This window comes from Salvia miltiorrhiza, chromosome 3 (assembly GCF_028751815.1).
Source record: "Salvia miltiorrhiza cultivar Shanhuang (shh) chromosome 3, IMPLAD_Smil_shh, whole genome shotgun sequence".
Classification (NCBI taxonomy): Eukaryota; Viridiplantae; Streptophyta; class Magnoliopsida; order Lamiales; family Lamiaceae; genus Salvia; species Salvia miltiorrhiza.
Window position 1 is genome coordinate 27,768,458 of NC_080389.1, and position 72,089 is coordinate 27,840,546.

Genomic DNA, 72,089 nt, shown 5'->3' on the forward strand with positions numbered 1-72,089 from the left:
CGGGTTATGCTGGGCAGGCTCCCTAGGGCCAGTTCTATGAGTCGCTCTGGGTACATCGGTCCGGGTTGGTGTCCTCTTTGCAGGAATGCGAGCGAGGATATCAGTCATCTATTTTGGGAGTGCGATGTTGCTAGACAGGTTTGGGGTTCCCTCTTCACTTGGTTCAGGGTGGATGGTTCGTCGATCCAGGAGATTGGGAGCTTCATCATTTGGGCTATGAAAAGGCCGGTGAGCAAGCAGGTGAACAACCTCTGGCGGGTTGGTGTTATGTCGGCCATTTGGAGTCTCTGGAATCTCAGGAACAGAGCTATTTTTGATGAGGCTCCGGTTTCCGCTGTGGCTCTGTCTATTCAGGTCAAAGCCTTCATCCTGGAAGCCTCTCGTATCAGTCTGGGGAGATGGCTAATTCTGTTGAGGAGCTTCTTATTCTTCATGGTCTTGGGGTGCCGGGTAGACCTCGTCATCCTACGTCTTATATTTATGTGTTTTGGCTTCCTCCTCCTCACCGTGGCAAAAGATTAATATTGATGGCTCGGTTCATGCCTCCTCTCCCCTTATTCATGCTGGAGGGGTTTTTTGTGATTCCTCGTCTGTTTTGGGTTGCTTCCATTTCTCTACAGGCCGTGGCTGGGCGTTTGAAGCGGAGCTTTTTGCCCTCATCATTGCTCTTGAGAAGGTTGTGGTTCAGGGTTGGGACTATGTGTGGATTGAGACGGACTGCACTTACATGGTCGATCTCTTCTGTTCACGTTCCCACACGATTCCTTGGAGGTTCTTCAGTCGTTGGCGGAAGGTACTTTCTTCCATTACTGAGCTTCATATTATTATCACTCACATTTACAGGGAAGGGAATCGTGTTGCTGACTTCATGGCCTCTTCGGTGGTGGAGGAAGGACTCTGGCCATTTGTGATCCCGGATATACTTCATCTGGTTAGCGATGATAGAAGATGCCTGCCTTATGTTCGTATTGTCCTTTAAGAGTGTTGTGTTTTCCAGGGAAGTTACTGTCCTTTTCTTGGTTTTTGTTTTTTGGTTTCCTTTGGTTTTTGGTTGTTTCCTAAGTCCACTGGTTTTGGGTGGTTGACCCTTCTTTGCGTGTTTCCGAGCCTCTACCGTGCTTTGGTTTAGTGTTGGCTCCCAGGGGCTCTGGCTTGTATTGGGTTCTGGTGGTTGGCCTGGTCCTTTAGTCCGGCGTTCCTTGGGTGGTGCAAGGAGTCTAAGGTTTGGGAGGCAACGGCTTGATTAGCTTTCCTTGAAGTGATTTGTCCGGTAGATGCTAGCAGGAGTGTCTTCATTGCAATAGGCTTAATATCTCTGGTTTGTATGGTTTGGTTGATCTGAACTCTTGGTCTCTGCTCCTCTGATGGTCGTACCATTATGAGCATGGGAAACCTCGCGGGAAGTCTTTTGTTACCCCAATTACTACATCCCATGAAGATGGCCTTCAATGTGAAGTTTCTAATCATTTAATTTAAGAATGAGATTCATGAAAGTAATTGCATTAGGGGACTCACTGCTAGCGGAGAATCGGGTCTGACCGGATTGGTTGTTTTTCTTGATGTTGCTTCTCTACCTTGCTCTGCACACTCCTTGAGGATAGAGGTTCTTAAGGTCTGGGTCTAGTTTGAGATGGTTTAGTTGTTGAGCCTCTTGGGTCCCTTCGCTGTTCCGGATGATGTGTTGGGGCTTGCGTGACCGGGCTGGAGTGGTGCTCTTCCCTTGGCTAGCGTCCCTGGGAGGGAGGGTTTTTGTTTTGCCGTTTTTCCTTTTGCTCGGTGCCTTTTGCGCTTTTGTTTGCTTTGCCTGTTCTTTTTTACGCTTCTTGGTTGGCAGATGTGTGCGCGTCTGCTCTGGCGCTGGTTTGGTGTGCATGGTTTTCTGCTCTGGCTCTACCTGGGGCTGCAGCTCTGGTGCGGTCTGCTCTGGCACCTTTGCACTCTGGCTCTGGCTCTATTGCTTCCATCCTGGTGCTGGTTTACTCTGGATATGCCAGAGCTGGTGCTGGTCTGCTCTGGACCTGCCAGAGCTGATGCTGGACTGCTCTGGTTCTGGGGTTCGGGTCGTTGCTCTGCTCTGGTTTTTTGCTGTTGCGGGTCTGCTATGGATATGCCAGAGCTGGTGCGGGTCTGCTCTAGTTCTGCCAGAGCTGGTGCTGGTCTGCTTTGGTTCTGCCAAAGCTGATGTTGGTCTGCTCTGGATCTAATGGACTCGATGCTCTAACTCAGTCGATCGGGTCTGCTCTGGATCTGCTAGTCAGCTCTGGCTCTGGATGTCAGCTCTGCTTGGTCTGAAGGTCAGCTCTGCTCTGGAGGTCAACTCTGCGCTTCTCTGAAGATCAGCTCTGCTCTGGCGGTCAGCTCTGCTCTGGAGGTTTGCTCTGCTCTGGAGTCGGCCCTGCTCTGAAGTAAACTCTGCTCTACTAGTCGGCTCTGCTCTGTAAGTCGGCTCTGCTCTGGAGGTCTTCTCTCCTTTCGCTGCTCTGGTTGTGCTCTGGTTCGGCTGCTCTCTCTGCGGTTTTCCCGGTGCAGTCTTGCTCACGTGGGTGGTTGCTCCTCCTAGTGTTGTGTTGGCTTTGCGTGTTTTTGTTCCTGCTTTGCTTAGGTTGTGTTTTTTTTCCCGTTTTTTCTGTTTTTGGGCTTTCTTTTGAGGCCCCTCTCCTTGTTTGCGCATGTGCTCTCAATGTTTCTTTACATTTTTTTCTTTCTTTCAATAAAATTTTCATTTCAGCAGCGCGTGCATGGTGGACCGCATACCATACGGCCACCCGCACCCAAGACCAACTGATTTATAATATGGTGGGACTCTTTCTTCACTCAAAATAAAATTAATTATCATTATTGATATTACTCTTTAGGTGAGACTATTTATCCACTCAAGACACATTAGCTAATTTTATTAAAATTCATCTAATCTACTTAGGCTACATTTACTTTGATGGATAAATTTATTTATGGAAAATGATGGATAACAAAAATTTATGCCTTTAAGGCTTTAAATGCTTCATTTCTTTTCCAACATTTGACTCAAAAGCATTTTTTCTTTCTTATTTTCACTTCAAGGATGAATAATATTATCCACTCAAAAATGGAAGGATAATATTAACCATCCTTAAAGTGAAAATAACGAATGAAAAATGGTGAACTTGTCTTTTATGTCAAATGTTGGAAAAGAAAGAAGACATTTAAAGGCATAAATTTTTGTTATCCATCATTTTCCATTGATAAATTTATGCATCAAAGTAAACACAGCCTTATAGAACTATTTATTGGGGCCATATGAGTATCAATTATGATATTAAATTATATTTACTTACATGTCATCAATTCAATTTAAAATTTATTTTAAATTAAAAGTATGTGTCATTTTAATTTTAGTGGCACGAAGTTTAATAAGTATTAAATGAATATGTTATGAGTGAAAATGAGATTTTACTTTGTTATGAATGGAGCTATGGATCAACAGTGATTTTATTATAAATAAATTAAAAAAAAAAGAAAGATAAAAGTAAGCCTTCGCAATAAGGTAATATTTAAAAATGAAAAATAAATATTTTATAAAAAATATTAAAATGACAAATTAAGTATATTAAAATCGTATTATAATGGACTCAAATCTCAAGACTTCCTTCGTCCACAAAACATAATTTATTTTTGTCATTTTGGGGTGTTCACAAAAATTAGCCCATTTTCATTTTTGGAAACTATCTATCACTTGGTGGGCCATATTCTTCACTCACAATACAATTAATTATTATTATTATAAACACTATTTTTTAAGTGAGATTCTTTCTCTATTCATAATATAATAATTATTTTTATTAAAATTCATGCCGTTCATTTTTAGGATTATTTTTTATGGACGAATGGAGCATGTTTTTGGGGAGAAAGTAGATTATAGGAAAATAATTTTGTTTTGAATAAACTAAAGAGGAAATATGAAAAACAATTTGGTAGAGATAGCTGGTTATCAGTCGTCCATGGAATTCCAAGCCACGCGTCTGTTATTTGGGTCCCAGCAACTCAAACTCCCTACTCCTCTCTCTCTCTCTCTCCATACCTGCAACCAACATACTCCCACCCAACTAAGACTGCCTACCTCCGTTTTCCATGTCTTCCACTCCCATGGAGTATATTTTATCTAACTAATTTCGGACTGCATTTATACATATATCTAACAAAATTTAGCCTCTTTTTTTCTTTTTTAAACCTCCCATTTTCTTCCCTCTGCTAGTCGTCCGTTCTTGACCAGTTTTCAGCTGTGTGTGTGTGAGGCGGTGTATTCCACACCTACACAGAAATATATGCATAATAGACGCAGCCCCATGTCTCCAAGCAACTCCGCCAGTGTACGTGAATTATTGATTGTTAAGGGCGATTTAGAGTTTCTATTTTTATTGACTAGATTACTGCTGAATTTCTCGATTATTTTTTTACTTTTGGTACTTGTTTTACGAGTTTAGGCGTCCCTTGCTTCTTAATAGGTTGCTTCCTCTCAAGTGTTTGTGTTTTTGTTTCCTTGCCTAGAGGAGATGATTTTTTCCAGTATTTTTAGGTAGATATAGACTGTTTCTAAATAGTACGTGGTCATAAATGCGTGTTTGACATTTAATTAAGCTGCTGTTAATTGGGGATGCTGTAAAATAACTAAATCTTTCCATCATTAGTGCAAACAAACCTTCTGAGATAATCAAATTGACAGATCACGACTTGAAAGATAAGTAAGATTGCAGTGGGAATTTGTGGATCGAGCCATATGTATTTATTTTATTTTTCTGCACCTCTAGTCAGATCAATTTTCTGCATTTGGTATTTCTTTGTTCCAAAAGTTGTTCCAACGTAAATTTATGATCAAATAATTCTCCCCACTCCCTCCAAGTGTAAAAAGGAAAATCAGATTTGTTTAGTGACTAAATGGCTTCTCTAATAGGGCAATGGAATCGTGTCACCAGCAGAGAATGGCTGTCTAGATTCTACCTCGGTGTTGAGCTCAGAAAAATCTATAGAGGAACTTATTCAACAGCCTCCTCTCCAAGGAATTGAAGATAATCTGATTGAGTTCTCTGAGGCTTTGAGAAGTGAGTCTTTAGATTAATCATTTGTTATCTATATGCTACTATTGGAGCAATATGTTGATACTAATTTGATTAAATATGGTTTTAGCCGTTGCCAAGGCACTGAGACGGGTGACAGAAGGTAAGGCTTCTGCTCAAGCCGAAGCTGCTGAATGGAGACGTAAATATGAACTGGCGACAGCACATAATCTGCTGTTGGAGCACAAAGGTTATTTCAGTGTTGCTCACTCTAGTATTTTTTTTGTTTGATCTCTAATTTGGGTCGTATATAACATGGAATTCTTCTCATGATGTGAATGCTACCATTCTGTTTGTTTTGCTCTCTGTGATGAGAGCCTGTGTGCTTTTAGTAACAAAAAATTGCATTATTTCATCATTGGTTGAATAATTTTCCTGAGTTGGCCTTATCTGCCAAAGATTCTAAATGACAGGCCAATGTAGTCAATGAATTTGGAGTTTGGACGTTCAGATCCTTCGCTTTCTAAGAAGATATCTCCTTTTGCTCCACTTTTCCATCAAAATATGACAAGGATTATTTGTGTATCAGTTCGAAATTTCTTGTTGATATTACATACCTCATCCTTTTCTGTTTGAGTCTTGTTATATTTGGGTATTTGGCATTTGGATCTTGTCTTCGTAGTGAGAAATTTAAAATTCTACTAACATTGGTGGGACTCCTTACACAGGACTTTAGGTTGGATGAATTTAGACTATAAGATGTACCTAGTAAGCTTCTTTACTGAATAAGTTAGCTTTACATTTGAATTATTTATTTATTTAGTTCTTAAGATGACCTATACTCAGCATATAGGAATATAATATAGTTGTTGCCTAACCTTCCTTTGCTGATCCGCTGATAAGAAAATCGAGTGGTAGTGCTAGCCAAGGTTTAATAGTCACCTTGTCTTGTTAAAACTTTAATCACCGTTTTTCTAAGTGGCATCTTACGGTAGGCAAAGCTTAAGAAGTCTATTATGTTGCAAAGATCTCTGTGGGTGGAAGGAACTCAAGATATTCTTTCATGCTACTATATGATCCTCTTCATATGGTTCTTAATGACATCAGAAATTCTGAATATGTGATTCTTCTCATTCTTTGCATCTCCCTTGAAAGCTGGCTTTAGGTTTGTACCATAGTGATGTATTAGTCTAATCCCATGAGGCAACTAATGTTGATTTCTTAATGTCCCCTCCTCATATGTAGTTGACGGAACCTCCAAAAGAAATGAATGTTTATTACATTGTGATTTAAGTGGACCACTTTTATTCTTTTTAATAATATTGTTTAGGCCATCCCAAAGTAAATCAACTATTCGTGTATTAATTTGGCCTAATTTCTGAATTTATTTGGCTTTTCCCCTTTCCTGTACATTGTTTGACATTTATCAGTACTATACTATATTGTATTGATTATCTCCTTCTTAGTAAATTTTGCACTTCAGAGTGCTCTGCTACTATTTAAATTCTTTGATACACAACACTAACTTCGTGCCAAATTTGGATGACATGGCAGCTGGAGTTAAGATTGGGTTACTTAACCTTGTTCCCGAATTCTCTATAATGTATGAAGTGTATAGATTAGCCTCCGATTCTTTAGTCCTCTGCTTCTCTCCAACTAAATCCTTGTTGTATGGCCTCTATTCAACGATTAAGCGAGTTTTATCTTATAGTGAGAGTCTGACCTCTACGTTACATTCGATCAACACTAGAGGCAACAAGACGGCGCTCACAGATTTCACATCCAAGCCAAGCTGTACTTTTAAGTGAGAAATCATCCAGATCGTTGAAAAACGCGGCTTTTGGCCACTAAATATTTTTTGGAAAAGGCGTTGGAGTTTGTTTCCATCTGTGTCTTCAAAAGTTTGCACTAGAATTTTGTTAGTTGCATAGAAGAGCTCAAGATTTTATTTTTATAGTTTCGATTTGGAATATGAAATTAACTTTTCAAAATTTAAGTTAGGGTTCTTAAAAGTTGTTTTTCTCGAGATCCATCATGACATCCTTGCTGGAAATCATATCGTAATTACAGCTTTCATGTCATCTCAATTTTTACTAGAAAAAAAAAACTCAGTGATTAAATTACTGAAAGTAAAAGCAAATAATCAAATTGCAAAATAACCAAAGGAGGTGATTTTTATTTTGTAATGAACTCCAAAGTAAACTAAGCTGGTCTTTGGTATGGTTTAGAGGTCAAACAAATTATGCAGAAAGTGAGGGAAACAGCAAATTTTGTGGTATCATTTGGTATATACATAGCACTGAAAAGTGAAATCGCAGTTGAATGTCTGAAAGATATCTGATCAATTAGTGGTTAATTATATCTCCTCTGATTTGTAAATATCTGTCTTGGTCACAGCAAATTCCACGTGCAACCAACAAACCAAAAATTTTAATGAGTTCATAAGTTTCCTATTTAGTTTCTTGAAATGAATTGCAAGATATCTTTTAAAAGATTTTATATGCCAGTATCTAGTGATGTCTTTTATGCCTAAATAATTCTTTTAATAAAACATTCTAAAGTTTTGCTTGGCAGTACTGTCATTGGGAGGCCAATCTAGCGAGTCAAATGTTGAGATAGCCAGAAACTTGGATGATCACGCTGCTGTCTCAAATCAAAATAATGATCAATGTGAGTTATGCAGCGGTAAAGATGATATTTGCGCTCATGAGGTTCTTCAAGATGGTGAACCTGGTTCCGACTGCTCTGCTTCGCATAAGATGATGAGGAAGGTAAGTAGCTACTTCCTGAGTTTTGTGAGAAGTTAGATTCCTGTTCGCCGATATATTTTTAAAAAGACCAGTGCTTTAATTGCTTTATGAATTACATAGATTCACAATATCTACCAAACCACGATTGCACTGAAATTCTTCAAAGAAAGAAAGAAAGAAATGATAAGTAAACATGAGGTAGTCAGAAATCACAGTGTTGGAAGCACACCTGATATTTATGCATCTGTCCTCTCTGTAGTTATTGCAAGCCATTGCTCATGAGGTGAAAGTACGTAAACAAGTAAATATAAAAAATTACCCTTATTTTGAAATGGCTTGTTGGCTTGGCTCTAGACATCATGGTTCTTTTTGCTGAAGTAGTGAAAGTACGTAAACAAATAAATATAAAAAATTACCCTTATTTTGGAATGGCTTGTTGGCTTGGCTCTAGACATCATGGTTCTTTTTGCTGAAGTACTCAGAGCCAGCTACGTATATTTATGCAGCACCCATTGTTTTGTTAGTCATATCAGATAAGTGTTTTTAAACACTTTTCAAGAATTGCAATTTAACTTGATGTTCTGGCTTGTGGTGACAGGCATCATTTAAGCTATCATGGTACTGCAAGGGTGAAAAATCTGATCGCCACAAACATGATGTTGTGTCTTTTGAGAAGGGTAATATAACAACTGCAGAGCGTAGCAGTAAACAGGTATAACTAGTATCATATGCAATTTGTTTGCGATTCCTCAAACTTCTCTGATTAAATGTAATTTTGTGCCTGACTTCCAACTTTTAGTATCACAAGAACACTATTTTCATTATTATCATTTCAGATTTCCTTGAAGTGGGAATCACCGCCACAGACTGTGCTTATGTTAACAAAACCAAATTCTACATCTGTCAAAATCCTATGTTCTGAAATTGTCAGGTTGGATTCCTTAAACATGTTTTGTTTCCATACTTGTTTCGCTCCTTAGTTTTATTTTATACAATATAGATTCATATATGGTCAGAAAATTAGAGTTGAGCTTTTCAAATTAGTGGTTCTCGGAATATATGAGCTTATATGTGATAACGCGTACATAAAAGTGGTTTTTGAGTATGACTGTCGACAGATTATTATTCATTAAATTACTGAGAAATGATCCTGCAGAAGTATGCATAATTTGATTGACTTCTACCTTATAAAATTTATCCGGAAGTGATAGGTGAAATGAACTTTTCATGTTCTTTGTGAAAATATTTTTTCTGTGTTCTATGTAACTTCCAAGATGTGACTGTCATAATCTTAAATGATGACCTTTTCTAGCTTTTTCTGAAGAGAGGTAATCTGATGATGGTAACTGTGTACCAGAATTCTTTGATATTGTAAATTTCAATGACCTTTATTTTCCGCGTTGGAACAGTGTCTTAGACAGTTGAACTTTACTGTGAGAGACTCAGTCACTAAATACTGTTCACTAAAAAGTTTAAACAAGTTGTTTGGAGAAAAAGTTGCGGTTACGGTGCATTCCCTACTTCATCTGATTTTGTCAGTGTTAACACCACTAACACCACTACCAGTAACTTCTTGTGAGCACTAATATGTATATTATAGAGATGGATTCCAGCTGAGTGGGTTAGTCTTACTAAATATTTACTTGTTTTTAATAAAAATAAATGCAGGCTGCCACATGGGAAGTTTTGAACCATATGGTGCATCTGTTCATACTTCATATGATTATATCTGGGGCTTTGGTCCCATCTGATACACATATGTTTCTCGTGCTGAGAATTTCTGTTGGCCAGAGCCATTTTCTTCAGATCAATATCGAACTCATCAGGAGCTTCTTCAGTGATAACAATAAACCTGAGAAGTTCATGTTGCATGATCATTCTCACATTATCTATTCCCGTAATATTAAATTGCAGAATTCTCCAATCTGTTTCTTCTTTAGTTTAGTCTCCTAATCATCATGAATGAATGTTTCTGCCAAGATTTTGAGGATCAATTTTATATCTGACTTCATTTTGGGCTTGTGAGTTTTCTCTGATATTTAGATGCCCCCCTCCCCCCTCCTGCTTTTCTTCTTCTTTAAATTCTTTGTAATTGACTATAAAATGTATCTCTAGAATGTTGGTTGTCTGTTTCAGTACTAGTTAAATCAATGGAATGTGATACTCTATCATGAACTTTTACTATGTTATTTCTTAATAAGTCTCGAATATTTTAAAATTAGAGAATCCTTTACCTCCTTTGCAGATGGTTAAAAGAGCAGAAAAATTTGACAATATTTGTGGAACCGCGAGTGAAGTCCGAGCTTCTGACAGAATCGTCGTACTATAGCTTTGTACAAACCTGGCTAGATGGTGAGCTAATTTTTCCTTTTATAGTAGGAATTAGATATATTATGATAACCTTTATACCACTCTAACTCCATTGGCTCTCAGTCTACAATCTAATCGAATCCTTAATTCTTTATACAGTTTCTGTTATTTTATCTGCTTAACTTTCTCTGTTGATATTATAACTTCTCTTCTTCACTCCATACCTGCTATGTTTTTTTTCCACTGTGAAGTAGGGAGTACATTTAACGGTCAATCCTAGAAACTAATTTTAATTGGCTGATGACTCCAACATTTGTATGTCTCAAGGAAAAATTTCTGTAACTAACTGGAAAGGATGAGGGGATCCTTATTAGTGATTACAGAAACAGTTTTTTGTGCCCCTTTCAAGGGTATAAACTTCAAATTGAAACTTTAATCCCTTTTTGAGTTAGTTAATGATCTATAATAATTATGGGAAGTTATATATTGCTGCACACATATGAAGAATTGGGCAATGAATTCTTTGCAGTTTGTCGGCGAACTATCATCACAAGAAGTTGTCAAGCTGTTGATGTCCCTTCTTCTTAGCTCATTATCCAAAAACTAAACCAATTCAGACATGTTTAATTGCAATTCCTTGTTCTGACAGATTAAATTTATTGTTATTGTTATGTTCCAAAAAAGTTCGATATATATCTGAGGTTACAGTTTCCTTGCTTTCATCTTTCTCAGGAATAATGCATGAGATCAATTCCTTTGTGCAAGCTTTGTTTCGTCTTTAGTACTTTAAATATGATAATTGGTGGCAGTATTTGTTCTTTATGCTCTAAATGATCTGCTTCCACAGACAAAGATGTGCTGACCCTGCATACAAAAATTGATCTCATTGTAACGCTTGGTGGAGATGGAACCGTCCTATGGGTATGTGTCTTCTTATTCTGCAACAAATGTAATTAATTTCTATAAAAACAGAAGTCATCCCCCCCCCCCCCCCCCAAGAAAGAAATGTAATATGGCCAATCCTCAATAAACAAGACTGGAGCAAAGATGGATAGGAATTATACAATATGCTTAATTTCAGTATGCCAATTGATAATGTATTCCTTTGGAGAAAGAAGTTAGTTGAAAAATATTGACTTTGTTCCCCACAGTTACCGTTGCATGATCTGTCTCCAGACACAGGGAAACATATTATTATTGTATGCAGTTTTGAGTTCAATAAGAGAAAAAGTATAACATTAATATAATTTATAACCTATTTAACTATGAAACAGTAATAGATTGACAAGGCAAAACGTTAATTCAATGACATCACCGAAAATGAATTTCTTATCACTGTACTAGATTAACACTGTAAAATAATTCATATTTAATTGAGTAACAAATAAACAATATTGTTATCTGAACCAATTTTATGTATCAATGCACTTTCTTTTAATTGCAAACCACACGTGGGGTTGGGACAATTGACATAACCTTTTGTACAGATTTTTGTCAAGTTAATTATATGACTAAGCATACAATAAGAATGAAAAGGTAAAACTTCTAAACAAACTTAAAAAAAGTGCAGATCTGCTTGTAAATTTTGTGAACAATCACTTTAGCAGATGGGCTTGAATATAGAGAAAAACTGAACACAGCTAATTAGTCAATCTTCTCAGTTTCACATTGGTTACTAGGTTTTACTTGATGCAAAAACTTGAGCCAGATATAAGCTAAACTCCTGTTTATTATTCTCTGGTGAAATGCTATTTTGTTTTAATCATCCATGTTTTAAGCATCAATTTCCTACAATTTTGGATACAAATCCTCAAACATTGTGAGTCTGTAAATTAAGGTTGCTGGTTTTATTGTCCCGTAGGGCGTGATCTTGGAGCATCTAATAGTCTATTTTTTGTCAATTGCTGTTATTTTAGTTCACTAAACTGTATCTAGAAATGTTTGTTTCCTTTCATTTTTTAACTATAAGCTTTAGGGATGGAATATGAAGGTTGTTGGAAAATTTTCATTATTACTCATTGCCTGTTCTTATATAGTTTTTGAGGATTTTATTATGATACTCGTTACCATTTTAGTAATCAAGATAAATATATTCTCTCATTTATGCAGGCTGCTTCTATGTTCAAAGGTCCGGTTCCTCCCATTGTGCCATTTTCTTTAGGTTCTCTGGGTTTCATGACCCCATTCCGTATCCTTTAGTTTCCTTCAAGGATTCCTTATTTCACTTTCTTAGCTTAGCTTTGTTTTCTTGCATAGTTACCTGCTGACAAATTATTCTAGTATCTTATGGAAGAGCTTTTGCCAGTCCTATCAATTTATCCTTAACAAAATAATCAGATAGTGAACATTATCGCGAGTATCTTTTATCAATCCTACGTGGTCCTTTAAGTATCACATTAAGGCATCGGTTGCAGTGTCATATCATCAGAGATGAGGCCAAAAGTGATAACGAGAATGAAGGCCCTATGCTAGTCCTGAATGAAGTAACAATTGATCGTGGAATTTCTTCATTCCTAACAAATTTAGAATGCTATTGTGACAACTCTTTTGTGACCTGCGTACAAGGGGATGGTCTGATTTTGTCGACGACATCTGGGAGTACAGCATATTCCCTTGCTGCCGGAGGATCCATGGTCCATCCACAGGTACGTTTCACTCTGTAACTCGGTCCATATTTGTATATCAAAAGAAAAATTACCCACATAGAGTTATAGTTAATCTTTATGTAGCTTAGTAGTTAAATTTTCCCTTCAATTAGCATGCCAGTGAAGTGCATAAAAAAGTGAATCAGTTAAAAAATATCAATTTTAGGGCCCAACCGGATTCGAACCGGTGACCTCTTGATCTGCAGTCAAATGCTCTACCACTGAGCTATGGACCCACTTGATGATAAATTTGGTCATACTATTTTACTGAAAAAACCGAACATAAGGTTAATTGATGAAATAGTAGGCTGATATTGAAATCTAGGTGAAGCTTTTAGTTAAATCATTGGTTGCCAACTCATTGATGATCCTGTCATATATGTTAATTGCTAGGATCTTCCATTGGGTTCTGCTATAACAACAGAATTCTACTGATTCTTCTTGAGGACTCTTACCACATTTGAATGCACCATTAACCATTGCAAGTTATTAATTGTCTATTTTCTTCTCGTGTTACTGGTTCATACTTGTGTTATGTTGATTCTTTTATTTTATTTTCTGTCTGGAAGTGCATTAATTTGCATCTGCTCGAGTATTATATCTTTGTCCACAAAAGCTGAAATAGTTTGATCATAAATCATTGAAATGGTCTCCTCAAAAAGTAAATCATTGAAATGGACTCGACTAGAACCCACGCGAAGATTTGGAAGTTTGTTTTGTCAGGGTGCTCATCCTAGAATTCCCTAAGACTTTTAGGGTACCTTTATTTTATTTAACAACGCACTGCAAACAAAGGATACTGTCGATCAAAGAGGCACCATAGTGAAAATTAAGATTTTAGGGAGTATTTGGCTAAGCGTATAAGCTCCTGAAAAATGTTTAGTAAAAAGCTCTTAGACAGTTTATAAGCCGTTAAAATAAGCTCCAACAACTTATAAGTTCCTTAAAAATTAAGTCCCCAACCCCAACTTAATTTCTTATAATCTAATAAGTTATAAGCAACACTCATTTTACAAAAATAACTCTACTGATTTGTTATTTCATCATATACCCTTCCAATTTGACGTTTCTTTAATTTTCTCTCTCTAACTCACAATTCTTTCTCTAGCTTGTAAGCTCAATTATCCCAAACACTTTGACAACTTGTAAGCTCTTGAGAGTTGAGACATTACATCTTATAAGCTCTTGATGCATCTTATAAGTTATTGGAACTTAAAATCTCTCTAGATTAAGCTTAGGTGCATATATATATATCACACCCCATAATATAGTCGGAAAGCCTTCCCTTTCATTTTGCAGTGTCTCAAAACATGATATGGTCTTGATAGCATGAGATTGATTTGAATTCAACTTTAGTCTTGAAAAACACACATCTTTTTGAACATGATACATTTAGTTTATATTTCAATAATGATCTTAATTGTATCATTATCAATTTGTCATCTCTGTTTGGAATAATCATACATGATCCCTCTCAAGCTCCCTTAACTTTGTACCTGAAACCAACATAATTTCGGACCAGAAAATAATTATTTCTATGTTTACAGGTTCCTGGAATATTGTTTACACCTATCTGCCCTCATTCTCTATCGTTTCGGCCTCTGATATTGCCTGAATACGTAACGCTGAGAGTAGTGGTGCCCTTCAATAGCAGAAGCCAAGCATGGGTGTCATTTGATGGCAAGGACAGGAAACAGTTAGCCCCCGGAGACGCACTCGTGTGCAGCATGGCCCCTTGGCCGGTTCCCACCGCGTGTCAAGTCGACTCGACCAGTGATTTCTTGCGCAGCATCCACGACGGTCTTCATTGGAATTTGAGGAAGACTCAGGCCTTTGATGGCCCTCGCGATCCCTGACTTTGTTCACTTCGTTGCAATATTGTGGAAGAGAGATTAACATTCTTATCTGGTAGTTACTGGAATTTGTAAAATTAAAATGCACCTAATTTATTTACACCCCGTGATAGATAGGGAAGAATAAACAACTATCTATCATACTCGAATAAATCGTTGAGTCTATTCACATGGGACTCTTTGTTCCATTTTCTGTCTCATTTTCATTTTTATTTTTGAACAATATAATGTTTTTTTCTTTTTTAAAGAATGTTAGATATTTGATTTTGTTTTTAATTATTAAATATATAAATGAAAATATGTAAAAATCACATCAAACCGTATTAGTATATTTTGGTTTTGTTCGAGTTAGGTAATAATTATATGAGGCAGCACCTAGGGATGGTAATCGGTCCGATTTGGTTATAATCAAACTGATTTTTCGGTTAATCGGAACCGATTAACCATGAAATAAGTAATCGATAATTGAACTGATTTTTTAACCGGTTAACCAATTAACCGGTCTGGTTAATTAATCGGTTAACTGAATTAAATCGGTTTAGTTTAGTTTATTTTTTTAAAAAATTAATATTTATTAAAATAAAAATTCTTAATTATCTATTTTTGATACAATTTTCTAGAATGACTGATTAAACACAAACCCTCGTGTTCTTAATTTCAGAATGTGAAAATAATTTACACGTTTAAATAGAAAATAATGATTATACATATTAGTAGGAGAAAAATAATTGGAAGGATATAACAGAAGAATCACATTGAAAAGCTTTGGTAATGATTTTGAGTATCCTTCTTCTCAATAACAATTGTTACTCCTCACTATTGAAAATAAAAATGTACAGCTAAAAATTGATTGGTTTAGAATCCGTTTATTGTAGAAAATAAAAATGTACAACTAAAAATAAAATATATTCCTCGCTATTGAAAATAAAATCCGTTAAAATATTATAAAATATTAGAATATAATAAATATACGTATTAATTACTCCATGTGTCTCACAAAAACATGAACATTTTGCAATTTTGGGGTGTCTCACAACAATATGAACAATTTTATTTTGGTACACTACCCAACCACAATCCTTTTACTTTTCTTCTCTACTTTTCTTAAAGCGGGACCCATTTTCCACTCACAATATACTTTTACCTAACATTTCTTAAAACTCGTATCACTTATAAATGTTAATGTTTTTGTGAGGCGGATGAAGTATTATTTAACCGGTTAATTAATTGGTTATTCGGTTTAACCGTTCAGTTACCAGTTAAACCGAATAACCGGTATATTTAAAACTTAATAATCGGTAACAGAACCGAACCGGCTAATTTTGATTATCGGTTAACCGATTAACCAAAATTTTGATTCGGTTACAGTTATAACCGAATAACCGGAACCGAATTACCACCCCTAACAACACTCTAATATAGCCAAAATCTTTTAGTCATAGAAAATTCTAGTCATACAAATAAAAGATATGGAAATAATAATATTTATGACCAAAATATCTTTTTAGTGTGTAACAGTGTAAAAGCGAAAAAAGTGTGTAATAGTGTATTTTGAACTCTTACACACTTTTTCAGAATTACACATTTTTACTATTATTACACACTTTTGCGAAAAAATATGTAATAGTATAAAACACATTGTTACACGATTTTCGCGATTACTACATGATTTAGTGAAAAATCATGTAATAATGTATTTTACACTTTTACAAATGTGCGTAATAGTCGTTATTTTGGAGGCGGAGATGGATGTTTAAAAATAAAAATAAAAATCATTAAGGATATATTTATACATTTACATCAAAACGGTTTAATTTTTCCAATTTTTCATCCTCATGATATTTTTTCCTTTTATTAAATGAGAATGTGTAGTTTGACCTATTAACTCTATTTATATAGTTTGCTTTGATTTGGGCGATAACTCTATTTGAAATTGCGAAATGAATCATACACCATGATGAATTTGGCAATTCTCCCAAAAGTTAAGCAATACCATATAATTCTTTCAATATATGGAAATTGATAGGCATTGTCAGAAACAGTTGAAATGGTATTATGATATATATATATATATATATATATATATATATATATATATATATATATATATAAGTGCCAATTACAATCACTAAATCAGAGTGGCGCAGCGGAAGCGTGGTGGGCCCATAACCCACAGGTCCCAGGATCGAAACCTGGCTCTGATATAAATTCTTTTTCTAGAAATTTTTACCTTTTAATGCTCGTCGTGAATAGAACAAGAATATGGTATAAAAATACATTTTATTTAATTAATATTGTTAACTCAAAGTAAATGCTTCTTTGCAGTTTCATTGAAGCAGCAATGCCAGTTTAAAATCTACTTGTTGTGGTCAGAATATGAGTGCAGGTTATACTTTGAGGGTCCGTTTGATAGGGTCTATTACATTAGATAAATTGTATTTCTCACCTTAAAACTCTGTTTGATAGACATATTAATTAATAGTGCAGGCCCGCAAATAAACATAAGCCCGCAACAAATTCACTGTGCATCTGAGAAAAGTAAACCAATGCTCACCCCCAGTTCATTTATATTGAATGCACAGTGAATTGAGATTAAATTGATACTTTACACTTTTATCCTTGAAATTGAATCAAAATCAGAGGCTTATGGAATTGACTCCCGCTCTCAAAAATTGAAGTTGTGTTCTTCACCATTGGGGGAACAAAGCCTTTCCATAGCTGTCGGCCCAATTTTTACAGATTTGATGTTTTTCTGTGTTGCTCAATTTTTATTCTATTTTTACTTTTTTCAGTCTTCATTGTTTTAGGACGTGGAGTTCTGTTTTGATTGTGGTTGTTTATTCATTAGGCCCCGTTTATTTTATAGATTTGTTGCTGTGATTCTCTCTCGCGCACGGTGGAATTTTCGAACCCATTAACATTGTTGCTGTGATTTTCTAACAGGGTGGAACTTACATGAAATGGCCCGCTCAGCTCCCCGTGGCCAAAAGCCGTCGCTGCTGCCGCCGAGTCCGGAGTTTCCAAGGAGTAGGAGAGGCGGTGAAACACGCACCCACCCGAGACGTCGGCGTTGTGGTTGGGGAGGGACGCCGGCGCCGGGGAAGGCTTGAGGCAGGGGCGGCGCGCAGGTGGGTCGGGGGAAGAAGGGGATTGGAATTGCCGAATTCTAATATATTTTTCCTTTTCTGTTTTTTTTTAATTTAAATTTAACAATTAATGTAATATAAGGTTAAAATAGTAATTTTTTACCTTTCATTATTTAATCTAAATTTTAATCTTTATCTATCAAACAACTAATTCATGTTATCTAGATTTTAATCTTCATCTATCAAACACTAAAATACATTACTAATCTCACTCAATCCATATTATTTTAACTAAGTTTTATTTATGACTCTTTATCTCAGCTAGCTATCAAACTGGCCCTGATAGAAAAAATAAGCTTCGAGCAAATATTAAGTAGGTGTTGATATTATCCCTACAAAAACACAAAAATAGGTGTTGATATTTTTTCGTTCCGTGTTGGTCCCAAGACTCCCAACACTTTATTGAAACTACCTTAGTAACAAATTCGCTACCGAATTACTATACGATCGATTTGAGCTTTTATTTGTTACATAAGAGTTGGCCCTACATGTATTTTTGCATGGTCTTCCCGAGGTTTGGTAAAAAAAAAATTGAAAGATGAAAAGAAAAGAAAATTTATTCAAAAAAGAGTACAAAGAATTAATATTCAAATTCAAGCAATACATCAGAAAAAAAAAATGCATAAAATAGCGCAGATTAACTTAAATAATTGAAACAACTCATGGGAACTATGACCCGGTCATGGGACAAGAATAAAAATTCACGAGAGTTTACAATCTTGAAACATCTCCAAGTGCATATATGATAATATCTTGCATAGTTTTATCAACATCCGGGTTCCCATTTTCAAAAAATTTCTCAATTTTAACTTTCCACACCTTCCATCGAACACATCAGATAATAGTCGTCAGAAATAATAACAGAAGGTGCTCTTTTCCGTCTTCAAAAAAATATATATAATTTGTCGTTTTCTAATGTCTCTAAAAATGATCATTTTTTATTTTTGAACATCATTTCACTCACAACAAAGTGAGCCTTAATCTTTTTTTTTTTTTGATCGGTAAAATTAAAATTTTATTAAGATAAAAAGCAAGACACCAGGGATGCCAATCAAAACAAGAAGGAAAGATTGAAACCCTTTGAGCACCACATGGTGAAAGGGATTCTCAACTCCAAAACTTTATAGACCTCATTCCAACTCCAAAGTCTACCCTTGATCTGTAAAACAAGTCTCTCAATATCCCAAATCTTTCCTTGAAAACGACTCTCGTTTCTTTTTTCCCATAGTGTCCAAACCGTTCCCACCCATAACGCATTTAGCAATCTTCTTCCTTTCTTCTTTTTGGCAGCAGAGATGAAGGAAGTGTAATGATGGAGAGTACCTCTAGGATTTGTCGTTTTGATGTGTAACCATTGGAAGATTTGGTCCCACACCGCCGCAGCTTTCGGGCAATGAAGAAACAGATGTTACGTCGTCTCCTCTCCAGCGACGCAGGCGTTGCATCCTCTCTCTTCCCAGCTAATTTGAATTTGTCGTCTTCTTAAGTTGTCACAGGTAGCCAAACGATTTCTAAGACATCTCCACGCTGTCACCTTGGCTTTGTGCGATGTTGGAGCCTCCCAAACCATAGCCATCTCAGCCGGTTGAGTTTGTTGCGCCTCTCTGGAAGCCGCCACCAAATCATATGCCGACTTTGTTGAGAATTTACCGTCCGTAGTTGCCCTCCAACTCCATCCATCAGTTAAACCTGTAGAAGGGACAAAAGCAGCAACAAGTCTCAAAAGTTCCTCCACCTGTCCATTCTCTCTTTCCCTCAAATCCCTCCTCCAATTCACCGACCACACCCACTCTTCTCCTTCCCAAAACCCACTCTCTCCGACAAGGGCTTTCTTATTCAAGCACAAGTTATACAATCTCGGGAAAGAGAACTTGAGAGGTTTGTTAACAGCCCACACGTCCTCCCAGAACATTGTATTCATCCCATCCCCGAGACTGTGTTGAAGGTGATCAATGAACCATCGATCGTCTATTCCTCCCCCTTTCTCCACAATTTTCGCCCACCACCCCAACTGCCCACTTCTTCCCACCATCGAGCAATCCCCCTCTTCGCCCCAGACAAGTTCCCCATAAATTGATTTGATCACTCTCGCCCACAAAGCTCCCCCATCCACCAAAAATCTCCAAAGCCATTTAATTAACAGAACATGATTAAACAATTCCACATCCCGAAACCCAAGACCTCCTGTTTTCTTATTGGAACACAAGGAGCTCCATTTAAACCAGGTGATTCTTCTCGACTGAGAGTCTCCACCCCACAGAAATCTGGAGAACAAGGAATTGAGGTTCTTGAGCACAGTCTTGGGAATGAAAGCGTAGGCCAGTTGATATACCGGAATAGATTGAAGCACCGCTTTGACAAGAGTGATCCTCCCTGCCAACGAGAGAGGTCTTTTTCTCCAGCTTGCAATTTTGTTTGAGACTTTATCCACCAAGAACTTCCACTCGCTAACACCATTGCTTCGGCCTCCAATTTTGGTTCCCAAGTAAAGACACGGGAAGTAACCAATCTTGCAATGGAGAAACGAAGCCCATGTCCTCTCGACTGACACATTCACTCCCACCGTCATCAGGCTGCTCTTCGCGAAGTTGACAGCAAGACCCGAGACAAAATGAAAGAGAAGCAACAGACTTTTCAGTGATTCCACATTACGCTCATCAGCCTCTAAAATAAAGATGGTGTCATCCGCGTACTGGAGATGTGTAATCGGCACTTCATCCTTACCAATCTTAACAGGAAACAATAACTGTCGTTCTACTGCTCTCTCAACAAGCGCATTCAACCCTTCCGCAACAATGAGGAATAAGAAGGGAGACATCGGATCACCCTGTCTCAAGCCTCTCTCCATTTTGAAATCTCCCGTTGATGACCCGTTAACAAGGACACTTGCCGTGGATGACTGTAGACACCCTTGAATCCATTTCCTCCAAATCCCATCGAAGTTCATTCTATCCAGCAAAGTATCCAAAAAATCCCATTGAACTGAGTCGAAAGCTTTGGCAAAGTCAATCTTAAAGAATATCCGGCTTCGTCGCTTCTTTTTTGACTCAACAACAACTTCATTCAAAATGACCGCACCATCGAGAATGAACCGCCCTTTAACGAAAGCGCTTTGATTATCAGAGATGATCGACCCCATCACCTTCGTCAGTCTCCCCGCCAAGATCTTTGCAATGATTTTATACAAGCTGGTAATGAGCGAGATTGGACGAAATTCGTTCAACGAATCAGCCCCTTCTTTCTTCGGTATTAAAACGATGAAAGAAGCATTACCTCCTTAGGAATTTTACCGTTCGCGTGGAATTCCTTCAAGACCTGGAGGATATCCTCCTTAACCACATGCTAAGCCGATCTCCAGAATGAAAAGTTAAAGCCATCAGGTCCTGGACTCTTATCGCCAGAGCAGCTCCAGACCGCTTCTTTAACTTCTTCGGGTTCGAAACCTCTAATCAGCCAATTTCTCTCCTCATCAGAGATTTTCCTTCTCACAAAGTCAATGGGAAAAACAGGCATCTGTCTATCTTTTCGCTTGAAAAAGGTTTCAAAATGATTTCTCACCCTAGCTTTTACCTCTTCCGGTTTGGAGATCCATGAGTTATCAAAGATCAGTCCGCCTATGTCATTCTTCAACCGCCTCCCTTTAATCGCCTTATGGAAGAAGCCAGAATTCACATCTCCCTCCTTAAGCCATTTCAGTTTAGCCTTCTGTTGTAAAGTCATCTGCTTATGCTTCATCTGAAGGGAAATGAGAGCTTGGAGCTCATTTCTCCTGATAACATCCACTTCGCCTAAACAACTCTGCTCGTCAAGCTCATCTTTCTGTTGTAACTCCTTCTTTAATTCGTGAATTTTAGAATCAATCTCACCAAAGGAAGTACGATTCCAAACTTTTAAAGCCTCGCGAAGTTTCTTCAATTTCTCCTTAACCACGAAAAAGCTCCATCCCTGACAGTCAGTCCCCGTCCACACTTTCTTTACAACATCTTCAAATTCCGGGTGATTCGTCCAAGCATTTAGGAACCTAAAAGGTCTTGGTCCCCAATCCTCCGTTCTAGTAGTGAGAACAATTGGGCAGTGATCCGAGATCGAACGTTGAAGACCGCGTGCAGAACTTCCTTCCCAAGTAAGCATCCAAGTTTCATTAACAAGGAAACGATCGATCTTGCTCTTGCATTTGCCATTGGGCTTGTACCAAGTGTACTTTCGACCTTGTGTATGAATTTCCTTCAGATCGTTCCCCCTAATAAAATCCTCGAAAAACCTCGCATCCGACGCTCGAAACGTCTTCCCGCTGCCCACCCTCTCTTCTCTTCTCCTGACTGCTTTAAAATCTCCCAAAATACACACACTTCGATCCGCATTCTGTTCAACAATAGAACCAATTGCATCCCAGAGAATCCTCTTTTCCTTTGATTCAGTTGGCGCATAAACATTGATAATGCAACACAAGAGACCGTCCTCCTTGTACCTACCGTTAACAACCACGGCCCCCGATAAATCCCAAGAACTAGATGCTTCGAACACCTCCCTATTCCATAAACACGCAATTCCCCCAGCTCTCCCCTCAGAGTTCCTGATTGCCTTATCTGTGTTATTAAACCCCCACCAAGAATTACAAAAAACATAACTAAAAGTCTCCATTTTTGTCTCTTGTAAACAACAAATATCAATCTTATGCCCTCTTACAAGTTCCATAACATCTCGCTGTTTCGCAATACTCCCCAAGCCCCTAATGTTGTATGACAGTAAATTCATGGACAATTCATCTGACTCCCAGCATTATTGAAGGAAAGGAAGTTACCTTGCATCTCGATTTGGCGGACAATCACCTCTTCTTCAGTCTGACTTGAAAGACCTAACTTCTTCCCAAAGTCCCAGATTTTCTGACCTGAAATTCCCCCCTCCTCTGTCAAAAGCAACCCTTTTTGTCTCTCCCCAATGTCTTCCTCCTCTGCGGCCTCCTCCTCTCTCCCATTAAGTGGTTCTATTTCAGAGATGAAACGCCCCCAATTCTCCTTCTCCCTCGCTCTATTCTTCTTTTTCCCTTTACCTTTTTTTCCTTTTGTGCATCGGTGATCAGACCTTTTGTTGTTGGAAGGCAGCCTAACTTCCCCTGCTTGGGAGCCCGAAGAATCATCCTTTTCGGTCCTAGACACTCCCTCAGAATGGTTGTTTTCTTTTACAAAAACATTCACGTCGAGACTCTCACTGTTATCTTCCAGATCATCAATACCCCCTTGTAGAAGAATGGGTTCCTTTTCTCTCTTTTCTCTCACAGCATGAACCGTGGGCAAGGAAATAGGTACCTCGCAAAGAGTGGCCTGCTCGGCCCTGCAAGAAGACTGGCTTAAAACTGCGGCAGCAATCGCATTCAAAAGCAGTCTCGAGCCTCCCAACGTTGTCTCCTCATGATTGGTAACCTCGACTGACGTATCTGCAACGATTTGTTGCGAAGGAATCGGAGAGTTCAATTCTTGGAGAACTGAGACGTCTTGCGAAGGAATCGAAGAGTTCAATTCTTGGAGAACCGAAACGTCTCCATCTTCCACACCGATGCCATCCATCATTCCAATGGTAGCGATAGCCTGATCCATGGATTCCACTCCATCCGACCATCCTGGATCCGATTCCGATTCCGACTCGTCTAAATCCGGTACTCCGAATAAGGACGATAGTGGGTTATCCTGAATTTCTTCAATGCGAAGTGTGAAACTAGCTCCATCAATGCAGCACTCCACTACTTGCTCAATGGATTTGAGACCTGTAGAGATTTGGATCAAAGCTTCGTCCAATTTCTCTCTTTCTTTCGTGAGTTCGTGAATTTTCAAAACCCGCCCAAATTTTGCCGTCACCGAATCAAAGAAACGAGAGTTCCATGCATGAAGCGGGATCCCAATCCATTTCGTCCAAATAGATCGCTGCTGGTGAACATCCACGAAGTTCCATTTCCTCTTCCAAAGGAACCAGAAGTCACTCCATTCATCTAACTCCGTGAGAACTTCTTGTGTTGGCAGTTCGCAAATACTTCGGATGAGCACCAAACTTTCCCCCATCGTCGAAACTTTCAGTTTCCCGGCACATTCGCTGTTGATTTCTTCTTTGATTTCATCCCAGAAGAAATCATCTTTGATGAAACCTGTGAATGTTCCTTCAAGCCACTTTGAATCCTCCTCCGAAGTTTTGAATTGTAGCTTTTCTCTTGTGCTGGGTTCTCCTTCAGAGACTCCAGTGAGAACTTCTTTAAAGGAAACTCCCGGCTTCTTCTTTGCAGAATCGAAAAAATGGAAGTAGTCCGGTTTCTTTCCAATATCTCTTTTGGCGTCGAACCCCTTTTTTTCTGCATCCCTCACCACCCTCTCAAACCTTGGTTTAAAAACTCTAATTTTGTAGCTTCCAATCCAAAGTTGATTCAACTGTTCAAGCAAACCTTCCGTATCCTCGACACCTTCGAATCGGACAAAGCCGAAAGGCTTCCCTTTTTTATCTCTCTTATTGGGACAGAAAATGTCAGTCGGAACGCGGACGGCACCAAACTTCCTTCTTAAGAAATCAAAGCTGCAATGTTCGGGGATGTTGTTGAAGAAGAAGGTGACTCTCTGTGATCTCGGAGGAGGTTTAACCTCTCCAGTGGATCGACCAGCTCCAGTCCTCCAAGTCTTCGGCTGTCTATGAAAGTTATTGCTCCGTTGATACACCTCATTGCCTTCTGCTCTGGTCCTCTCGTGCCCCCTTCTCCTCACCACCCTCCAAACCTCCTCGCGACTCATGCTCTCCGGTCAATGAAATAGGAAAAAACTCTCAACCAAGCAACTTCAAGTAACTCCACAATAAAATCAACTCAACAGCCACTGGTCAGTTCAAAAACATTCAAGGTAATCCACTATTGCAAATATCCATTCCAGTAAGCATTCATATCCAAGGAAAATAAGTTTGAAGAAGATGAATCCGTAAACTGCCTCTATTCGAAGTGTTGTGAAATCCAAATCCCAAACTCCAAACCATACGCCATTTTCATAGTAGAGAAGAGACTACGAAAGGATGAAGGACGGCACAACGACAGAGCTTTCAACCATTACTAGATAGCTTACATTGGTGTCGGAACTTGGGTACAGTGACAGCAGATGACGCTGGCCAGAGCGGGAGGAATCGGCCGAGAGAGACTGCAGGCGTTGAGATAGGTGGCTGGTTGGCGAGATTCAGAGCATAGCGTCGTGACTACCGGCGTTGACCGATCTTGCGCAGAGGTGGGATGTCTGCTGGGCAACTTTAACGATTGGACTTTTGGCTGTTAAAATTGAAAATACAGTCGTTAACAGTTAACACGATTAATGACCGATTTGATTGGCCGTTATTGCGTGGTCGTTTCAAAAATTAACGGTAGTAAATTCAATCGTAATAAATATTAATTTTGGTTGTATTTTTTTGCTATTTTTTATTCTTAACGATTGAAAGTTTATTTTTAACAATCGAATTTTCTATCGTTTAAAAAAAACTTTTATTTATTTGTAATTTAATTTAACTTTTTGCTCCACAAGTATTTCAGTATTTTTAATGTATACGCTTTGACGAACTTCCAAGTGGGTCACCACTCTTAGTTGTGCTATAAGTCAAGAGCAATTAATCTTGAAGTTTCTTTCGAGTAGTCATGCATATTATTGATATAATTAGCACATTTTAATTCATTTAAATTCAATTTCAATGTACAATATCATTCATGCATAACATTAGAATATGTCGAGAGGATATCTAAGACTTGTGGTGCCAACGAAAGAATAACGATAAAAAATAACAATCAATTTTAAAATAATAAAAAATTAATAACATCTGTATTTTTTTAAAAAAATTAAATATTATTGTTAAAAAATAATGATCGATTTTAAGAAGTTCCCAACAATTTTAATATAATAATAAAATATAAAAAATAAAAATAAATAAAAAATTCAAAAAAAATATTAACGACCAAAATAAGTGTACAACACATTGTAGATAAACCTACATTTTTCAATGTGAGATTTAATATAAAATCAACTAAATGTAGCTTTACTATTTATAGTGTACTTCACATTGTTTAGAAACTTATATAGTATTTTTCAATGTGAGATTCAATATAATATCAGCTTAATGTAACTTTACTATTTATAGTGTAGTATACATTGTACAGAATCCCACATTTTTTTAATGTGAGATTCAATACAATATCAATTTAATGTAGTTTTCAAATAGTTTTAATTCTAATTTTTTATTTCTTTTTTAATTATTCTTTTTTAATTTAAAAATACATTTAAAATAAGAATAAAATAGAAATGAAAATTATTGTAATATTTTTTTTAATTATTATATTTTTAATTAATATAATGTTAAATTTTAATTTAATTAAAAAGTATATTAAAAATAAAGATAAAAAAAAATTAAGAACCCGAATATAAAAAAGAAACAACATACTCGCATGACCATTTTGAATAAGGAAACACAATATTTGGCCACTAATTGAAAAAACACAAAATATGGCCATTAATTTTTGAGTTAATATATAAAACTATCCACTTTCATATTGTAAAGATAAAAATTGTCCACTAAAATAAAAATAATAAAAACTGTCCACTTTTTGATTGAAAAGACAGAAATACCCCTTACTTTAAAATTTAAAAAAATAGCCACTCGTTCATCTCTTTCTCTCCTCTCTCTCTTCACCTTCACGTCTCTCTCTCTCTCTCCCTCTCTCTTTCTCTCGTGCCACTGCCACCTCTCCCTTCCTCTGCCACCATCTCTCTCGGCGTCGGAAATCCGCCACACTCTCCGATGCTGACCCCCGCGCCACCCTACGAGATCTAGAATAAATGTGTTCTGAGGCGCAAATTCGTAGAAGAGGTGAAAGAGGTGGCGCAGATCCGAGGAGGAGACACTGCAGATTATGCCAAAACCTGCATAATCTGGAAGCTTCCTCCCCACACTTCTGATGCAGATAAAATCCAGCACCGTGAAATGCTCGTCGATCCAGATCCCGGCCAGAGGAACGTTGCCGTCGGAGATGCCGCGGTGGAGATTCGCGGCGCTGAGTCCAGCCGATGTCAATCTCCCAATCCTCACATCGATCTCGAACAGCGAATCCTTCGTCTCGTTGTCTCTCTTCACGGTGGTGACGGAGATGGAGGGTGCGGCGGAGAAGAGGCGGTTTGCGAGGCCTTTCGATTAGGGTTTCGTCAGATTTCTAGCGCATTCCCTCTTCCGGCGAAGCGCCGCCGCCCTGGCCTCAGAGCGTCCGCGGCGAGGAATGTGAGCCTTGATCTCATCGGTGCGCTTCAGAGCGTCCACGGCGAGTTCCTGCGACAGCTTCGACGCCCCGGCCGCCAGCTCCTTGGAGCGCTTTGACGCCTCCAACACGACGCGGGAGAAACCGGCGGAGCCGAGCCCCTGCGTGAATTGCTGCGATTTCGTGGCCGCCTCCTCCGCGAATTCCCGAGCTCTCAGCCAGAAATCCATTGCGAATTGGGAGATTTTGCGATAGAATTGAAGAAGAGTTTGGCTATGGAGATGGGCATTGCAAATTTTTTGATGCCAAATTGTGAGTTGGCGTAATTTATGGAACTCTATACAGCCTTAATACGCATCTTCTCTTCTCGGGAAATTAAACTTTGATTTTGCTCGTATAAATACATTAGCTTCATGCCCACCAATTATTTTCGATTTTATAATTGTACCAGTGCACTTTTAATTTGTTGATATTGGATAGGAAATTAAATCCATATTTTATTTTATTTTAGCATTTGTAGTTTCAATATTCGAAATTTTTTAAGTGGAGTGTCGATTTCATTAAGGGTGCGTTCTTCAATTCACAACTAGATCTATGAATTCACAACTTAATGTTCTTGATTTCACAATCAGATCTATGAATTCACAACTTAATAATCTTGAATTCACAACGAGATCTATGAATTCACAACTAAAACTTGAATTAACAACCAAAATAAATTCTAGTTTTAATTGTGAATTCAAACTTTAAAAACCCCAAATTCACAACTACTTGAATTCACAACCAAAATAAATTATGGTTGTGAATTAAATTTTAATTGTGAATTCGACTGGTTGTGAATTCACAAACAAAATTCTGGCTGTGAATTAAATTTTAGGGTTTAGGGTTTATGGTTCACAACTAGTGTTTACGGTTTCAGTTCAGTTCAGTTGTGAATTTACTATTTCAGTTCAGTTGTGAATTCGCAATCGTAATAATTCACAACTAGGGTTTACGGTTTCAGTTCAGTTCAGTTGTGAATTTACTATTTCAGTTCAGTTGTGAATTCACAATCATAATAATTCACAACTAGGGTTTAGGTTTAGAATTTAGGATTTAGGGTTTCAGTTCAGTTCAATTGTGAATTTACTGATTAAGTTCATTTGTGAATTTACTGTTTCAGTTCAGTTGTGGATTCACAATCGTAATAATTCACAACTAGGGTTTAGGTTTAGGGTTTCAGTTCAGTTCAATTGTGAATTTACTGTTTCAGTTCAGTTGTGAATTCACAATTGTAATAATTCACAACTAGGGTTTAGTGTTTCAGTTCAGTTTAGTTGTGAATTCACAATCGTAATAATTCACAACTAGGGTTTAGGTTTAGGGTTTAGTGTTTCAGTTCAGTTGTGAATTCACAAACAAAAAATTCTGGTTGTGAATTCAACTGGTTGTGAATTGTGAATTCAGGGTTTTAGGTTTTAAGGTTTAGGGTTTAGAGTTGATTTAGGGTTTAGGATTTAGAGTGGGCTTAGGCTTGTGAATATTCACAATCAAAAAATTCTTGTTGTGAGTTCAACTGTTTAAGGTTCAGGGTTTAAGGTTTATGGTTTAGAGTGAGTTTAGGGTTTAGGGTTTAGGGTTTAGAGCGGGTTTAGGGTTTATGGTTTAGGTTTTAGGGTTTAGGGTTTAGAGTGGGTTTACGGTTTAGGGTTTAGGTTTTAGGGTTTAGAGTGGATTTAGGGTTTATGATTTAGAGTGGGCTTAGGCTTGTGAATTCACAATCGTAATAGTTCACAACTAGGGTTTAGGTTTAGGGTTTCGGTTCAGTTTATTTGTGAATTTACTGTTTCAGTTCAGTTGTGAATTCACAATTTTAATAATTCACAACTAGGGTTTAGGTTTAGGGTTTAGTGTTTCAGTTCAGTTCAGTTGTGAATGTACTGTTTCAGTTCAGTTGTGAATTCACAATTGTAATAGTTCACAACTAGGGTTTAGGTTTATTGTTTAGTGTTTCAGTTCAATTCAGTTGTGAACTTCACAATTGTAATAATTCACAACTAGGGTTTAGTCTTAGGGTTTCAGTTCAGTTCAGTTGTGAATTCAAAACCAAAAAAATATGGTTGTGAATTAAATTTTGATTGTGAATTCACAAACAAAAAATTCTGGTTGTGAATTCGATTGGTTGTGAATTCAGAATTCACAACCAAAAATTTTTGGTTGTGAATTCACACTGGTTGTGAATTGCGGGATTTTTTAAAGGGGTGATGTAAAGTGGACATTTTTTTAATTTTTAATGTGAAGGGTATTTTGGTAACACTGGCCATTTTTTAATATTTTTATCTTAGTGGACAATTTTTAATTTTACAATATGAAAGTGGCCATTTTAAAAATCCACTCTTAATTTTTTACATTTTAGAACTATTTTGCCCTTAATTAGGGCGGACCAGATTCGAGTCGGATTCGGGTTTGCGCACGGGTTAGGCACACATGACACTATTATTTAGTGTTGCACGAATGGTACTTATGACCATATTAGTGTCATATACCTGTGTGCTGATATTATTTAGATGGATACATTTATATGACCATTTTGAACACTTCCCTATAGGGTTTAGATTCTCCATTTTGTGTGTTGCACAAATGGTACATTTGGCCATATTAGTATCATTAGTTCATATACTCTCTTATGTAGTGTTGCACGAATGGTACTTATGGTCATATTAGTGCCATATATTTAGATTTTTTTTTCGGTTGGCATGTGCCACGTGTGCCTAACCTGCGCGCAAACCCGAATTCGACTCGAATCCAGTTCATCCTAATTAAGTGCAAGACAGTCTTTACATGTAATAAATGGTCAAATTTCATGTTTTTTCAATTAGTGGCCACATTATGTTTTCTTATTCAAAATGGCTATTTCAAAAGGGTTTTCTATCAAAAAAATTCCACTATAATAAAGAGACTCTTAAACGATAAAAACCATTTTTAAGAGCTCGTATAAACCGTCTCCACTTTGAATGCTCTTACTACTCATCAGAATTATGTTAAATTGTATCTCATTTCTGTATCCACTATTATTTGGAAAGTGAAGTTATTTTCTCCCTCATGTTCTGTTGACTTTTTAGTATAGCCAATGATCAAAGCAACAAAAATCTTTAGTTCATTCTGTGAATAAATAAAAAAGATGACGATGCCTTTGAATGGTAGATCTTCGGCGATGTGGATCACAATTATTTTTCATTGACTTGCGATTAAAAAAAGATAAATATGAATAGGTAAGGGGATAAAATAGACCCACATGATGCAATCCAAAGCAAAAAAATGATATAAATGTGTTCCTGCTAGCTGATGTATATGCATATGACCATAATTGATGCATTGAAAGTCGAAAAATAGTATTTTATTTCGTGTATCTTCCAATTAACCTAAAGTCGTTTTGCTTCTACATCACTGAAGCATGTGATTCTTTTATTGCTTTTTAACATCTTCAGTGTAGGATTAAAGCAACGAGACTATCGTACTAACCAACGCACAATGTATGATTTTCTTTTTTCTTTTTCCGCCGAGAGCTCCTTTTTATCCACTACGCATTAACGGATTGTTGATAAGAATACTACTTTTAATGCGATTTAAATCGATTTTATAAAACACATAAAATCGTCAAATTTATAATTTAATGTGTGTTATTCATTGTTCTATTAATTTGTATTAATTTTTTTAGTGGTAGTTAGAGGTGTCAAAATGGATAAGTATCGGGTATTCTCGATCCGACCCCGATATTTGAGCGGATATAGGGTACTCGATACCCGGTAAAATCGGGATGTGGGCCGAGTGCGGGTGTTATATGTAGTTTTATCGATTATTGGGTATACTCGACGGATATGCGTGTATACCCGGATGCCTGTTTTTTTAATTAATAATTAATAAATATATTTTTTTTTTGACAAAATTCTAAAATTAGCAAAAAGAAGTTAAACAAACATATCTGATATCCACGTGAGAAAATGGAAAGCAACCGGCCTGCTGTTCCCAACACCCTATCGCCACCGATAGTACACTGCGGTTTGCCGTCGCCGGCTATGGATTTTGCCCAGACGCCCAACTTAATAAGCTTAAATCTTACTTATATGAATTTTATATTTCAGACATGCTTTTGGTGATACAAAAAGAAAGCAGGGGCTGGAAGATTGCCCATTAATATAGCTCATGGGATGACAAAACTGTATCACAATTATCGAGATGCAGTAAAAGAAACCAATCTTTAAATGGTTGAGCAAAGACCATTTCCAAATTTTGCATTCTGATACGCCATTATTCCATTTAGTCATTTACAAAATTTGCATTTTGATGTGCCACTCCAATTGATATGCAATATTCATTCAGCAGCAAGTAATCATTGGTCAAACTAAGAGTGCTCTGTGTATGTAATCTATAAAACAAATTAACAATAGTTAAATTAGGTCGCATCATTTGAAACTAATGTCGGGTGTGCGGGTACCCTCATACCCGCATCGGGTATTCCTGTCGAGTATTAGGGTACCAAATAACTTCCTGCGGGTCGAGTGCGGGTAGAAATTGAAGGTTAAAATCGGGGTTGAGTACCCATAATTTTTTAGTAGGGTACCGAACCCGACCCAATTTGAGGTAGTATATTCAATTTCGACCGCAGAATGATCGTATATCACCCGGTGCACATATTATCGTTTCAAACTGGTGAAATATTGTTAGTACACATGTAACTTTGCTTGTGATTGAGATTCATTTAATTTGTCTATTTATAATACATCATTTTCATATATGAATATTGTATCGGTATTACATGGTGGTCCTTGTAGCATAATCATATTATTCATGGACACAAAAGTTATTAGACTCGTCCATTTTCTTTTGTCTCATAAAAATATATATAATTTATTATTTTCGTTGGCTCCATAAAAGTGTGTAATTTTTTTTAAAAAAATATTAATATTTCAACTTATTTATTTACAAAAAATTAAATATCAGTTGCAAGTCTCTTTCCCCACTCACAACATTATAAATTATATGAATCCATTTCTCCACTTACACATTCAATTTACACTAGCATTTGCATTGCACGGAAAATATTTTTATATTCTATATTTATATAAAATCGATATTCACTCAATTATCATATTTATAAATACAATAAACAAATTAATTTTAACTAATATATTTGAGTTTAATATTGGGAAAAAAAACTAAGAAAAAATCATAATGATAAAAATTGAAAATAAAAATAGAAAATAATTGAAAAATATATTTATTAAAAAAAATATGAGATAGGAGAGAGAATGTTTTAGAATTTTACTATTTAAATAAATATAAATTTTACATTTTAAATCAAATATTTACATAAAATATATAAATTTAAAGTTCTTATCGTGATCTTTAATTTGATATGCATATTAAATATTTTATACTTAGTCAAATTTCAAAATTTTAGAAAGAAAAAAAAAGAAGATAAAGAAAAAGAAAATAAAAAGAAAAAAAATATAGTTTACAAATAAACTTTCAATTTTATTATAACTACAAAATTTCCACTCAATTTTAAAATTGATTTGAAATTGAAAATTAATATAGATGTTACAACGTCGGAAATTTTTAATTTTAGGATCCAGTCTAATTTCAATTTGATTTGAAAAATCGTTCCGAGATGAATGTACAAGTCCACATGGGCCTCTGTCCCATTTTTGATGTCTTGATTATACTCTTATACTATGTGGTAATTTCAGTTTTTTTATAATTTTAGTTTTTTTTTTAAATTAATTTACTACTATATTTTAATATACTTCAAAGATAACTAATTAGGATTTACTAATTCAATTAGTATTTATTAATTTTTATATTTAGATGAATTAATTCAAAATTAGAGTATTATAAATTTTTAAAATTTTAATTATTTTGTAATCAATTTTATCATTCATTATATAGTATCGTTCTTTATGAAGAAGATCAATGCTCAACTTTACATAATTTTTTTTAATTCTTTTCAACTCCATTAAATTAGAGGGATTTTATTTATATTGTCATAATACCAATTTTTTTATTATTGTGAATTAATCTTTATTTTTTTATTTTTTAATACTCAGCTCAAATATATTCAATTAAAATTATTTATTTTAATATATATATATATATATATATATATATATATATATATAGGGTGCGGTTATAGTGAGAACCACAATTATCGTGAGAACATAAGAACCAATAAAATTACTGCATCTGCTATACAAATTAATGCATCCGCTATTTTATTTTATGCATCCGAAAAAAATAAGTTTTTTGCTGCCTTCAGGATTCGAACCCAGCACCTGTATCCATCCACCAAGATGATGCATCCACCGTAGATCTTGATGATCGAATGGCTTAAAATGGTTCTCCGTTCTTATTTTATTAGTGGTTCTTATTTGAATCTCTCCCTATATATATATATATATATATATATATATAGGGAGAGGTTCAGGAAAGAACCATAAATAAAAGAAGACCGGAGAACCATTTTCAGCCATTCGATCATCAAGATCTACGGTGGATGCATCATCTTGTTGGATGAATGCAGATCATGGGTTCGAATCCTGAAGGGAGCATTTTTTTTTATTTTTGTGAGTGCATTAATTTTAACCGCGGATGCATTAATTTTTACAGTGAATGCATTAGATTTGATGGTTCTCCCGTTCTCACAAATAATGTAGTTCTCTCTAGAACCACACCCTATATATATATATATATAGATATATATATTAATATGGTGATTGCGTTGGTATCAATTTTATATATATATATATATATATATATATATAGGGTAGGGTTAATATAAAAACCCCTCTTAAGATGAAAACTAGGAACCAATTTAAAACCATTGGTTTAAATAAAATAGAGGGTTGAGATTAAACTACAGATGCACAATTTCGATTGCATAGATGCACAGTTTCAATTGCATAGATGCACAATTTCGATTTGCTTGAGTATTTTGCATTGTTGGTTTCAATTGCATAAATTGCATATTTTTTAATTGCACAGTAAAATATAATAGATGCACAATTTCTTTTATTGACTAAATCCTAACTATTAGATCTAATATTTAAAAGGTCAAGATTAGGTTCCTAGTTCTCATTTTAACAGAGGTTTTTATTAGAACCTCTTCCTATATATATATATATATATATATATATATATATAGGAATAAGATCATGTATTATCCAAGCTTATGGTAGTACCATAGGACCAATTCTTGACCACACATTTATGACATGTGGCGCATCAAGATGGTGACACGTGGCAAGGCATTCCAAGGCAAAATCTGGAGAGGGGTAAAATTGAAATATAATTTTCGGAATTAAAAATTAAAAAATATATATATATATTTTTAGATTTTCACAAAATAGATATATTTTAGATGCATAAAGTCTCACACGAAGATGCATAAAGTTTTCACATGAAATGCATAACTTTGAACAGAAAAATGCATTTGATTTTTACAGTTTTGGTATTTTCACCACCCCACCCCATACCACTCCCCACCCCACCCCACACCATCCCCCAACCCTCCCCATTACCACCCCCCAAAAATAGGCATGTTTCACATGCATATAAAATCAAACAAAAATGCATAAAGTTTTCACATAAAAATGCATTAAATTATACAAAAAATGCATTTCATTTTAATAAATCTGGTATTTTCGCCACCCTACCCCTGCCCCACCCCCCACCCCCCCAAATATATTTTTTTTTTCAAAAACTGATTTTCTGATTGCTGACCCACCCTCACCCCCAAATTTGTTTTTTTCAAAAACTAATTTTCTGATTGCTGACCCACCCACACCCCCTCCCCCCCAAAAAAAAAACTTATTTGTAGTTAATGTTTTATGCATTTTCATGTAATAATATATGCACTATGCATTCTTCTTTTTTATATACATATGTTTTATAATATTTTATTTTAGGGTATAGGGTTTAGGGTTTAGTGTTTAGATTTTTAGTGTTTAGGTTTTTAGTCTTTAGGATTTAGTGTTTAGTGTTTAGGGTTTAGTTTTTAGGGTTTAGTGTGTAGTGTTTTAGTGTATAGGTTTTAGTGTTTAGTATTTATTTTAGGGTTTGGGTTTTAGTATTTAGGGTTTAATGATGTTTAGATTTTAGTGTTTTAGTATTTAGAGTTTAGTTTTTAGGTTTCAGTGTGTAGTGTTTTAGTGTATATAGGTTTTAGTGTTTAGTATTTATTTTAGGGTTTTTCTTTTAGTGTTTAGGGTTTAATGATGTTTAGAGTTTAGTGTTTTAGTATTTAGGGTTTAGTTTTTAGGTTTTAGTGTGTAGTGTTTTAGTGTATATAGGTTTTAGTGTTTAGTATTTATTTTAGGGTTTGGGTTTTAGTATTTAGGGTTTAATGATATTTAAATTTTAGTGTTTTAATATTTAGGGTTTAGTTTTTAGGTTTTAGTGTATATAGATTTTAGTGTTTAGTCTTTCTTTTCGGGTTTTTGTTTTCGTGTTTCGGCTTTCCTGCTGTTTCGCGTTTCGTGTTTTGTCTTTCGGGTTTCGTTTTTCGGTTTTCGTGTGTCGTGTTTTCGTGTCTCTCGCTTTTCGTGTTTCGTCTTTCTTTTCGGGTTTCCTGCTGTTTCGTTTCGTGTTTTCGTCTTTCGGGTTTCGTGTTTCGGGTTTTTCTTTCCCCCAATAATTATTTGTAGTTAATGTTTTATGCATTTCATGTAATAATATATGCATATCAGTGTATGAAATTATGCACTCCTAAAAATTAAAAAAAAAAATTGAAAATTAAATTTTTGTTTGGGGGGAGGGGTGGGTCAGTGGTTAAAAAATTAATTTTGGAAAAAATTAAAAAAAAAAATTGGGTGGGTGGGTGAGTGGGTGGGGTGGGGGTGAGGATGGGTCAGTGGTCAGAAAATCAGTTTTTGAAAAAATTAAAAAAAAAAATTGGGGGGTGGTGGGTGGGTGGGTGGGTGGGACGGTGGGGTGGGGGTGGGGTTGGGTCAGTGGTCAGAAAATCAGTTTTTGAAAAAAAAAAAATTTGGGGCGGCGTGGGTGGGGGGTGGCGGGGTGGGGGTGGGGGGGTTCATGTCGCAGCCCGATTCCCGACACTAGTAATAGTGGGGTACGAGTATCGATACGACTATTTGAAAAGAATAAAAGACAAGAAGAATAGGTCGAACATCAAGCGGAAGCTTACATGAAAAAGTGTCAAGGAAAAGCATCATAAAGAAACTCTAGGGGTATAAACGTCAAAATCGTCATAACTCCATAAATATCAGAAATTTCATGAACAAAAACAAAACAGGTATAGCTTAATTTTCATAAGGAAGAATAATATGCAGAGTATCGCAGCAAAAGGCGATCCGATTATATGTATGAAGACACATAACCGTGAATATATTACTTGATTCAAAAGAAAATAAAGTATTTCAATTATCAAGGCTCTATCAATCATCACGGCAACATTTAATATGAACACATCGATCGAAACGTTCCCCCACCAGCACCAGTCCAATCTCGCTCCATTGCTTAGCCTGCACATTTAGAAATATATGCAGGGCATGAGTATATAATACTCAGTGGGCAAACGCCGAAAAAAAACATGAAAGGCGCTCTTAGAGCTACTCCCTCCGTCCATGAAAAAGAGTCATGTTTCCCCTCTTTTTTTTGTCCATGAAAAAGAGTCCTGTTTCACTTTTTTGACAACTTTACCCTTATTTTGTTTCACTATTTACTTTAGTTGCCATTGATGGGCCCACCACAAATAAAATTTAAACACTCTTTTTATTCCTTAATTAACTTCTGTCTTAATTAATTGTCTTCATTAATCACCCCATTAAACGTCTGAAACCCCCCTTCCCCACATTATTTCTTAAAAATCATGTGTATGCCATTTAAAATGAAAACCCTAATTCTTGAACTATCTCGCCGCCGTCCGCCGTCTCTCACCCTAAGCCAGGTCGCCGTTTACCCCTTTCGCCTTCGATTCCTCATTACCTCTCACCTCTGATCGATGGATCTTGAACCATCTCTCACTCTCTCTGTAAATGCGGTGATTCTACCGAAGAATCGCTGGATTTGTTGCCATCTCGGACGGATCTCTGTAAATCCGGTGATTCTACCGATGAATCACTAAATATGTTGCTGGCACCTCCGATTTTCGGTGATACGACACCTCTAATGGAGCCTTTCCGTCGTGGGCTGACGAGCCGCCTCCCTCAAACCGCTGTCTCATATCCGGCATTTTCCCCGCCGTTGACGGTGGTGCCAGAAACGAAGAACGCCGACCAGTGATGTTTGAAGGCTGGTGATGTAATTTTTTTATGATGTTGCTGAACATGTTGGTTTAATTCGAAAAAATGTGGTGATTAAGAAATGTTGGTTCAATATGCAGCAATCAATTTTTTATGATGCAGCAATCTGGGTAAATTTAGGATGATTCGAAATAATGTGGGATGATCCTTTGGGTAAATTTAGGATGATCATCTGAACTTGTTGGCTTAATTTACTAAATTCAGTTTTGATTCGAAAAATGGGTAAATTTAGGATGATCCTCTGAATTTGTTGGAATTTATTGCTGGAATTCATTTCTTGCAGCTATCTGATTTTTTTTTTTCGATTAAGTTTGAATCTGAAATGTTGGTTTAATTTGCTGGAATTCATTGTTTGAATCTGATTTTTTTTTCGATTAAGTTTTAAATCTGAATGTTGGCTTAATTTGCTAGAATTCATTGTTTGAATCTGATTTGTTTTTTTCTTTTCGATTAAGCTTGAATATGAAATGTTGGTTTAATTTGCTGGAATTCATTGTTTGATTCTAATTTTTTTTTTCGATTAAGTTTGAATAATCTGAAATGTTGGTCTGAACCCTTAATTGTTGGAATAATACGAAACATTAAATGAATTGAGAATTAAGAAGCTTTAAAAGTCATATTAACACTACCCCTATAAATATACTTCTCTCTCCTCTTACACCTACTTTCACAATTTTCTTAAAACCCGTGCCGAGTCCCAAATGGGACTCTTTTTCATGGACGGAGGGAGTATATATTTGGAACTTGCCATATCTCAGCAATACACAGAAATAAGTTAGCATAAATGAATCTGTGCATGCAGTTTTAATAATCATAATATCATAAAGAAACGATAGCGTTATCAAAGTACTCATCATGCATGTACCACATCTACAACTCATCATTATCAAAGGTACTGAGAAGTAGGCCTCCCTCTCAAGTACCGTGACCGGCCGACCCGAAGACGGCTCACAGTCACCTCTGTGTACACAACCCCGCTTGTGGCAGGATCCGAATTCGTCTAATCAGTAGAGGGTAACATACAAGCTCAACATCAAAAATTGGCAAGTCAAACAGTTCTCAAACATCATTTATCTCAAATCATTTGATAAGCTCATAACATCATCATCAATCATTTTAGAAAGCTCATACGATAAACGTATACTCAAAATATTGCCCACCTGTAATCCTTCGCTTAAGCTCGGATAGGAATAGGTGACTTACTTCTTCGTCTCGCTCGGGTCTTCATAAATCATCAACATCATCACGAAAGTTCATGTGATAAAACAAACCTTAGTTACATCACATTACTAAAAATTCAATCTCGTCTCAACAATAACTTCTCACTCAACGTCTATTTACCCAATAAAACTAAGTCCCTAGGTATACTCAACTTCTAAAGATTTACACGTTTTACTCTCGATTTAACTCTCAACTCGGACCATACTCATAGCAAACAAGCACATAGGCATGTACAAACACATAAGCATACAACTCACACACACATACATCACAAACAAGCAAACATAAGTTTGACTCGGAGACCAGAGCAGAGAAATGCTCAGTGGTCAGAGTGGAAAAACTCAGCAGAGCAGAGCAGACTAGCTCGGCAGAGCAGAGAAGAAATACTCGCCAGAGCAGAGGAAAATTCACGTCAGAGCAGAGAAATGAACTCTCTGTCATAGCAGAGGAATGACGAACTCTCTGTCATACCAGAGGAATGACGAACTCTCTGTCATACCAGAGGAATCAAAATATCAGAGGAATCAATCGCCAGAGGAATCAATATATCAGAGGAATCAATCGTCAGAGGAATCAAAATATCAGAGGAATCACTCGTCAGAGGAATCAATAGTCAGATGAATGACGAACTCTCTGTCATAGCAGAGGAATGAACTCTCTGCCAGCAGCGAAATGAACTCTCTGCCAGCAGCGAAATGCACAACTCGCAGAGTAGAGCAAGACTCAAGGCAGAACAGTGCAGACAAGAGCAAACTCGAAAATTCATCAACTTTTTCATTCCCGAAATTCATCAAACATCACGTTAATCCTTTCATATATTCATGCTCATCATCAAATCATCATTCAAGACATAACTTACAGATTTTTTCCAATTTCTTATATCAAACTAAATTTTGTAAAAACTCATATCTCAAGACTAAGCTTTGCAAAACACACCTTAATCACCTCAAATCATCACATATAACATATTTCTCGTCCCAATTTTAGAAAAGAACCAGAAAGATTTTTTTAAAGGGCATGAACCCTAATTTTCGAAAATGAAGAAAAATGAGGAGGGGGAGTTTCTCATGCTTCAGTCATCCTTCTATACACATATATCTCACAATAAAGTCTAGATCCAAAAGATTAAAACACTTACTCAAGTAGTTTCAAGAAAAGGAAATCTTCTCTCTATTCTTCAAGCATTAAACTCCTCTTTCTTCTTGAATCACGAGTGGAAAGTGTTTAAGGACTAGATTTAGTGGAGTATTCCACCATGGATACGTCTTGAGAAGCTTGAGCTTAGTCTCCAATGGGGGAGAGAAAGAATGGCGTGAGGGAGAGAGAAGAAAGTGAAGGGCCGAAAATGAGAGTGAAGGAAAGAGAGAGAAAAGGTCTTTTGTTTTTATCTCCAAACTTACTCTCTAAGCTAAAAAGCATTAAATGCTCATTAAATGCCCAAATAGTACTTTGTCTCCCCACTTGGCCACTTGTCTAATCACTCATGTGAGAAAGATTAAAATAATGGGAGTGAGTGTAGGAATGTGTGGTGGTAAATAAAAATCATGTATGCTATTATTCAAAAATCACAATGACTCAAATATAAGTGTACACGTATCACGTAAATCACATAACGTCAATCAAATAGCTCACATAGTTGTCACGTTAACAACAGATCATCACTCGTCATTAATCTAATCGTCACTCTAGCTTAATCCTCTCTATAGTGACTCTCAATCACTACCTCGACTCTATCTCTCGTCTTTCATCTCAACTCAAAATCAATTTACATCTCTATCTCCACTCTAACATCATTCTCAATTCTATCCACATCTCTATTTTACTCATATTACCATCCATCGATAACTTCCTCTCGATTTTAGTAAGCTAGTCTTTAACTCTCATGGTTCTCACTAGTATTTCGATGCTATTGCAAGGTAACCAAAATACGGGTGTTATATCATCAAGGGTTCTCTCTCTCTCTCTTCCTCGACTCTATGTCAAACTCATTACTCCTATTTTCTTAATAGGACAGTCAATCTCTGATAACTCGGTATCCGGTAATTCTATTCCCGGTAGTTGGAAGTAAAATAAAATCTCAACTCAATTCAATCAGCATCTCTAACTTGACTCGTTTCTCAAATCTCATCACTCTAACTCCATCATTGGTTTGTCCACTCATAACTCTATTTAAAAGAAAATCTGTCTTATCTGGTCATAAAAAAAAAATAATCTCGCATCTCGACATCTCAGTATTCTCAATAGTGTTAAAACACTATCTCCCAACATAAGGAAAAGTACGGGGTGTTACAGTTCAGGGGTGTGGGGGGTGGGGTGGGGTGGAGTTGGGGTGGGTGAAATCTTATGCATTTTTATATGAAACTGTATGCATCTTAGTTTGAACCTTTATACATCTAAAATATGAATATTTTGAGAATAAAAAAAATATATATATTTTTAATATACGAAAATATTTTCCAATTTTACCTCTGTCCAGATTTTTGTCTTGAATTGCCTTGGAAGCTTCTTGCCACGTGTCACAAGCTCAATGCACCTCTTATCTAAATCGTGTGGTCAAGATTTGGTTCTACGGTACTACCATAAGCTTGGATACTACAAGAACCCAACCCTATATATATATATATATATATATATATATATATATATATATGTTTTCTATGCAATGCACATGGTGCAAATGCTAATTTATAGTCCCCTCGTCCCATAAGAAAGTATCACATTTTTTTTAATCACAACCACTAATTTCTACATAATTCCACAATCAATGCAACTATAATCACTCATTTTTACTTAACACATTATCTATCAACCCCTTCTTAAAACTCATGTCATTTTATATGTGATATTATAGGATGAAGATATATAAATTACTCCCTCCGTTCCGCGAAACATGAGTCATTTTTATGGACATGAAATTTAAAAAAAATATAGTATTTAGTGTGTTAAATGTGGTAGGTAAAAATTTGAATAAAGAAAAAAAAATTGTCATATAAGAAAACATAACAAATTTCATGAGACGACCTAAAAATGAACAGGAGTACTTACTAAGGGAAGATGACTTCATTGGAATAAAAGTTTAGTCATAGCGACATTTTCTCGTATTTTCGTACAACTTATAATTTTTTTTTTTTTGACTTTAGGAGAGGGAGAGCGGTAGGATTTGATCCCTGAATCTCACTATTCGTAAATAGGAATTCGCATCGCTTGGTGTCCCGTCCCCAATATAACATATACTGAATATGTATGTACTCACTGGCGGATGCAGCTTGGAACATGGGGGTGCAGCTGCATCCCCAAAAAAAAATAAAAAAAATTAGTAGTATTAATATTCATATATAAATTATTTTAGATTTAGTTTTTGCACCCCCAATTAAAAGTTTTAATCCAAAATAAAAGAGAAATTCAGTTTTTAAAATCCTAAATTCCATTGGCCCAATTAAAAAGAGAGCTCATCATCTCTTTCTTTTTCATTCTTTTGATCAAGCCCATCATTTAATCAATCAATTACCTCAATTATTAATTAAACAAAAAAGTTGAAAGTATACATTTTGCATTTGGAATGCAAAGTTATTACTATTATATTTGTATTTTAGTAAAAAAATGTCTAAAATGTATTGAAGGCCTCAAAAAAAATTTTCGGGGGCGGTCAAAAAAATTCTAGCTCCACCAGTGTTTATAAGATTATTTTTTGCATCCCCAATTTAGAAATCCTGGATCCGCCACTGTATGTACTCCGTCCAAAGTCATTAAATGGCCCTGCCCTATCGGTTCTTACATTTACCGATATACTTAGATCAAGATTGCAATAATTCAAAATCAAATTGAGGAATTTCATATTTATTATACATTGAATATTGCATTAATATCCTACAGATCCTTCCGTCCATTATTTTACTAAAAATTAAAGAGAATACGTAAACGATTATATCAATGTTAAAACTGCACGCTTGCTGGTTGGCGCGCGCGCACACAAACACACACACACACACTATATATATATATATATATTAATATTAATTTCTTCTTATAATGATCTCACGAGTGCGCGCTAAGATATATGTCACATGGGCTATCAATAATCTTTACACACTCTCCCACAACAGACACATGCACACTTGAATACATATATGTGCCAAAACTCAATTCTGTAATCGCAGCCAAAAATTTTGATAAAATTATGAAGATGAAATTTGTAGGGCAATGCAGCAGTCTGCTCATACTCGGCCTCGCTCTCTATCTAATCAGCATTTCATGCACCAACAAACGCCTCCTTTTCCCCGCTTCCGATTTCTTCTATCCACTGCTCAAACCCACACAGTTTCCCGAAACACCACTACCCGTAAACACCTCGGAAACAAATCTCAGCCACCTCGTCTTCGGGCTGCTCGGCTCCGAGAAGGGGTGGCGCCACCGCAGGGCCTACATAGAGTCGTGGTGGCGGCCTAACGCCACACGAGGCGTTCTCTTCCTGGACAAAGCCCCATCGGCGGAGCTCCTGCCGTGGCCGGCGGGTCTGCCGCCATACAAGGTGTCGGATGACCTGAGCGGAATATTGAAGAAATCGGACATCCGGGCGCAGAGGATGGTGCATGGGATCATGGAGGCGGTGAGGGAGATGGGCGATGAAGAGTTCCGGTGGCTGGTGATGGGAGACGACGATTCCATATTTTACGTGGATAACATAGCGGACGTGGTGGCGACGTACGACCACACCAAGTATTTCTACCTCGGCGGGCAGTCGGAGTTCATCATGTCGAGTTATTGGTTCTCGTTCAACCAGGCATTTGGTGGAGCAGGGATCATCTTGAGTGCACCTCTGGCTATAGCTTTGGCTGCGGATATGGAGAATTGTTTGAAGAGATATGCGTTCTTGAATTCTGCTGATAATACAACCAAGAATTGCATTGCTGATATCGGAGCGAATCTATCACCCCAAATGGGGAATCACCAGGTCATTAATATTCTTTACTACATTTTCATGCTTCCGTTCTTTTCTTTTTCTATGACGTAATTAAGTTTCATCATATATATAGATTAATTACGTTAGTGGTTGTGATGGTTTTGCTCATGACATGAGAAATGAAAATATTTGGAGTACACAGAAGTACGTACTATATTAATTAGGGGTGTTTGCGTTTGTTTGGTGTGATTTAACATAAAAAATCAAATCAAATATGGCTCAACCTTTTGAGATTAAATCGAACTTTAGTAATTAATATCAAAATCGAACTAAATAAAAATGTATTAATACTATTTGATTGGTTTGATTTGTTATTTACAAATAATTAAGTTTTATTTTCTAACTTAATAGTAATAAATAATAACATAGTATTTAAGATATTCAAAAAGCATAAAAAAATAATGTCACTAAAAAGTAATAATCGCCCTCCGTCTCATTAGTAATATTTCATTACTTTTGGGCACGAAAATTAAGAAAAAAATATAGTTAATGTATAAATTAAGTGAGTTTATGGAAGATATTCAGGATTATTTTAAATAAGTTTGTGTATAAAGTGAGTTTGTGAGTTGCGCCCCCATTATAATAATATTTTAAATTATTAATATTTTACTAAAAAGAATATGAAAAATCACTAGTGGGATGTCCCAATATAGTAACTGGGACATTACTAATGGGACGGAGGGAGCAAAAAATATTTTTTTTATCCTCATTTTATGGCGACAAATTTACAATAAAAAAATAAGACACCTAACAAGTTAAAAGTTGCAGATTGATTTACGTGGTGATATATCGGGTCTGCTATCATCCCACCCACTTTCCCCGTTACTCTCCCTCCACCACTTGGATGTCGTGGATCCGATCTTCCCGTTCAGGGACCGTTTTGAGTCCGCACGCCACCTTATGACAGCGGCGGCAGTCGAACAGTCCAGGATGTTGCAGCAAATTATTTGTCATGACAAGGAAAGCAATTGGAGCATCTCCATCGCTTGGGGCTATTCCGCACAAATATACGAAACAATATTCCCGCGTAGCTACTTGCAGATGCCCCTCGAGACATTCAAACCGTGGATGAAGACTTCGGGTCCCCCGCCATATTATCGGTTCAACACTCGACCGCGCTCAAACGACCCTTGTGAAGCCCCCCATAGTTTCTTTCTCGAGGTGGTGGAGAAAGCAGAGGAGCGTCGTGAAATCATCACCACGTATGCTCGAGCGTGGCCTCGGCCTCTGCCGCCGTGTTCCTCAACTGGCGCTCATTCAGCAGATGGTATCAACATGATTCAAGTATATTCACCGGCCTCTAAGCGGAATCAGGTTAGCACCATTCAAGTATATATGGCAACATTTGCACAAACAACTACATGAATAAATTAATAGATTTTTAGTGTCACAAAACTGAGTTGCAAATACATCAGGGTACGTACACATATGACATATTTGTGCTAATGTTTGGTATGGTGAGCATGCATGTAGCGAAGGTTGGCTTTACAAAACTACGAATACAGGGTATTTGGCTAAGTTTATTTAGAGAGTTTATAAATTTTAACAACTTATAAGATACTTTCTTCATCCTCAAAAGTTTGCTTCAATTTTTTTTTCCGGTGTTTTCAACAATTTTGGCTCAATCTACATAGTTTTTATTTTTGTACATGACCCCACCATCAACTTTACAATTCTTACTCTTTAAACAATATATTTGAACATGATCCCACCATCAAATAATTTTTACCCACTTTTATTAAAATTCATGTTGTTATCCTTGGAGCAAACTTTTGAGGGATGGAGGGAGTATATCTCAAAAGCTTATAAGTGGTTAAAGTATTTTGATAATTTAGCATATAAATTTAAGACAGAATTATGAATTAGAGACAGAGAAAATTGAGAAGTGATGAAATTGGAAGGATATATATATGCGGAGATAACAAACCATATCATGGCCAGTTTCATAAATTGATTGCGATGCTTATAAGATTATGAAAAAAAAAATGTTGGGGTTTAGAAATTTACTCCCTCCGTCCCTAAAATAAGTTCCTCTTTTTCTTTTTTGGGACGTCCCTAAATAAGTTCCTCTTTCTTTCTTTCTATTTTTGGACAACTATCCCACAACTAATAATATTTTATTTATTCTTACTTTTCACTTTTTCATCACTTCCAATATTAATTATAACACTTTTTTACCTTTTCACCACTCTCAATACTAATTATAACATATTTTTCTCCACTATCAATACACTTTACTACTTTTCCTTAAAACACGTGTCGTCTCCAAAGAGGAACTTATTTTAGGGAGGGACGAAGGAATTATTATTTAAGAGCTTATATATAAGTAAAGTCAATGTATTAAAAATTTCATTCTGACATAGTCAAAATAAAATTGTCCCACTTATATAAAATACTTAAAAATAATTACCTTTTGGTGCACAAATACAAATTTCCCATGATATTTAAAAATTCTCTCTCTCTCTCTCTCACGCAAGTACTCAACCTCTTCTCTCTATCTGCTCTCATCTCTCTCAAATCTCACCCTTTCCCTCTGAAAATTGTCGCCGCCACCTCCTCCGGCGAAATCCACCACCTCCTCCTCAGGCGAAATCCGTCATCGTCATTTCCGTGCGCCTTCATCCCTCGACGTCTCTCTCTCTCTATCAACCTGGTTCCCTCCCCCTAGTTCTGTCTTTCTCTAATGCGATGGACGACGAGATAACGCTGCAGCCATCTTAATCTCTTGGTGTCGCTGGTTTTGGCAACTAAAAGAGATAATGTTGTTCCTTCTAGAGGAAAATGGCAAACTGAGTGAAGCAGCATTTATATCTGTGTTCGCAGTTTTCTCTCGTTTCACTCGCTGGTTTTTCAGTTTCGACATTAAAGACTGAGCATTTCAGTGAGTTTGATTCAACATTGATCCACCAAGTCAATTTCTTGCCCATTTGAATTTTGCTCAGTCACTCGAGTGTTTCCATTTTGTTTTAGCTTTTCTTAGCTTGAAATTCTAATTAAAATTTGGATTGCATTGCGAGCTCCGATGAGTTTTTTAATTTGAGATGAATACGTGTTGTTAATGTTCTTAAATTCACAACCAATTCAATGAATATATAATCGAATTGCTAGTGTTGATTGTGAATTTGAGTTTTAAAGTTCGAATTCACAATTAATGTTATTGCTAGTTATGAATTCGAGTTTTAAATTTGAATTCACAACTAGCAATAGTGTTGGTTGTGAATTCAAATTTTAAAGCTTAAATTCACAACCAATATATTATTTTTAGTCGTAAATTTAAGCTTTAAAATTTGAATTCACGACTAGCATTATATCTAGTTGTGAATTCAAGTTTTAAAACTCGAATTCACAATTAGAAATATTATTGGTTGAGAATTGTCGCTCAAAAACTCAAATAGTAGATAATTTTTAAGTTTTTTTACGTGAAAGATAAAATGGTGGCTAATTTTAAACTTTTTTTTTTAATTTTAATTAGTGGATAATTTTTATTTATACTATTTCAATTTGAATATTTTTAAAGTCTACTCATATAATTAAGTTGTCTCTCGTGCTTCATAACTTGTCTCTTGTTTTATTTATTTAGAGGCTCTACAAAGAAGACAAATTAAATTGATTTACATAGTCTTCTAGAAAAACTGAACAATACTATTTCCTTAAATATGAAGTTTAGTTGAAGTTTGAACGGTCATTCTCAGATTTTTAGTGAATCCTATGGTGTGTTTATCTGATGAAAAAGGAGAGAAAAATTATATGTTTAATGGATTAGGATATGAAATTATAACAAAGACGAAAATGATACCAAGTGATTCTTATTTATTTAATTTGAATTGTAATCTCAAGTTACTTTTGTTGTCTCAGATGGATAGATGTGAGTGTTGTGACATCATCGGAAAGGACAATCTTATGGCCGAAGTCAGACTTAGGGAATGCATGGCTGATGAAATAATTGCTTAAAGAATTGTTTCAGAAAATATATTTGGAGCTTGCCTTACATAATTTTTTGGTATGTATGCTGTAGTGGTTGTTTGTATATGAAAAATGAGAAATGAGAAATGAGAAATTAATGCATGATTTTAGGACAAGTCTGTTAGAGCAACCCCAATGGACGAGCTAACCGGGGGCTCAAATGGTGGCACTTCTTTTTCTTTAGATCCATCCTTCTATAGTGGGGGCTTTATAGAGAAAATCTATAGATTTTTCATTTTATTATTTAAGAATCGAATTTTAAATAAAATGAATATCGAATTTTAAAAATAAAAAATTTATTAAATTTAAAAATAGAAAATTACAATAATCAAAATTCAAATGTAAATTACGACTGGATATGATATAATCATGCCCAAATATATTCGATTATATCTTGTTAGAGGAGGTGGTTGATTCGTTTATCGAGAATGCTTGTATCTCGAGCCAAATATGCTCGAGATTTCGACAAAACTCCTTTCGTAGCTTCATGAGTGTTGACGATGTTGTTCCCCTCCTCTTCCCATTGCGTAGCTTTTTCAACTTCATCATCGATTATCATGATAATGTTGTGCAAAATAAATTAAGTAATGCTCGCAAACATGACATGTTGCTCCTTTTCTCATAGCCAATTTGATAATAACCTTACATGATTCAAGAACGTCAAAAGCTCGTTCTATGTTCTGTAGGAATAATAAAATTAATTAACATTCAATTTTTCTGAGCATCATCTCTTGGATTAAACCTAGCAAGCTTCTATTAATTTAATTGCTGCATAGAGGAGTTTAAAAATAACTGAAGAATTTGCAGATGAATTCATCAATAAAGATTAGCAGACTTCAATGCTCCATTTGACCCCTCAATCGATCTCCTTTCTTATTATGTCCAGAATAATTACTTCTTCATTTTCAAAAGAGTTTTATGTAGTCGCTTGTTTTGCCTCAATTGGAGTTATGTAGATAAAGTACAACTATAAGAAAAACAAGTTCTTGTGACGACAATCTAAGTGACGACAAAAATTTTGTCACTACAAACGTCTGCATTGTGATACCAATTTTTGTCGTCACAAAATACCGCAACAATGACAAATTTTATTGTTGTCACTATATGTTAGTGACGACCATAATTTTATCACTATAATATATATGTAGCGACAATAAATTTTGTCGTCACAAAAATATGGAACAGTGACACAATTTATTTTTGTCAGTATTTATCGTCACTATATGTCAGTGACGATCATGTCGTTGTCACTACAAATATATATGTTGTGAGACTATTTTTTTTGTCACAACAAACTATAATAGTGACAAGTTTTGTTGTTGTCAATATTTTTTGTCACTAAAAGTCAGTGACGATCTTATTTATGTCACTATAACCATATATGTATAGTGACGATTATTTGTCACATCACAATAAAATAAATCAGTGATAAAATATATTATTATCAATATTTACCGTCACTATATATCAGTGATGATTAGACGATTATGGTGTTATCACTAGACATATATATTTAGTGATAATATTTTCGTTTGACACAAAAACTATATATCAGTGACATGTTTTTTTGTTGTCAATATTTATCGTCATTATATGTTTATGACAATCTTTTTTTATCACTCCAAACATCTCTATACTATAATAATATCTCCCGTCACAAATAATAGATAACGGTGACAAATTTTATTATCATTAATAAGTATGTGTCACTGTATGTCAATGACACTTTAAATTGGTAATTAACGTAATTTTAATATTGGATATTGTTCTTAATTATCTCTAATATTCTCCACTTGTTTCAATATATATATATATATATATATATATATATATATATATATTTTGAAACAAGTGGAGAATATTAGAGATAATTAAGAACAATATCGATGGGTGGAAGAACCGGTATCTCGGTATTGGAAGAACCTTCAAGTATCTCGGTATCAAAGTCAGTGGAAAACCCAAAAGCGTGGTGGATTGGAACTATATTGTGGAGAAAGTCAAAAAGAAGATCGATGGGTGGAAGAACCGAAAATTGTCGTTTGCAGGGCGCATCACCTTGGTTAAAGCAGTTCTGCAGGCAATTCCCACTTACCAGCTCTCTTTTTCCTTTATCCCTTCTTCAACTGTGAAATCCTTAAATTCCATATTCGGACAGTTTTTATGGGGAGGGGGGGGGGGGGGAAAGGGCTTTCTCGACGGATTACTTGGGTGAAATGGTCCGAATTGTGTCTTGACAAAAATGAGGGTGGCTTGAGGCTTAGGAATGTCGAATGGTTTAATAATGCCTTGGTTTTCAAGTGGATCTGGAGATATCTTCAAGGGGGAGGGAGGTTGTGGGCGAGAATTGTGAGATCAATCTATGGGGAGTTGGAATGGGGAGAGGAGGGCATGTTCATTGGGGGTACACAAAGGCAAACTGGGGGTTGGTGGCCGATCATTGTTGCGAGAGCAGGTTCAGTGAGCGAGCGATGGTTTATAGATAATGTTAATAGACAAGTTGGGAACGGGCAGGAAACAAAATTCTGGAGTCATACTTGGGCGGGAAAGACACCTCTTCGGTTTTTGTTTCCTAGACTCTTTCACCTTAGTTTGAATAAGGAGGCGTTTGTTGGGGATTTTGGAAGGTGGGTTAATGGAGAGTGGGTTTGGGAGTTGAAGTGGAGAAGAGATCTTTTTGAGAGAGAAGTCGAGGCCACTAACGCTTTGATTGCTTTTATTTCAGAATTTGCCCCAATTGCAGGTAACAGAGAAAGATGGATCTGGAAAGCTTCCAAAGGCGGCGACTACTCAACAAAATCCGCTTACTCGGTGATTAAGGATTCTCGTAACGAGAGCACTTCGACAATCAGAAACAACGACACATTGGCTAGAATCTGGACAACACCAGCAACTCATAAAGCCAAAGTTACAACTTGGAGGATTTTGAGGAGCAGATTACCAACTTGTGACAATTTGAGGAAGAGGAACGTGCCGTTGGGCGTGGAGGAGATGACATGTAATTCTTGTTTTCACAGCCCCGAATCGGTTGAGCACGTCTTCTTGACGTGCCCTAAAACCGAAATGGTGTGGAACAGGGTGCAAACTTGGCTCGGGAGCTGCCCGGTTCGTCCTAGAGGTATCGACTCCCACTTCAACATGTTCACACATTTGGCTAAAGGAAAGGATTGTGAGAACTTCCTCAAGGCGTTGTGGATGTGCACCAGTTGGCTCATTTGGAAGCGGAGAAATGATACCCGCTTTGAAGGTAAACAGTGGTCTATCGATGGTCTTATTTTGGAAATTAAAGCTAGAACTTGGAGTTGGAACAAAGTGTTTAAGTTCTCGAGAAAGGATTTTTGTTTTAGAGATTGGAGCTCTAACGAGCTATTGGCTAAATTGTTGTAAGACTTTTTGTTTGGTACCTTTGGTACCTTCGTTTATTTATGCATTTTCTTGATCAATATATATATATATATATATATATATATATATATATATATATATAGGGGTGCGCTCCAATGAGACCCTTATTTTTTGTGAGACGCTGAGACCCTTACTTTTCAATGAATAAGACATATATATTGATGAAAAAGGCAATATATACTGATGAATAACGAAATTTAAAATATTTCGCTTCCTCTAGGATTCGAACCCTAGGAAAAAAAATTCGCCCTCTAGGTACAATATCAGCCATAGGATTGATAAAATAAACACACAAGATCGTGTCTAAGATCCCTCTATATATATATATATATATATATATATTGTCAATATATCAAACTAGCCTATTTCTTATAGTGAATTAAAAATTTACCCACTTAAATACAAACTTAAAAAATTACCCACTTTTTATGTTAAATGACTAAACTGCCCCTAAGATTAAAATTAAAAAATTACCCACAAATACATCATCACAAATACACTACACATTTTCAAAAAAAATATCACATCTTCTCTCTCTCTCTCTCTTTCCTCTCTATCCTCTTTCGCTCTCTCTCTTTTCTCTTTCTCTCCACAAACACATTGCTTCATAGATCTTCTGCGGTTACTTCACAGGAATCGCCTTGTCGAGCTTCCGATCAATTTATTTAATTAGAGATGTCCAATACGTCTTGAGATCAAATCCAGGTTGTTTCAAATTTTACAGTGATTTTCTTTCTAGAATTAGACATTGTGACTAAAATTTGCAGAGGCAGAGATTAGAGTGATTAGAAAATATTGGTAAAGTGATGATGGGAAAGAGATGAGGTGTCGTCGTGGGCATGACGGTGGGCACGATCGTGCCCTCGGCATCCCTCGTTGTCGTGCCCAACCCGTGCCTCCCATTTTGGGCTCGATGGAGTCATCTTCCTCACCTCCATCGAGCCCTCAAGAACTAAAGCTACACATTCCAACCAACAATGTCCAAACCCAACCAACAACAATGTCGAAAATTTCAAAAAAAAACGACCTTCATTCTCAAGAAATTTTCAACAAATCTCAACAAACTCAAGCTATATACCAACTAAGCATGATTCTCTAAGCATTATAACACATATACATGCGTTTAACTAAGAATTTAAGTTTTAATTTTGTAAAAACATGAAAGGGGCAAAAATTAGGGCTCACCAGAGGAATAGGATGTGTGAAACTCTCCTCGTCGGAGCTTGTCGCCGACACGGACGCCGAGTCGTCGCCGTTCGGGTCGCCCATCTCAACGGACATGATGAATTCGATCATGAGGTGGTGTTGGGCCGTGAGGATGCGCCGATAGTGTCCAAACGTGCGAAAGTTTTCTAGAGAGAGAAGGTGGGGAGGAATTTGAATTTGGGGGTGGAGGGGGGGGGGACCGATTTTGACTTCCTCTTTTTTTTCCTTTTCTTTAATGATATAATATAAGGGTATTGCAGTTTTTTAATTTATTTTGGTATACAAAAGAGTTAGTTTTAAAGAGGGGCTATAAAACACTATACTTTTAATTAAAAGGTGGTATTTAAAAACTTGGACCCCATAATTTTTTGGTAGAAAATAAATAAAATATTCCCTCCGTCCCACTGAAAATGGTGCGTATTCCTTTTTGGGCTGTCCCACTGAAAGTGGTGCATTTCATTTTTTGGTAATAATTTTACACTACAAACAATGTGGCCCCACACACATTTACACACCTTTACATTACAATCTTATTCTCCTTAAATCCCGTGCCAAAAAGAAGTGCACCACTTTCGGTGGGACGGAGGGAGTACATAATTTCATATATATTAAAAAAAATTGAATACGAATCTAGTTTCAAGTAAAATGTCTTTACTTCTTTAAGGAAATTATTCTTGTCAATAAATATACATTATTTTATGTATTACTACTTCAAATTATCATAGCTTTGCTTATTTTAAAGCTATTTTTTGCATATTGTATATCAAATTAAAGGTAATTTAATGAGCTTTCCGGACATTACTTTTGACATCCCTATTAGTGGGGTAGAGGACCGCCGTGCTTGGACTTAGTCACACTTTGGATAGGTCACTTCTTCTCTTGCCTTGGATTATATGCGTCCTAGCTTTCCGACTGTCAATTGGGGTAAATGGATCTGGGCGCCTTTTATGCCTGTTCGCAGATCTATTGTTACTTGGAGGGTTGTTCTGGATCGTTTCCAGACGGCCAGTTCACTGCGTCGCCAGGGTTTTATGGGCCATGGTTGGTTCCCGCTTTCTAGAGAAGCTGGGGAGGATATTGATCACCTCTTTTGGGAGTGTGCGATTGCTCGACACGTTTGGAGCTCCCTTTTTTCTTGGTTTCACTTTGATGGTTCTTCGATCTTGGATATTGGGAGTCTTGTTATCTGGGCGATGAAGGTTCCTGCCAGCAAGCAGGTGACCAATCTCTGGCGGGTTGTGTTGGATTTGTATACTGAAAGCAAGAACCTTTTATGCTTGTATACAATGATTCCTATGTTCACTGTTTTAATCTCCTATCTGATTGTGTTCATGATTGCATATGTATGTTCTCTATCTCTATATAATATGGTGTGTTGTAGATCACAGAAGTCCATATAATTGGAGTAAACTTAAGAGATATAAAATGATCACAGCCAAGATGACTTTAGGACGAGTCATCGTTTTAGGCTGCAGTATAGATGGAAGTAGTTTGTCTTGACTACTTGTCTATACTGGTACGCCATAACGTATTGATAGGACCACAGTGAGATGTATTCTTTTCTCTGACTTAAGTGAAGAATCAAGATCTCGGTGACTTAACAAAATCTTAATACTAATAAGATTTCAGATATATATGTTAATTCGTGTATCACTTTGATTTACTATGAGTGAGAGTTATATAGTAACTTGAGTACTCTGTATCTTGGGTGATAGCGGTTAATATATGATATTTGATTATCTGTATTAGTACCCGTATCCGATATAGGATAATGACATCCCCTTAAGAAGCTCAATAAAGTTTATTGCGCTAAACCCTGCAGGTTGATTAAGTTCAAGTGCAATAATAAAGTTTGAGTGGTACTTCTTAAGGATTACAAAGAGATTAATTAATTTAAGCTATCAGAGCTCTAATTAATTAATGGATGTCAGATATTTTAAATACATAGATTTAATAAGTCTAAATACAAGCCCCGACTCATCACCGGCAATAAAGGGGTAAGTCAATATTGGTTCTCTAGTGGAATGAACTAATATTTATAAATTAATTATGGTCTGGGCTGACCATGGATAATTAATTTATTTGAGGCCCATCTTTATTCCTTGTATCTGGTCCCTGGACTGGCCCAAAGTCTCCTAGCCCTAGTACAGGCAGAAAATCGTCCCTCACCAGAAATAGGCGCCCCATACGTATTTAATTATTTAAATATAGCTGTCTGCTCTCAGGAAAATACACACACACACTAATTAATTAGGGTTTGAGAGAGCAGAGGAGGCGCCACACGTGAGGAACAGATTTCTGCCTAGGGACTTTCATAGATCGTTGTCCATCTAACGATGAAAGCTGAGCGGGATACAGTTCAGAAGGTCAGAACTGGAGTCATTCGATTCGATCATCGACAGTCTTTGCATACACTTCTCAAGTAAGTAATCCTAACTCCAACATGCAGCAATTAAATTCATAGGAGCATGTTAGGATTAATCGTTGTATGATAAATTAATAATAATCCAAGAAACGATCATCGGGCAAACGGAGCATTAATTCAGGTTAATATTCCTTCAGGTTGGTGTCATGTCTGCTTTGTGGAGTCTTTGGAATCATCGGAACAGGTGGTGTTTGTTGAGGCTCCTATTTTTGATGTGGCTCTGACCATTCAGGTCAAAGCTTTTATTCTCGAGGCCGCTCGTTTCAATTTGGGTGAGATGGCTAATTCTGTGGAGGAGTTGCTTATTCTTCACGGTCTGGGGGTGCCGGGCAAACCCCGTCGTCCTACTTCTTACATTTATGTGTTCTGGCTTCCTCCTCCTCATCTTTGGTGGAAGATTAACATTGATGGTTATGTTCATGGCTCACCTCCTTTTATCCATGCTGGTGGTATTATCCGTGATTCTAGTTCGGTTATTGGTTGCTTCCATTTCTCTGCTGGTCGTGGTTGGGCGTTCGAAGCGGAGCTGTTCGCTCTTATCATTGCTCTGGAGCATATTGTGGTTCATGGTTGGGATTACATCTGGACTGAGACGGATTGCACTTATATGGTTGACCTTTTTCGCTCTCGTTCGGACTCAGTGCCTTGGAGATTCTTCAGCCGATGAAGGAGGGTGATTCATGACATTGCTGATCTTCACATTATTATCACTCATATCTTCAGGGAGGGGAATCGGGTTGCTGATTACATGGCCCCTTCGGTGGCTGAGGATGGTTTTTGATCTTTTACGATCCCTGGTATTCTTCAGTTGGTGCGTGATGACAAGCGGCTCCTACTTTATGTTCGGATCGTTACTTAAGGGTGATGTTCTTTCCAGGGAAGTTTCTGTCTTTTCCCTTTTGTTTTGTCGTTTGCTTGGGGGTGGGCGTTCTTTCTTGTTTACGTATGTGTGTGGTTTTTATCCCTTCTTCTTGGCTTTCCTTGCTCTTGCATGTGCCTCTCGTTTAGCGTTGGTTCATTTGTGTTCGGGTTTGTGGCTGTCTTTGTCCCTCCGGTTTCCAATAGTTCCTGTGTTGTGTAAGGGGTTTAAGGCTTTGGTTGCAACATCTTGATGAGCAATTTTTGACGAGATTTGTCCGGTAGATGCTAGGAGGAGTGTTTTCATTGCAATAGGCCTAATTTCTTTCTCTGGTTTGTTTTGTTTGGTTGAGTTTTTAGTAGCTGGTCTCTGCTCCTTTGATGGTATATATCTGTTGGGTCCATTATGAGCATGGGAAACCACGCGGGAATATTTTGGTTACCCCCAAAAGGTTTTTTTCCGTGAAGTTGGCCTATCTATTGAAGCAAAGCTTTTCATCATTTTCTAAAAGGATGAGATTGAATATTTTGGTTACCCTTAAAAAGACAAGATTTCAATTTGAGTGGCAATTTTGGAGTTATAATAAAATTGAAGGTTTATTTATAAATTGTTGTAAATATATCTATAAGATATATCTTATGTGTGTTGACCAAGAAATCTCCCTAAAACCCTAGCTTCCTACTTGTATAAATAGAGGCCTTTAGCCTCCATATTGAATACACTTCATTCGTATTCTCTTCTCTATTCTCTCGCTTCTCTCTAGTTTATAACACGTTATCAGCACGATAGTTCTAATTCTCTCATCTCCCTTCGATTGTAGAAAGGTAATTCATTCTACTTTACTTTTTGTGCCATCAACATGTTTCGATTTTATGTGAATCATATAAGAGTGTAGTTAATTAAATAAGTTCATCTCTATTTGATTTCACGAAATTTCTCATATTATGTTTGATTTTATAGAAGAAGTTTTAAGATTTTAATGGCTTGATAATCGAGAAACCTATTTTGAGAGAATATGCTTTATTTGATTAATTGATTTCATACATCCACTTGTAATTCTAATAATTCATAACCATGAGATATAGAATTATTTCATATGTTTGTTTATTCATACGCTCTTAATTAAATCCCTTATATATATGGTTGTTGTCTGCAAGTTTCCTTCAATTTTTAATTGGCCATTGAGCGAACTTGATTAACTTCGTCGGGTATACATTACTTACTTTTCTCTTGAATAGTCACTGCTCGATTACAAATATAGGCTCAAATCATTTTATAAATATTGAGTGGTATAGGCTCAAATCATTGCTTTTGATGTATTTATATTAAGTGGCAATTAATATTGTTCAATTTTTTTCATGATATGTGTGCGAAACTTTTTATCAAAAATCAGGCTAAGTAGCTTAAATTGACATGAAGTATATTTTACTCGTTTTCTCTCTTTCTGTTGGAGTTTGTTTCTATTGAAGGAAATCACATAATCGTGATAGTAAGGGTATCAAAATCGATACCAAGTTCCTTGAAGTATAAAGCAGTTGAAAACTTCATTCTTCCCATATTTGATGGCAAACTTTCTAAAGCATAGTTGTCCTATACAGACAATGAACCTCTTTGAAATCTACTGATATGTATCTATTGATGATAGTCTCTTAATTAATAGAGCAACTGAATCTTTATGTTCAATTCTTATGTTGTAATTATATTAACCGTGGCAATAAAAGTTATTGCCTTTGAACTGATTTATTAATACAATTTATGAAAATCCTTTGTTTATTCAATTCCTTCTTGTGATATCAATTTATTTACTGTGAAGTTTATTGTTATCGATTTTCATACCAAAATTTCGTGATTTTTGTGCTCTTATTTCGAGGTTTAACATGTTATATTTTGAAATATATTATATATATACATTCTATTTTTTTTTTCAAAATGATCTTGAAAATTAATTGATGTTATTTAAATAACACAAGTACTATTCCTGAAGAATATTACATTCAAGATCTTAAATTGATGCTATTAAAGTAGCATAAGTAATATTCCTAAAGGATATTACATGCTTTTGAAGAGCAATTCATATTATATGCTCACGAAAATTAGACCTTGAGCACAAGTAGTGTTCTGAATAATATTACATTCAAGATCTTTAGTTGATGCTATTAAAGTAGCACAAGTAATATTCCTGAAGAATATTACATACTCTTGAATAGAAACATATATTACATGTTTTTGAAAATTAGACCGTGAAGGTCAAATGGCCCTAAAGGCCAAATGGTTGTACTCTTTTTTCCTTACTAAGTTTTTTTCCTACGAGGTTTTCTTAGTTAAGGTTTTTAACGAGACAACTATAGTGTAATATATGCGTAAATATATATGTCTTGTACTCTTTTCCTCTACCGAATTTTTCCTTTAAGGTTTTTGCGGAGAGGTTTTTAACAAGGCATAAACATCTATACACTAACATCATATGGAATATTATGATATTTGTCTTGGTGATAGTGACAATACACAAATTATTTTTCAAAAGAAGAAGTATTTCCTTAAGTTTTGACATTAGTTGAGAATAATGTTAACACAATATCAGGTGCATCAAACATCATTGAAGGCTCCGGAAGAGCGTGTATCATTTTGTCAAATGATACTAAATTAGATATTAAAAATGCCCTGTACTCTAGTAAGTTTAAAATGAACTTACTAAGTTTCAAGAATGTCCGTAATAATGGATACCACATCGAGACAATTGTGTGGAAGGTAGAAATGAATATCTTTGCATAAATTCTTTTGTTTCAGGCTATAAGCTGACAAAAGAAAAATTAGCATCATTACCTTCTGGAATGTATTATACATTCATAAAAGCAATTGAGACAAACCATGTCATGAACGCAAAGTTCAATGACTCAAAAGCTTTAAGCTTAATTTGGCATGATAGGTTTGGACATCCTGGAGCAACTATGATGCGCTGAATAATTAATAATTCATATGGGCACAACATAAGAATCAAAAGGTTCTTTCTACAATTGAATTCTCATGTGATGCTCGTGCGCAAGGCAAGTTAGTCATTAGACCTTCATATACGAAGGATAATACTGAATCTCCATCTTTCTTAGAAATAATTAAAGGAGACATTTATGGACCTATACATCCACCTTGTGGAACTTTTCGATATTTTATGGTATTAATTGATGCCTTTTATAGATGGTCACATGTATGCTTGCTTTCTACTGGAAATGCAACATTTGCTAGACTACTTGCTCAAATCATAAAATTAAGAGCTCAATTCACAGACAATTCAATTAAAAGAATTCGTCTTGATAATGCTAGTGAGTTTATGTCTCAAGCATTTGAAAACTATTGTATGGTTATTGAAATTGAGATTGAATATCCAGTAGCTTGTGTCCATACTCAAAATGGTTTAGCAGAATCATTGATTAAACGTCTTCAAATTATTGCTAGACCATTACTTATGAAATCAAAACTCCCAACTATTGTTTGGGGTCATGCCATATTACATGCTGCAACATTAGTTCGACATAAGCCAATCATGAATACTTCCCAATGCAAATTATTTTTTGCTGAGAACCTGATGTTTCTCACTTACGAACTTTTGGTTGCGCGGTTTAAGTCCCAATTGCACCCCCCACAACGAACAAAAATGGGTCCCCAACAAAGACTTGGGATATATGTTGGATTTAATTCACCCTCGGTTATAAGGTATATAGAACCTTTAACAGGTGATTTATTTACTGCACGTTTTGCAGATTGTCATTTTGACGAAATGACATTTCCAACATTATAAAGAATAAATCTACATCCAGAAAAACACAAGGAACTCTCTTGAAATGAGAAAAACTTATCACATTTTGATTATAGAACAAATCAATGTGAACAAGAAATTGAAAAGATCATTCATTTGCAAAAGATTGCAAATCAAATTCCTGATGCTTTTGTAGATACAAGAAAAGTGACACAATCTCACATATATGCTGCAAATACTCCAGCTAAAATTAATGTCCTTGAAGGACAAATAAATTTGGCAGCAAATGAGTCTAAAATTCGTCAATAACATGGTCGACCAGTTGGTTCCAAAGATTCTATGCCTAGAAAAAGAAAGAGGCAAGATGGAAACCAAACAATGACGAAAATGACTAATCAACCAATGAAAGCGATGTAATTCCTAAAGAATTACAAGTATCTGAAAATCATGAGATCTCAATAAATTATTTACATCAGATACTAGAGAGAGAAAATATCATTGTTGATGATATATTTGCCTTTCATATAGCTCTTCATGTTTTAAATGAGGATCCTCAACTAAAGTCTGTTGCAGAATGCAAACAGAGACTTGATTGGCCAAAGTGAAAAGAAGCTATAGAAAGGGAATTAAATTCCTGTGATAACCGGAAAGTATTTGGGCCTATAGCCTTAACTCCGGAATCTAAAATTCCTGTTGGATATAGATGGATTTTTGTTAGAAAGAGAAACGAGAAAAATGAAGTTACGAGATATAGAGCAAGACTCGTAGCACAAGGTTTCTCACAAAAACCAGGAATTGATTATGAGGAAACATACTCTCCAGTAATGGACGCTATTACTTTTAGATTTTTGATTAGTCTGGCTGTGTCACAAAGGCTTGATATGCGCCTTATGGATGTAGTAACGGCTTATCTATATGAGTCATTAGATAATGACATATATATGAAAATTCCTGAAGGATTTAAAAAATGCCTGAAGGATTGCAGTCAAAACCCAAAAGCATGTATTCAATTAAACTGCAAAAATCGTTGTATGGGTTGAAAAAGTCTAGTCGTATGTGGTACAATAGACTGAGCGAGTATCTTTTGAAAGAGGATACAAGAATAAAGATATATGCCCTTGTGTTTTCATTAAGAAAACCGAAAGTGGATTTGCAATCATAGCAGTTTATGTTGATGATTTAAATTTAATTGGGACTCCTGATGAGCTCAATAAAACTGCTGAATATTTGAAGAAAGAATTGAGATGAAAGATTTGGGAAAGACAAAGTTTTGTCTTGGTTTGCAAATGGAACGTATCCGTGGAAGAACGTTTATCCATCAATCCACATATACAGAAAAAGTGTTAAAACGCTTTTACATGGATAATGCACATTCATTAGCATCACCAATGGTCGTTAGATCTATTGATACTAAGAAATATCCATTTCGACCAATTGAAGAGGGTGAAACAATTCTTGGTCCAGAAGTACCATATCTAAGTGCAATTGGAGCGTTGACTTGTCTGGCTAATAAGACTAGACCAAATATAGCTTTTTCTGTCAATCTTCTAGCAAGATTTAGCACTGCACCCACTTTGAGACATTGGAATGGTGTTAAGCACATTCTACGTTATCTAAAGGGTACCATTGACCTTGAATTATATTATCAAGAAAAATCTGATAATACTCTAGTGGGGTACTCGGATGCAGGATTTTTATCCGATTCAGATGAAGCTAAGTCACAAATTTGATACGTTTTCACATGTGGTGGAACTGCTATATCATGGAAATCTGTGAAGCAAACCTTGACTGCAACATCCTCAAATCATTGCAATCCACGAAACAAGTCGAGAATGTGTATGGTTGAGAAATGTGACGAGTCATATCCAAGAGTCGTGCGGGTTAATTTCATCAAAGGCCAAACCAACTATTTTATATGAAGACAATGTTGCTTGCATCGCACAACTCAAGGAAGGATACATCAAAGGCGATAGGACGAAGCATATTTCTCCCAAGCTCTTCTACACACACGACCTTCAAAAGGGATGGCGATATCGACATTCAACAAATTCGCTCAAGTGATAATCTGGCGGACTTATTCACCAAGGCATTACCAACATCGATATTCAGAAAGTTGGTACACGAGATCGGCATGCATCGACTCAAAGATATTCAATTATTTCAAGTTCAGGGGAAGCAGTTGTACTCTTTTTCCTTCGACTAGGTTTTGTCCCATTGGGTTTTCCTAGCAAGGTTTTAATGAGGCAACATTTTTTGTTTTAGGGATTGGTCAATCAAGGGGAAGTGTTGTAAATATATCTATAAGATATATCTTATGTGTGTTGACCAAGAAATCTCCCTAAAACCCTAGCTTCCTACTTGTATAAATAGAGGCCTTTAGCCTCCATATTGAATACACTTCATTCGTATTCTCTTCTCTATTCTCTCGCTTCTCTCTAGTTTATAACATAAATTATATTTTTTTTTCTTATTTTATCTTTTCGTATTTTTTTGTTTTATTTCTTTCAACAATTGTGAAATTCAACTAATTATAAGAGCTTTAATTTGATATGTTTTATATAAATATTTGATTTGAAATGCAGAAGTTATTTATTTAAATATTAAATTTTTAAAAAAAATTCTCTCTTCTCTCTCGTTGTTTTAGGCCCGTAACTTTGGCCATTTTGCAAATGTAGGACAAGTTTTTTTAGGCTTGGAATTGTAGGATAAATTATTTTTTTTCAGGTTCAATTTGTCTTACTTATGCCAAATTTTTGAAAATTTGTCTTTATAATTGCAAGCTCAAAAAAAAAAAAAAAAATGCAAAACAACCAAAGTTACATGCCTATAAAAACTTTGAGCCCCTCTATTACTAAACAACAAATTCATAATGTTGTGTATTAGAATTTTCTGTAGTAGATGCGTTTTTTGTAATTATTATGTATTATGAATTAAAATTAAAATATAAGTATAAATGTTCTGAAATGAAAAGACAACATTTATTATAAACGAATAAAAATGACAAAAAATCTACGCAGGTTGTGGAGAGAGTATATCATAATGGGTATTTGTTTTCCATTGACTCAAAAATATTTTGTATCTATTATAGGTCAACTAGATTACAGGATTATATAACTGTTCACAATGAAATTATTGGTCAACTATTTAGGTTTGGTGTTATAATGATGTAGGGGCTATCGTGACTTTGAGTGTTTACATGACTCTCCACGCAGATACATTCACACTCATATACGTTTCTATTATGTATACACACTATATTTGCAGTTTCAAACTCAATCTATAATCGCATCCAAATTAATATGAAAACAAGCTTTTTATGGCGATGCAGCATGCTGCTGATACTATGCCTCACTCTTTATCTAATCAGCATTTCATGCACCAACAAACTCCTCATCTTCCCCGCTTCCTATTTCTTTTATCCACTGCTGAAATCTGCACAAATTTCTGAATCATTTCCCACAAACACCACTCCCACTAATCTCAGCCACCTAGTCTTCGGGCTGCTCGGCTCCGAGAAGGGGTGGCGCCACCGCAGGGCCTACATAGAGTCGTGGTGGCGGCCTAACGCCACACGGGGCTTTCTCTTCCTAGACAAAGCCCCATCGGCGGCGCTCCTGCCGTGGCCGGCGGGTCTGCCGCCATACAAGGTGTCGGATGACCTGAGCGGAATATTGAAGAAATCGGACATCCGGGCGCAGAGGATGGTGCATGGGATCATGGAGGCGGTGAGGGAGATGGGCGATGAAGAGTTCCGGTGGCTGGTGATGGGAGACGACGATTCCATATTTTACGTGGATAACATAGCGGACGTGGTGGCGACGTACGACCACACCAAGTATTTCTACCTCGGCGGGCAGTCGGAGTTCATCATGTCGAGTTATTGGTTCTCGTTCAACCAGGCATTTGGTGGAGCAGGGATCATCTTGAGTGCACCTCTGGCTAAAGCTTTGGCTGCGGATATGGAGAATTGTTTGAAGAGATATGCGTTCTTGAATTCTGCTGATAATACAACCAAAAATTGCATTGCTGATATCGGAGCCAATCTATCACCCCAAATGGGGAATCACCAGGTCATTAATCTTTATTACACCTTGATGCTTCCAACGTTTTCTTTTCTTTTCTGTGACGTAAATTAGGTTTCATCTCCTATTATAGTTCCCGTTAGAAATGGATATTGGGCCCATTCCTCCCTTAAAAGGCCTTATAAGGGAGAGGGTTGCCTCACCATATAAAGTGGTTCATGCCACTATCTCCAATCCAATGTGGGACACTTCAATAGTTCCATACAAATTAAATACTCCCCCGTCTCACAAAAACATGAACATTTTTCCATTTTGGGGTGTCTCACAAAAACATGAACATTTCCTTTTTTGTACATTACCCTCTTACATTTTATCCCTCCTTTTATACTTATTCACAAAAAAACCATCATGACCCACCACTACTTTTCCTTAATTAATTCATTATACTCTCACAACACTTTATAAAGTGGAATTCATTTTTCACTCACAATAATTTTCAACTAACATTTCTTAAGACCCGTGCCACTTTCAATTATTCATGTTTTTGTGAGACGGATGGAGTATATTAATTGTGTTAGAAATGAAAATATTTTGAGTAGATCGTACAAAATACTGGAAATAAGTTGATGTCCCCTAAATATAGTTTTAATAAATTATACTTCCTCCATGCCATTACAAATGCCTCATTACTTTTAGACACGGAAAATAAAAATGTGTTGAAAATAGATAAAGTGGGTTGGTGAAAATTATTTAAATAATATTTTTTGTGGACACTCCAAAAAGAAAAATTACGGCTATTTATAGGATGGATGGAGTATTAATTTGCTCACATGGTTTGTAATGGTATATTATTTGAAAAATGATGAAATGTATAACCGGTAACTCTTTATTTTTGTATAAAACGGGTTCAATATTAAACATTGCAGATTGATTTACGTGGTGATATATCGGGTCTGCTGTCAGCCCATCCACTTTCTCCATTACTCTCCCTCCATCACTTGGATGCCGTGGAACCAATATTTCCGTCCAAAGACCGTTTCGAATCCACTCGCCACCTCATGACAGCGGCAGCAGCCGATCAGTCCAGGATGTTGCAGCAAATCATCTGTCATCACAGGGAAAGACATTGGTCTATCTCAATTGCTTGGGGCTACTCTGCACAGATATACGAAACAATCTTGCCGCGCAGCTACCTACAGATGCCCATCGAGACATTTCGTCAGTGGCAGATAACTCCTCGTCGTCCATATTATAGGTTTTTTTTTTTTTTTAATAAAGATCAATAATGATTCCTCTCTCTGATGATTCGAATCTCCAAACTTATTGTTGGAGATTAAGCATATTACCTCATGAGCTGCACTTTATTGTCCTATGTGAGACAGGTTCAATACGCGGCGGCGCTCGAGCGGCCCTTGTAAAGCCCCTCACAATTTCTTTCTGGAGGCGGTGGAGAAAGAAGCGAAAAGTCCTGAAATCATCACTACATATGCTCGATCGCGGCCTCGTCCTCTGGCGTCGTGTTCCTTAATCGGCTCTCATTCAGCAAATGGTATCCACATGATTAAAGTGTATTCACCCGCAGCTAAGCGAAATCAGGTTCGCATATTTATGAATAATTTGCAACGCATCAATAGATTTTTGGGTTAGTTTTAAATTATAATCCGAATTATTTGACTTTAGTGTGATTTTTAAGTCTAAAATTAAATATACATTAACTTGTACTTTATTTTCTTTATTCACTTTGTTAATAACTTTAGTCAAAATTTTCAGACAACTTAATCTGATGTGTCTTCATGAAACATGGATAAGAAATTGATGTCCTACATACAACCAGAATTGTTTTAAAATGTTGGAAAAACAGCGAAAATCTTCTCAAGTTGCCCGAAAGTTATAACTTGGGGTATTAAGTTAACAATGGAAACATGTACCGACTGTATTTGTAATATTTTAAATTTAGATTAAAAAAATCATCATGAAATCAAATTTCAAACTATAGGTATTTAATATAACTCTAGCTAGCAAGATTTTCCATATCACAAAATTGCATGCATGTGTTGCATATCAGACTATATGTGACATAGTTTATAACATTTAGTGTGGTGGCTTATAACGAGGGTTGGGATATGTCTCATTAAAAGAATGACATGAGACTTTCAATTTTCAGTACCTTTTCATTAGAGTTAAGCAATTTATATGGAGAAAAGGTCATCAAACTGTTGCGGATAGAGTTTATCATAGACCGTCGAGAGCGAGTCCACAACCACTTATTTATTATTTCTTGAGTTCTTAGCATATTATGTTTTAGTGTAGTTTAAGTTTGGACTGCTAGTTCCGGTTCGAATCGGAACCGAATCGGCAGTTCCACGGTTCCAAAATTTGGAATCGGAACCGAACCGTGAAAGCCTCCTCACGGTGTCGGTTCAAACCGTGAACCGGCGGTTCACGGTTCCAAAATATGGAATATTCATTTTTTTTTTCTAAAAAATTTGTATGTTATGTTTTAAAGTGTTGATTTGAAGTATATAAAATATACACAATGTTAAACTATTTATTTAGGTTGTAAATGATTGAGATTTAGTATGAATTAGATGTGGGAATGAGAGTTGACCATTTTATTTAGATGGTATATGGTTGGAGTTTACTATAAATTCGATGTGGGAATAAGAATTTGAGATAGATAAAAGTAAATGATATAAAAGAAGCACATGAACTTATGATTTTTCAATGCACATGATTTCCACATCGAATTTTTACTAAACTTCAACCATTCACAACCTAAATAAAATGTTTAATCCTCACATCTAATTCTTACTAAATGTCACCCATTTATAACCTAAATAAATGGTTCAACATTATTTATATTTCATACAACACTTCAAAATATAGTATAAATTTTAAAAATATATAAAAATAAAAAAAATTGACGGTTCCATGGTTCGGAACCGTGAACCGCCGGTTCGAGAAAATTGGAATCGGAACCGAACCGTGGAGCCACGGTTCTGGATCCGGTTCGAAACCGTTGACCACGGTTCGGTTCGACGGTTCGGTTCCCGGTTCCAGTTTTTTTGGGCATCTCTAGCTAGTTCCTATGTAAGCTTCGCAAGCCCTTTTATCCTTAGCTTCTCTTGGAAGCTACTCTTGGCTTTCCTTGGAAGCTCGTATTAACTTCCCTTGGAAGTCAAGCTAGGAAATAAAAGAAGTCTTTTCTTTTTCAGAAAGACTTATCCAAAATTTTGGCTGACAACTCAGTGATGTTGTTTGCCATTTGGAAAGAGAGACTTTCTATTTTGTTGTAGTTTATAATTTATTATCAATATAATTCTTCTTAGATTGGTCATTGTGTTCGTGTTCTCTTTACTTCTATCAATTTGGTCCGACCTGTCGGATGCCAAAGACCCGAAGTATGACTCGTGGGGAGATAGAGGTTTAAGACAAGGAGATAGAAGAAGAGAACGGTGATATTAGGGCTGAATGGGAACAATTGCACCCTAAAATTGAGATGATCGAAGAATGAAATGAAGATATAGCGAAACTTTGACAGATGATGACCCAAATATGATAGGTCTACAATTTGTAGGGTCAGCCTAGATAAAGGCATGAACCCAAATGTGTCTTTGCTCCAAACGGGGCATCATCGAGTCGGGGTGTGAATAAAATGGCTTGGAATAGAGAGCAACAGACTGCCTCAACGGTGAATCTCACACAGGAGCGTCAGCCTCAATCAAATCACGCGCAAGAGTTTGGAGCGCAACATCAAGGCTGGGGTACTGCAAATCCTGGCATCATCCAGCCCATTGGGTGATTGAACGGAGCTATTCCACCTCCACTGGGTCTAGAAAATTATGTATTTAGTTTGGATACCAGACCATTGAGATTTAATTTTTTGGGGGCAGTGCCTTAGAGAAACCCAACTTCTCATGAAGCATTTATGGCACCAACACGCATCAATCTGCCCTCGTTTGATGGGAGCAATCCTGAAGGTTGGATAGGCAGAACTGAACAATATTTTACTCTTCATGGCACCACTGAACTGAGTAAAGTTGAAACGACGCTGATTGTAATAGAAGGGGATGCCCTTCACTGGTACCAACTCACACGCTCCAGATTTCCATATATAATATAAAGCCAACTAAAGATTGAGATGTTAAAGATGTACGGCTAGGAACCTATGGCTAATGCATTTGAAGCCCTGATGTACACTACTCAAACTGAAACAAATTATCAGAACAAACAAATAATCAGTTTTGTAGCAGTAAGTGGTGCCTCAGGAATGGAAAATCGAGATTCACCTATTTCCTAAAGTTTTATCTCTATTGGATCCAATTATAATTAGCCACCCACATCAATTCGTCAAATTTCACTTAAGGATTACTTGGCAAAACAAAAGCCTAGACTATGTTTCAGATATGATGGGAAAATGTTGCCAATGCACCGTTCTGCTAATAATACATTACAAGTGTTTGTTATTTTTGATCGGGATGATGAAGACGCCTTGTCGGTTGAGGAAATGGGTCTGCCACCCGACAAAGAAGAGAAACATAATGCAACACCTTATAAACAAATGTTGGAACTTTCCCAACTTGCAGCGTGGGGTTTTGATGAGCCACAGATAATGAAACTAAAAGAAACCAGTTGGAATAAGGATTTGCTTGTTATGGTGGATAGTGGAGCAAGCCACTACTTCATATCCCGCAACATGGCCACCAAACTTGAGCTTCCGATCAAGACAAGCCAAACTTCTACAGTATCTCTTGGTGATGACCGTAAGGCCACTACCGTTGGGGCATGCCGAAAGTTGCCACTCGAATTGGGAGGCAAAAATTTCAATGTGGAATGTTATGTCTTTGAGCTGGGGAATGTTGACCTGATCCTTAGCATCTTGTGGCTAGCCACCCTCGGGAAGTACAAGTTGATTGGAGTCAGATGACAGTGAGATTTCAACGTAATGGCCGAGTTCATACTCTTCGAGGTGAATCAGGTCTAATTTGTCATGCATTGTCATTGGCCCAAACGTTCAAGGTGAAACACGTAGAGGCAAGTTGGTAAGTGTAGGCTTAGTATTGTTATAATACTAGCTTTCATTCATCAGCAGGGTTGACACTTTTTGAAATTGTGGTTGGGCGCCCTTTTCCTAAGCTTGGGAGATTTTTACCATCTGAGATTTCAGGCAGTGGTCAATGAGTTAGCAGCTAGAGATGTGCAGTTTGAGGCCGGCCACATGGTTTTTCTCAAGCTTCGACCAAATCTTTGGTCCTTATTCTGATCATGGTGTGTAAAGCCAGCTGCAAAATTTTGTAGACCTTTTGAAATTCTGAAGCGGATTGGTCCGTGTACTTACTTGCTACTACTTCAGCTTCTTTAAGTTTGCATCGAGGTTTTAACTACTCACAACTTAAGGTAATGGTGGGAACTCATTTGGTAGAAACAAAGTAGCCCAAAAAGTAGTGATTGTCTGATCCTGAATTGGTTGCTCAATGGATTTTGCATGACCATTGGGTTTGGCAGAGAGATGAGTGTGTCTATCAGTTATTAGTGCAATGGAAGCATAAGGATATTGACGAGGTAACTTGGGTGGCAGAGGATGAGTTCAGCCGGCAATTTTTAAAATTTAACGTTGAGGACAAAGCTGTTTGGAAGGAGGGGAGAGTTGTTGTGGATAAAGTTTATCATAGAAGGTCGAAAGCGAGTCCACAACCGCTTTGTTTATTATTTCTTAAGTTGTTAACGTATACAGATTATGTTTTAGTCCATTTTAATTTTGGGCTGCTGGTTTCTATGTGGGCTTAGCAAGCCCTTTTATTCTTAGCTTATCTTGGAAGCTACTCTTGGCTTTCCTTGGAAGCTACTATTGACTTCCCTTGGAAGTTAAGCTAGGAAATAAAAGAAGCCTTTCTCTTTCGGAAAGTCTTATCCAAGATTTTTGCTGAAAACTCAGTAGCATTGTTTGTCGTTTGGACAGAAAAGTTCCTCTTTTCTTGTAGTTTATCCTTTCAAAACTTAGCGGCGTTGTTTGCCTTTTGGAGATAGAGAGTTCCCTTTCTGTTGTAGTTTACCTTTTGATTATTAATATAATTCTTCTTAAATTGATATTTGTGTTCGTGTTCTCTTTACTTCTATCACAAACATGTAACCCCCATGCCTCATAGCGTGTCTTCTTTTTATTTATTTGGAGGCTCTGTCAAGAAGTGAAACTTAATACTCACAACGTTTCTTTAAGAAATAATAGCCAAATACTACATCTTCTATCACAATATAATATATGATATAGTTAAATAATTAATCTTAGATTTTTCATTTAATCTCAATTGAATTATTATTTGAGACAACAAATTGCATAGCTCAATTAATAAGATGTTCCCTTTAATTTGTAGATTGACGATTCGAGTAACAATGAGAGTTTAGTATGGCATTATGTATTTTCTCGATGGACTAAATAATTAAAATTTTTAGGATATGTGCATTGTCAGATATCATATTGATACAATTCTCAGTTATTTATTTGAATTATCATATTTCTTAATTTTGTTCTTTGTGTTTCAGATGGATAGATGTGAGTGTTGTGACATCATTGAATTGGACAATGTTATGGCGGAAATCAGAATTAGGGATTGCATGACCAAAGAAATAATCGCTTAAATTAAAGAAAAGTCTCATAAAATATAGGGAGCTTCCCTTATGTAGTCTCATGGGGAAGTATGTTGTAGTGGCTGTTTGTATACGATTTATGAAAAATTGCAAAAAAATTTATCACAAGTTCTTTTGTACTATAATTTTGTCATGTGTTCATCAGATACTTCTTTTTTTGTTTTGGTGGATACAAAATCATTAATCGTTCTAATTGTTGTTGGAGTCAACCTAACTTCAACTTTTTGTCTCGATCGCCGACCGGTAATTGTCTTACAGGTTACCGGCTACGAAAATATGAAAGTTGCGTAAATTATTAAACATAGACCCCTTAATTATTAGTGTTTTAAAAAACTATAAAAATAATAAATTAAATTGTTTTTTCAAATCACACAATAAAAAAATTGATAAATTAACAATTAAACAAAGAAATTTAATGACCCCATCACGGTGAACTTAAGTCCAACTAACCATTCTATTGTTACGCCGCACACACACTTAATACATTCAATTTTAAAATATTACTCTTATTGCATTAACCGAAACAAACTTATCTAAAGCACACTTTTAAGATTGGATTAAATGACCTGCTCTCTTTTCATGTTTTTAATGTCCAAATGGACATTTAGTAGGATATTATACATAATTGTATGTAGGAAATTGATTTAAATTTATCAATGTTTGATTGATTTTTTAGTATCGAAGACATCTAATTTTTAAAATTTGCATAGAATCGATCCACGTTACGAACAGACGATCGTAGTTATTTATTTACTCAAAATTGATTTTTGCCGACTGGAAAATAATTTATTAAAGTTAATTTGTTAGTTGAAATTTGGAGTTGTGTGATAAAGGGATAAGCATTAATAGTTTAGAAAGTCTCTCTAGACTAATACTCTTTTTGGACTTAAGTGTTTTAGTCCTCAATAGTTTAGACTGAAGTGACAAAGACTGAAGACCGTGTCTGAAGTAATGGCACTGAAGACTGAAGACTGAAGACACCAGGCTAAAGACTGAAGACTGTTGACTGAAGCTTGAGATTGAAGATACATGATCAGCAGAGCCGACTGAAGTAATGGCACTGAAGACTAATTAACAATACTCGGACTGATACTTTAGAATGCATCAGTCCGTTCCTCAAGAAGTTAAAGTAGTCAACAGCTGTACATGGTGCAATTAATGTAAAGGACAGAAGCGTTAAATAGGCTCAACGTTCAATTGATCTATTCAAGACATTGCCTTTAAATAGGCTCAACGTTCAAGTTCACTCTTCACCGATTCAAACACACAAGCTGAACCTCTGCCGAATTTGCAACTCAGTCTACTCTTAATCATCTAAAGTTTGAATTGAAGATGAGAATACACAAAGCTCAAATTAGATTCCTGATTACCTACATTCTCTTAGAATACTTAGGCAATCCATTGTAAACCTTTAGCCTAAGCACATATTACAGAGAGCCTATTCTCTGTAATTTAGTTCGAATATCAAACCCCATTTTCAACCGAGCGAAAAAAGTGTTTGAGTGATAAAGTTTTAGACAATTGTCTCGACTCGAAGAGTTCTCAGCCCCCGCAAGCAAGATGAGTGAAGTCTTACCAAATCTGCGAGATTGAGAAAAGAGATGAGATGTCTAACCAAGTGTGTTGGCACTGAAACAGTTGTTTCAGTCGTAAGATTTGTTGTGCACCTATAAGCACAAGCGAGCACTCGTCAGCCCGATCGACTGACCGTGGATGTAGGAACGTGTTTCCGAACCACGTAAAAATCTTGTGTCGTTTATAGCTTTTAGTATTTTCTTTTGATTTCTGTTATCAATCATTCTATACTGAAACTTTTAACTTGAAAAGAGAAACTTTAAAATCTGTAACTTGTCGCACTAAAGGCTTTTTCTATTCTCTCAGCTTCCGCACCTGTGTGAGAATTCCTACTGATAATTCTTTGGACAATTAAAAAGTTTTCTAACCTCACTCTGTATTTATCTTTACTTTACTGAACTCTTTTATAAGCAACTAAAACTCCCATGAGCGTTTGATCATTTTTTTCTGTCTTATCTTTGACCTCATCCGTTGAAAAAGTTTGAAAAAGCCTACTGGTGTATTCGCCCCCCTCCCCCCTCAGACATCAGTTCTATAGCACCCCGGGACCCAACAATTGGTATCAAAGCAGGTTGTTCGCAAGAACAAGCTACTTTGTCCCGATTCTACAGAACTAGATCCTATTTTTATCTATGTGCTACGTGCGTTGTTTTGCTTGTCTTATTTAGTTGTTATGAAGACTAACTTTGGCAGGTTAACTTCTCTACCGATGTTCTCTGTGGATAAGTACGAACTATGGAGATTCAGAATCAGAAATTTTCTCACCGCACAACATTGC

At 36.3% G+C, this 72,089-nt stretch overlaps 5 protein-coding genes and 1 non-coding gene across 7 annotated transcripts; 5 read left to right on the forward strand and 1 right to left on the reverse strand.

Annotated features, from left to right (window-relative positions):
- The first annotated feature begins 3,937 nt into the window (after positions 1 to 3,937).
- Positions 3,938 to 14,788, forward strand: LOC131013997 (NAD(H) kinase 1-like). 2 transcript variants are annotated; one of them, XM_057941932.1, is made up of 11 exons: positions 3,938 to 4,346; positions 4,928 to 5,075; positions 5,161 to 5,280; positions 7,605 to 7,801; positions 8,379 to 8,492; positions 8,617 to 8,711; positions 10,026 to 10,132; positions 10,938 to 11,011; positions 12,200 to 12,278; positions 12,428 to 12,735; positions 14,283 to 14,788. In XM_057941932.1, the coding sequence occupies exons 1-11, from the start codon at positions 4,302 to 4,304 to the stop codon at positions 14,589 to 14,591; spliced, it is 1,596 nt and encodes a 531-aa protein (XP_057797915.1). In that variant the 5' UTR covers positions 3,938 to 4,301; the 3' UTR covers positions 14,592 to 14,788. The 2 variants fall into 2 exon arrangements, with proteins under 2 accessions (XP_057797915.1, XP_057797916.1); XM_057941933.1 differs by lacking the exons at positions 3,938 to 4,346; positions 4,928 to 5,075 and having other exon boundaries at positions 5,162 to 5,280; positions 7,592 to 7,801.
- Positions 12,900 to 12,971, reverse strand: TRNAC-GCA (transfer RNA cysteine (anticodon GCA)). The gene has a single exon. It is a non-coding gene; the product is annotated as a tRNA-Cys (tRNA).
- A 27,703-nt stretch (positions 14,789 to 42,491) lies between the features above and the next one.
- LOC131013998 (uncharacterized) lies at positions 42,492 to 47,542 on the forward strand. The gene is made up of 3 exons (XM_057941934.1): positions 42,492 to 43,454; positions 44,232 to 44,777; positions 47,319 to 47,542. The coding sequence occupies exons 1-3, from the start codon at positions 42,561 to 42,563 to the stop codon at positions 47,412 to 47,414; spliced, it is 1,536 nt and encodes a 511-aa protein (XP_057797917.1). The 5' UTR covers positions 42,492 to 42,560; the 3' UTR covers positions 47,415 to 47,542.
- Positions 47,543 to 49,814: 2,272 nt separating this feature from the next.
- Positions 49,815 to 50,810, forward strand: LOC131018611 (uncharacterized). The gene has a single exon (XM_057947326.1). It carries the CDS (start codon positions 49,815 to 49,817, stop codon positions 50,808 to 50,810), a length of 996 nt encoding a protein of 331 aa, XP_057803309.1.
- Positions 50,811 to 52,927: 2,117 nt separating this feature from the next.
- LOC131018612 (uncharacterized) lies at positions 52,928 to 55,126 on the forward strand. Its single transcript, XM_057947327.1, has 2 exons — positions 52,928 to 53,251; positions 54,644 to 55,126. Exons 1-2 carry the CDS (start codon positions 52,928 to 52,930, stop codon positions 55,124 to 55,126), a joined length of 807 nt encoding a protein of 268 aa, XP_057803310.1.
- A 7,188-nt stretch (positions 55,127 to 62,314) lies between these two features.
- LOC131013999 (uncharacterized) lies at positions 62,315 to 69,859 on the forward strand. Its single transcript, XM_057941936.1, has 4 exons — positions 62,315 to 63,139; positions 64,018 to 64,346; positions 64,474 to 64,687; positions 69,632 to 69,859. Exons 1-4 carry the CDS (start codon positions 62,369 to 62,371, stop codon positions 69,725 to 69,727), a joined length of 1,410 nt encoding a protein of 469 aa, XP_057797919.1. The 5' UTR covers positions 62,315 to 62,368; the 3' UTR covers positions 69,728 to 69,859.
- The last annotated feature ends 2,230 nt before the right edge of the window (positions 69,860 to 72,089 follow it).

Coding starts and splice junctions, on each gene's coding strand:
- LOC131013998 (XM_057941934.1), top strand. CDS start 42,561: ATGTCACATGGGCTATCAATAATCTTTACACACTCTCCCACAACAGAC. Junction 43,455..44,231: donor CCCAAATGGGGAATCACCAG/GTCATTAATATT, acceptor TAAAAGTTGCAG/ATTGATTTACGTGGTGATAT. Junction 44,778..47,318: donor CGGCCTCTAAGCGGAATCAG/GTTAGCACCATT, acceptor TTGTTGTCTCAG/ATGGATAGATGTGAGTGTTG.
- LOC131013997 (XM_057941932.1), top strand. CDS start 4,302: ATGCATAATAGACGCAGCCCCATGTCTCCAAGCAACTCCGCCAGT. Junction 5,281..7,604: donor TCTGCTGTTGGAGCACAAAG/GTTATTTCAGTG, acceptor TTTGCTTGGCAG/TACTGTCATTGGGAGGCCAA. Junction 12,736..14,282: donor GATCCATGGTCCATCCACAG/GTACGTTTCACT, acceptor CTATGTTTACAG/GTTCCTGGAATATTGTTTAC.
- LOC131018611 (XM_057947326.1), top strand. CDS start 49,815: ATGTTCATTGGGGGTACACAAAGGCAAACTGGGGGTTGGTGGCCGATC.
- LOC131013999 (XM_057941936.1), top strand. CDS start 62,369: ATGAAAACAAGCTTTTTATGGCGATGCAGCATGCTGCTGATACTATGC. Junction 63,140..64,017: donor CCCAAATGGGGAATCACCAG/GTCATTAATCTT, acceptor TAAACATTGCAG/ATTGATTTACGTGGTGATAT. Junction 64,688..69,631: donor CCGCAGCTAAGCGAAATCAG/GTTCGCATATTT, acceptor TTTGTGTTTCAG/ATGGATAGATGTGAGTGTTG.
- LOC131018612 (XM_057947327.1), top strand. CDS start 52,928: ATGCGTCCTAGCTTTCCGACTGTCAATTGGGGTAAATGGATCTGGGCG. Junction 53,252..54,643: donor AGGTTCCTGCCAGCAAGCAG/GTGACCAATCTC, acceptor TCATCGGAACAG/GTGGTGTTTGTTGAGGCTCC.